Here is a 53,553-nt window from a genome sequence, read left to right as displayed (position 1 = left end):
TATCTATACTCTAAAATTCAAGTAAGGAAAAGGGCAGATTTAGTAAATATATTTTAAGCTACGTTTAAAATTAATAATACGTATTTTTTGAGTAATAATTATATCTCATATAGTACTTAAAAGCAATAGAATGAATACATTTTCTTTTAAAACTAAATAATGATTTACGAAAGCAGATATTACTAAAAGAATTTTAACAATAGCTTCAAATGAAATTCTTTTATTAAAACTGAAAAGTTCTTTTTATTTAACAAAGATAACCTTTTTTAATAAGACCGACCTAAAATAGATTTCCGCAAGAACGACTGGAACGTTAAGACTTGTATTCCTTTTTCCTTTTCATTTATTCCGTGTTTTGTTTGGGACAACGAAAGCAAATTATAATTTCTAGTTTTTAACAAAAGAGGTCAATGACCTGAGATACCGCGATTTTATTCTTTTAAGACACTATTTACAAGCCAGTAACAAAAATATAAAAGAATTTCCTTCTTCTAAGATTCTTTAAATAGCAATTTACTTTTATAAATTAGTTTGTCATTCACGGGGATTCTTAATGAATTCATTTATTTTATTAGCACTTAAGTCAAAGGCTTTAATTTTATAGCTTAAAAGACTTTACTTAAGATAATAAAAGACATGACTTCATAATTTCTTCTTGTCTTCTGTATATTGATTTTGCTTGGAATTAAAAAAAAATGTCTGGGTTGATTATAAATTGGCAAAGTTGACAATGTGTTGGTAACATATAAACAGAACCTTACTATGAGGTATGTAGGACTGTTAAGTTATGTAGTCTGTTATCGGGGATTCGGGGTCTAGTGATTTAGAGTCGTGTTTGACAAGGGGCTAACGTAAATTAGTCCCATGAGTCAAATTCCCTCGTGTAAGTTGTCTTTTAGAAGAACTGACTAATTTTATTGCTGGGATGACAAAAGGGTTCTACGCCGGTCTATTTAATTGAAGCGTCTTCCTAGGTGTCGTCTCTGACAAATCTACTTCCCCTGGGTGTGGGGAAAGAAGACTAAAATTAGTCCTCCGACATGCAAATACCGGAGTTAATACACCTATTTAAGTATTGCTAAGAACTTTCGAGAGACAGTTTCATGTTACGTTTCGTTTCAAAATGTTAATAACAATGTTCCTAATAAAATGATACATTTCTATCTCGTCGTTCTGTTATTTTAATTATAAGACGCTGTACTGCTTGCTTTTAATTAGACGTACCGCGAACGCGGCTTCTAAATGCTTAATTCTTAGACGAAATTAAAACGGAATTAGTCGACCGGGAACTTGACTAACTTAATTATTCAAATTACCAACGGAAATTAATTTAAGTTTTTTTTTTAATATAAATAGCACTTTATGCCATTAAAATAGAATCCTTGTTTATTTTATTTATATAAATCTCCAGGGATGTAGTGGCGAGTACAATAGACAATATTTATGTCGCGGCGTTTTTCCCGGAGTTTTATTTTGTAAACTTTCCTTTGTGCTGTTAACTCTTATATAACTCAATCTTTTTAAATTTTAGTTTAATCTCTGGTTCATATAAATCTTCGAAAAGGCAAAAACAAAAAATATTTTTAATCTGAACAATTTGTTACTGTAGTACCTCGTATTAATTGCAAGTCGAGGAAATGTCCCGACCCGGGGCGCTAATGGATTTGTGCTGTCACATCGCATCATTTGGGATTTGGAGCTTTCAAGATCCCAGCAATGGATTTAGCGAACGTCAAACTAGCTGCATGATTCATTACCGGCTAGACATAAGAATTCAGTTATTAATCATAATATAAATTACGCTGGGAATCCGTTTAAAACATAAAAATAAATATTTTACTGCATAATATAATCATTCCTTTACTTTATAAAATTAAATTTCACTTTCAGATTCGTTATGAAAGTTATTTTTTTTTAAATTGCTTTCTGCACTTCTTCTCCACATAAGTTATCTGTACCTTTACCGTTCATCTGTTTGCGTGATTTCCTTAAGTACAAAGGAACAAAGATTTTCAAATAATGCTGCAATAAATTTTAAGGCATTTGACGTTTGCGTTAGATCAATATGACTATTATAACAAAATGAAATATATTAGTGTTTTACACATCATATATATCTAAACTCAGAAAACGCAACAATCGCAAGGTGCAAGAAAAGAGGATTTAACCAATGTTAAAGATAAACCTGATCTCTGTTCATCGCTATAAATTCTATTCGAGGTTGATTAATGAACGTAATCTGTAATTTATACCAACTATTGAATGTTACAATGGCAAAGGGACGATAAACAGTCAACCAGAATTAATTGATCATATCTAAATGTTATTTTGTCAACTAACTTATTTTTTACTTACAATTCCAAGTATTGTTATAATACTGAATACTCATTGTCTTGTTTATTTTATATAGGATTAGCTGTCGCACGCAACTCCGTCCGCGAGGACTGAAAAAAACTTAATTAGGCTACTGCCTATGTGTTCTTCCAGACTATATTTTACGCCTATGCCAAATCACTGCACCGTTCTGTAGTTACACTTCTAACAAACATCCATCCATCCATCCGTCTATCTTAATATTCGCATTTATAATATTAGTAAGATTTACAGAAAATAACTTGAGAAATAGGTACAAAAGTCCCAAAAGTCAATGTAAGGAATAAACGAATTTCTAGTAGTTTTTATAAATAGGTTTGAAAGTTTATCATTAGTTCAGTTATCTTGTTAGAGGCAAAGGTAAGTTGTAGACGTAACGGGACATGTGCGTGACAGGAATATTGTTTTATTAATATAGATATTTTATCATAAATATTTGGAGTTTATTGTTATTGAATAAATATTTTTACTTGAATGTAACACCAACATGTGTATGTTATTTTTAAGATGTGTAAATAAAAATAAAAATTTGAAGTTATATAGTGAATAAAATTGAAATTAATAACACAAAATTTCAATACACTTAAGTACATGAACTTATTAAAGTAAAACTAATTACGACCCTGGAATTATTTTCTTAAATAATGTTAAGAGATGCCACTCACGTGTTCGCTAGCCAACACGTTCCCATCTACATCTAACATACTAACAGGATTAATGAAAGCCTAAAATAAGTATTCAGAGTACTAATTAAGAATAAGAAGTAACTTCTTTACTTTACATATTTCCTATTTGTGTTAATTATACGAGTATTACTTGCTATGTGACTAGATTATTGCCAAGACTATAGAAAAGCGAAGATTAAATATATAAAAAAAAACAAGAGAAAATCCACTATCTCAGCCGACACCTGTAAATTGTGGGCTTAATTTTGATATGCACATTAGTTGTCGCCCGCGACTCCGTCTGCGCGGAATTAAGAAAAATATAAATAGTAGCCTATGTGTTCTTCCAGACTATCTTCTATAGGTATGCCGAGTTTCATCGAGATCCATATACGTTCAAACAAACATACATCTATCCATCTAAATATTCCCGTTTATAATATTATTAAGAAGTAAAATATGAGGAAATATGCAATATATTAAAACAATGTTTAGTAAACATTACTAAATAGCTATCAAATATTCTATGCTCTTTGCTTAAGTACTATGAATGGATAGTGGTCTTTGGAGAATTTCATTGATAAATGTGTGTGGTCTGTTGAGGACACCGCGTGTATTAATAATGGGGGCGCCACTGGCGTCCAAACCCACGGGACTTCGATTAATGTATTGTTGTTTAGTGTTGGAGTCATGGATAAGTAACACGTTAAAGTTTATACTATAAGGATATTATAATATAAAACAATGTCTTTTTGTTAGATTCTGACTGGATATAAAAAAAAATATTATAAATGCGAATTATTGGGTGAATGGTTATATGTTTCTTAAAGGGTATTTCCAGAATGGCTACGTTTATCTTGCTGAAATTTGGCATAGATAGAAAACGTAGCCTGGAAGATCACATAGGTTATTAATAAAGATTTTTTTATTCCCGCGCTTATGGAGTCGCGGGAGACAGCTAGTATAAAATAAAGTATTTGCCACAATTAAATTAGCATCTGTGAAGATAGTAGTAAAGACGAGTATTAATATTTGAAAGCTTCCATTTTTATAAATTTTATAAGGACTTAATTAATATTTACTTGAATTAAATTAAACATTTCTCATTGCCGCGAGAGGTTTAAGTAAAAATAAATTTCCATTATCAATTAACAACCTTCTTGATTACGTCAGCGCCTGAAAATTAAGCACCTGGTACCGCTAACCAAGGTAAATAGGCTTTTGTAATTTGTAAAAAAAATCATCCTGTAGGAGGATAAAGTATTAGAAATGCGTAATTAATCTAACGAAAATATAAATTTGAATTAAAAAAAAACTCGATATCTCATGTTAGTGTGACATCAAATGGGTTTGGATTTTAGACGAGTAAATCCAACTAAGCTGAAAAGCCTAAAAGCCTCAATGTTTATTACAGTCTAAATTTTATTTGCGATATCGCGTTTATCTGTAACGATAGTTTAGCTTACATTACTAGGATTCTACGAAATAAATTAACACATTTTGAGTTTTTTCAGTATTGTATTATTTGCAGAGAACTTGTAGAAATTCAATAAGTATTTTCATTAAATTGTATCAAGTTCATGTCTGCATATTAATTTAAATGATTCAATTCTTGATTGTAAAATAAAATAATTTGTTATTGTTTTTTTTTTCAGAATGACTATAACATTAATAGTGAAGTACTTCCTGGTAATGTATGTGAGTTGCGTCCATTGAGAGGCGGGCTTGCATGCCCCGCTGTAAAATGAATTCAGGGGCGCGTCTGACCCGCCGCGGCCCTGTCACCTCGCCGGCCTGCTGCTGCATTATTTATGAAAACAGGTATTATCTTGCGAGTTTGAAATCCTCGGATAAAACGTGTTTAAACCGCATATTACATTCAACAGATAAATTACTCCAAAATGGAAGTTTTTTTTTAAAGTTACTTAACATAACTCTGTGAGGAAATAGATCGGAACTACTAAGTAAAATCTTTTTATTTTTAATTAACCTTTAACTTTTACGGTAAGGACTTACTCGAAATTCAACAGGTGTTTTTGCCGAAAGCAATTGTTTTTTCGATACCGTCGTCAAAGTCGTAGTTTTTGCGTCTTAATTTCTTTAGAGACGAAGGGAAACAAAAATGTGACGGGGTGCGCGCGTGACCGGAAATATAGTTACGATTTTTCAGAAAACATCACAAAAACAGGGCAGATGTTTAGTAGGTTTTTGTTAAATGTAATATTCTTTTGTAAAGACCAACGCTGCATTACAATTCTATCTTATATAAAGTATTAAAATAGCATATACTCCATTGCTTAACAACATTATTTACTACATTGAAAATATCTATCTGTTTTGTTTGTCATGACACTTGCATTGACATATATATTTGTTGTCTCTGCTTTATTCAAAGAGAAAGCAAAGGATAACAATATGTATAAAACAAATGCACTGCACAAACTTGAAATCTCACACATAAATTTGAATAAATCTCAGTTTATTTCCATTTTAAATTGAGAGATCATCGAAAAATTATTTAACTTGAAGATCGTGTAAACAATACACTTACTTATACAAGACGGTCCTCGTCCGCTCCGAACCGGCACTTAAGTGAGGATTACGACTCAACGTGTAAGATATTACAAGATTGACTTTTTACTAAGCTTTTTCTTTAAGGAAACGGTCTTATTTTTTATTTTAAATTTTAGATTTATAATGGCCACATTTATTACACATTTTAGCACATTTTTCTGAGCAATATTAATAAAAAAAATGTTAGTTAGGTTGGAAATCTATTATAAATGGAATGCTCGACTCCAACCTGAAATTGGCTTTTGCATATTTTTATATAGACACTAGCTGTCGCACGCGGATCATCTCTAACTAACATTGTGACACGAGAATTTAATAAATAAGAAGACGGATGTTACTTACCATTTATAAGAAAATCGAACATTGTCTAAATGTTCTAGAATTTCCCTCAAGGTAAATGGAAGGGTTATTTCAGTGAAAGCTATTAGATGTGAATAGAACGGAGCATTAAATATTTCACGACTACTCAGTGAAGTTCGCGAGACCCGAATAATTCGTAACAAAGACTCAGTTTGTTATCTTCGAGGATACGATCCATTTTTCGTATGAATTGCGTAGGTAGTAATTGTACGTCGGAATTTAAGTGGCACTGTAATATTTAATGGTAATTTAATTTATATTAACTTAATGATTAAAAGCAGGGCAAGTAAAATAATATAATATATTGAGAATTTGTTGAACAAAAAAAGAATAAAGAATGTTTATAATTTTATCCATAATTGTTTCTAGAATAGGATCACACTCGCCGCTTATTTGTTCCCTCATTTTATAAAAAATAGTCGAGTGAAATACAGCTCTGAATATTGAGTTTTACTTAACACATCCCCAAAATAAAGCTCAAAAGGATACAATTCAACCCAGGTATCAATATTTAAAACTTATTTCCTAACAACTAACTCTCCGACAAATCATCCCCCAATGACCTTGATTATTTTATCGTATAACTCATTTGATTTTATGTCACACTATTAAAATAACGTTTATAATTTGTGCACGTAAATGTAAAGTGGCGAATAACAAAGGATGCTTTGCTAAGACACAGCTCTTGTAATGACAAAGATGGTCCTCTAACCTCCTCGAGACGATACTTAAGAAGGGATTAAGCTATTCTGAGAAGTGGAGCTAAGTTGCTAGATTCAGTTCTATCGATATTTGAAAATTCATTGTTTAAATTTTAGCCGAGATATAATCAAATTTTAATCTCATTCTCGTGAAGATAACAGTCTATTTACTTAATATGTTAAAGTGTAACAACAGAGACGAAGCACATATATGCCTTAAATAAATAACAGAGATTACAAAGTAAATATACTCATACAATCCGAATCTGGATTCACAAGAGAGTTTCAACAATTTTATTTTATTTACGTGGACAAAGTAAATTAAAAGCGCTAAATAGGACGTTGTTAAATACGAGGAAACACAGATGCAAAATTGCTTTCTAGGATTTTTATGCATTAATTTTAAAAAGCATATAACCTAGGTTTATATTTAAACAGGTATAAAATATAATATCACTATCTTAACGCTTTTATGAACTATATATACCTCACGAGCACAGAGTATATATAAATGAGGTACTATTTATGAAATTGTTACAAATAACGCTTTTATTTGAGTTTGTTTTCACGTGGAAAATTTACCAAACGATCAGGATCTGGGTTAATTTCATCTACAATTAAGTTGGAACATTTTCCACGATGTTCAAGGTTCTAATTTGACTCAAGGCCAATGTTCTCTAAACAATTATGTTCCGCCGACACTTCTTACTTTAATGAAATTGATTCTCTAACGACAAAGATATAGTGAAATATTAAAACGTTAATTTTCTAGCCATTTTCTTAAAAGGAAAGTATCGTGCAACTGAGGTATTACATTGTTGAAATAGAATAGTATATAAAACAAGGCTATAAACGAATCTATTTTCTCCGAAAACTCGATCTTCGTAAAAAGGTAACATGTGTAAAACGTTAAACCTCGATTTTTTATTTACTTTACATAATAATTTTCTGTTAAACTTGTTCATTATTCTGTTTTGCTAATAGTAAGGTCTTTATGGTATTTCGCATGAATTCAGTACATAATTGAAAGCATGGCGAGCGGCGGAAGCGTGTACGGCCGCCGTGACCTATTAGCAAGTTTCGCTCCGTGAGCCGTTGCCGCAACACTTTTAAATTCCCTTCCCAACACGGATATTTGCGGTACCGTAATAACGCAAACTTCCACATTGCTAGCGTTTAAGTTAAAACTATAATTCTTCTTGCATGAGTACGTACATTTATTACTATTTGGGCGATAATTGTGCAATCATAAGGCTCTATTTTACAGTAGAGAAAAACCTTCCTAAACCTAAACTACCAGTGAGACTGAAGAATAAATATCTGCTTTTCTAACTGTATGATGTCAGATTCATTACATGTAACCGATTCATTAATTTCGTAATAACCGCGCTTTGAGTTAAAAATGCTAAAACAAATGTAAACATTTTTCTGGATACCGACAAAGAAAACTGGTTTTATTTCGCCGGTTGAAGTTAATTAAAACTTTGAAAGCTTATTGCGCAACTTAATATACTACTAAGAATAAAATGTTTAACAAATGCTATTCGTACAGACTGAAATAATGCGATGAATTTTACAAAGGTACTGCAAAATTGTTGGATAAGCCATTACTCTGTGGTTTTCTTTAAAACCGAAAAGGTTATGACTTGTATTTAATAAAGCTAAACTAGATCGTAACAATGATTGAAAAATATTATAATTGTCAGTGGCACATTTATTTAACGTTGTCTTTATCTTGTATCTTTCATATGTTATTTTTCAAACTGTTAGAAATGGTTGTAGATTTATCATTCGAAAGCTTGATTATTCAGCGATGTTTCAAAAGATAATAGGATAGACTTAATCACATTATGCAGAGCTCCCTTTCATTTATTAAACGTCACCTAAAATCACGACGCCACGCGTTACGTCGTGGATTAATTTTGAATGTAACAGGTTCTCTTCGAATTTTATCAGATTTAACTAAAGTGCCTTTGAAAATCAACTTTCACAATATACATATTGACTTTTGTTTCTTTATCATCCTTCACTTCGTTTAACTTAAAATATTCTTTACAATTTATATATTTTTCTGAAGTGGAAATTCTCCTTTACATTTGTAATAAACAGTAAGCTCCGAGTATGTTACTAGCTTATTTGTTTCGGTTAAAACTTAAAGTGAAATACATAAACTTAGTCAAACTATTATAGTTTTTGATGTTTTACCCTTAACGATTTAAAAGTTTACTTATAACCTAAAATATAACCAGAAAAGACTAAAAAGCAGCGCGTGCGATATTAAACTTTTTCAATAAAGTTCCGAAGCGTAATCTTAAAAACGTGACTAAGGATCATTTGGAACTTTAAATGCTTCTTAAGTTAACGCTATCGGAGAAAACCGACGATTTGAACTGAGATAGAGGCCAAACTCTAACTTACATTAAGTAAAATTAAGCTACATTACTTGGAAAATTTTATTGTCCCATTAGAGAACAGAAATATTCTTGTCTTGCTCATAAATTAATAAATGAAAATTAATTTACTTTAAATTACAAATAAAATAAAAAGGAAATCAAAAGTTTTGCTATTATTTAAGCTACGCCTTGCTTATTTAATTATCAACTAGCGTGTATAACAAAAGCTATCCTTGAAAATGTTTACATTAAAATTAATCTATTTTTTTATTTTCTCCAAGACTCTGAGTCGAATATAAAATTGAAAGATTATTATGAAAAATCATTGAACTTTGTAGATAAACTTTGAATTTAGTCAGCTAAGTGTAAAAGCAAAAAGCAATCTTGTACCTGACTTGGCGCTTCTATGTAAAGATAAAAATATAAAAAGAAGTTTTCCACGCAATGCGATTAAGTCTATCCCATTATCGGCTTGAAATATCCCTGAATCATCGTAGCTGACGGCTCATCCCTCCTCGGGTTGAAAAAGAATCGTTTCAAAAACATATGATGTAGATGAAAATACATTTAAATTTATTCTATTATGATGCAAATGCAGCTATTTAAAAAAAAAATAAAGCTTATTACTAAAAAGCTCAGAGGTAAAAATTTTGTTTTTACAGTCACTTGCATTTGTGCTTTTTTTTTTAAATAATTCTTTAATATGATTTATTTTTAAACAGAAATAAAGATTTTCGTCCGTACAGACTGATAATATTGTATATTTCCTATCAGTTGAAGTTTTATTTTTAAAAAAAATCATGAAAACGTAAGGTGTAATTCAGTTTTAAATTTGTTATAATATTTGCATTGATACTAATGCTTTGGATATAATACATATTTCAAGTGTCGAAAGTCATTAAAGTAATATAGTATTATAAATATAATTTATAAAAAAAAAGCTTAATTGCAAAAATCTTTTATAATAAATTGCTCAGTAGATACTCAAGCGGTCGTGGAAGTCGGACGACGCGACGCGCGAGACTTAAACGAAACTTAAGCACGTTCCGTCAATACCCTCGGCCTCTGACTCGTGGCCAACAATACGAAATATATAATAAATACATTTATTTATTTTAATATTCCAAATTTTTTTGGTTCAAATATACAAATGACCAGTTATCGATTATATTATGTAGCTATGATAGGTTAAAAATACGAGAGTTTATTACATTTCAGATTTATTTGAAACTCGAAAGAGACGAGAGATATGTCTGAAAAGAAAAGGAAGTTTTGTTATTTTTATAAATGGCTTATTAATGAAACAAGCCAGTAATAAGTTATTTGAAATCGATAGTTTCAACAAGAATTCGGATGTTAAATTGTAAAAGCAAAAATGAATTTTAAAAACATTTAACGTAAAATACCTAGAGGATCCTTGAAATCGGCGTGAATAGGTCTTAACCTATAATGCGCTTAGCTTTCTGAGAGCTTTTTTCATTGCATGGCATTGAGGTCGGCACTAAGCTTACGTCACTAAGTGAGCAAGTCTGCACTAGAGAAATGTTTTTGTAACTAATCTCTGTCAAGGTTCAATCCGATTGGAAATTTCACCTGCGAATGTAAACCCAAACGTGCTTTCCATCTCCTTATCGTTGATATATCTAAAGTTATTTATCAGTCAGAAAATAAACGTAAAATCATTGATCAGCATGTTATCGAGGTTTTCCAAATAACAACTTCACAATCTAGATTGATTGGAGCAGTTGATATTTTATTTGAACCCTAACCAGTTTAAATTGTTCCAGATTATTCTAAATTTAAATTTATATAATAGTTTGTTTATTCTAAATAGTAGGTATGACCTGGTTCGAGTTTATTGATGATTAATTCATAACTGTCATCAAACAATAAAGTTTTGACTGGTCAATATCTAGATATTGGAAAGGATTTGTTTGATTTAATTGATACAATTGAATTGTTAAGTAAATTATTTATGAATAGAAGATAAAGCTGTCTATCGAATTGGTTAATAAAAAAAAACAAAGTATTAAGCTGACAAACTTGAAGTTTCACTGAAAAATTTAACAGTAGTTTAGTATACAGCTTTAAGACCGGAAGTGGCACTCACTTATTCCAAGTACACTCACTTTCCTTCATCAAGTTAGCAAAACGCCTACCAGGTTTTCTTCACGAAACAGTATTTATTTAGCTGAAAGCACGAGCGCTCTTGTTAAACTAAACAGATTGGTTATTCAAGAGATATACTCCTGTATTTACTTTGTTTAGACTATGATAAGTAAATAGCAATTCTCTTATAAAGCACATAAAATAAATTGAGCTTTCACGGATTTTATCCAGATAGCGATGAAGCGATAGATAAAATGTATCGACGCCACACCTGGGGATGAAAGAAACTTTATTTACTTCTTTTATATTCTCATAGACAATACATCTTCTTTCATACATCTTTTATACATGTATTTTTATCAATATTTTTTGTCAAAAATGTTATATTAAAATGATATAACATTTTGTAACTAAAGAGGTTGAACTCAGAAACATAATATATGCTCGTATTTAAAAGCAGTTTTAAACATAAAACATTTTATAATAAAATTTTAACGATGCTAATGAATTTGCGTTTGATGTGAGATATAAATTTAATGATGGGCTCAATTTTTCAGACTAATATCCACTCGACGGCCTTCTCGAGTAGCACAGCGCCATCTACGGCACTCGAGTACGCACAGGAACCTTAATAGGGGTGAGAATTATCGGCCTCGGTGTCATTTTGCGTAAACCTCAAATTCTCGAGATTACATTGCGTTTACACACCTAACACTTAGTATTAACATTATGACTTAAATATTAATGCTTCTTTGTTATAAATTAAAGAAAAAAAGATAAAAGCACACAATTAATTCTATTAAAAGCGTTTAATATTATCCGTATAGTGTGTTAAGAAACCGTCATTACTAGTAGGAAAGCTCAGCGCTGTGCGAAGATCTACGAGGCCTACGCTGTAGCATTAACTATTCGTTATCGTAGCATTCCTAACAATAATGTAATTAGGTAAAATAATAGTAATATTATATCATAAATATTCATAAATTCATCTTACGCATAAGTAGTTTTACTCAAGATGCTTGAATATCGTAGCGATGGTTACGCGGAGTAACAAAGCAAACAATAACGTATGTAACATGTGCCAAAAGTCGTAAGGGTAGCGGAACAAAGCGACCGCAGCAGAGGTCCGGGCCATTGGTATTTGTAGGCGGGTCGCCGCAGCCCACCGACAAGACCTTTGAGTAAACGCTACGGAGTTCCCAAGCTTACTTGAATCATGTGAATAACTTACCCTCTTATCTTGTAGTTTCTTCAATAATGTCATATACTTGATTAAGAATTTTGAAATAGAGATTTTTTTCAACGTGGCTGATACTTTGTAATTATATTGCAAAATATTCAATTACAACTTATTCAATCTGAAACTACATTTAAGCGGTTCCAACTGTCCAAATAATTACCTCGTTTTCAACAGATTATAAAATGAAAATAAGCGCATTTAAAGCCACCGAATAAAACTATAATTAAATAGCAAACTGCAAGTCTTTAATAAAATATTATAACGGATTTAAAAAACCTTAATCAACATTTCCAAATTCGGATCCGTAGCGGTCGGGACCGTCAGTAGCCGCCGAGCGGTCGCGCGAAACGCACGCGCGATGCCGCGATGAACATGCGGACGCTACTCTTAATATACTTCGCGTCTTTAGTGCAATGTGATTACAAGGGTGATGTGAAACATTTGAGGCATGCGAGGACTCTGATAAGGCACGGGCGGTCGCGGGTGCATCTGTCGCGACTGCACCGCGCCCGCGACCTGCTTGCGCAAATGGAGGCAGAAACTAGCAGCGAACTTGGTAAACTTTTCACTTAAGACATGCAAAGATGTTTCCGTCACGTATTAATTATTAATAATAATACAAACTTATACGCTCAACGGATTAAAGTCTAACAAGAGGGATATACAACTTTTGGTTGTTTCTTTTACTGATTTATTACTTTTCTTAAGTTCATCATGGTACTAAGATTAATATTATAATAATGTTTAAAGTGTACTGATATTTGAAGCAGTATTAAAGATTTCAACGCGTTTATCGGTTTTAAACAATTTTAAATAATGCACTTTTACTTAAATTTTAATTAAACTCATATGTAAAGTAAAGTTGACTATTGTCTAAGATTAAACATAATTAAGTTCATACTATGGATATTAAAAACTTTATTTAATCCCAACTTAAAGGTACCAAGTTACAAACCCTTAATTATCATTCAGCAAGAACGCGTATAAAAAATAACTAACTTAAGACAGCTTTGACAAGTTTGATGAAGTCCTATTGCCTTCCGTAAATATATTTAACAAACTTCAAAAGATGTTATTTCAACTTTATTTTAAGGACGAATCTAATCAAAACTTTGTCGTCAAAATCATTAATAACAAAACGATCGTAGTGAAAACACCAATATTCATAAAAAAAATTCCATTCATCAACATGATTGAAGTCGACGGAAAATATATTACCTTAATATTGTTTATTTCCCATGAGATATTGTCCACATTCAAATATATAGAAGTCTGTTTAATATTATGGGTGGCTTTCAAGCCGTTTTCAAGTGAAAATATATCTTAATAATGTGAATGTTTAGATGGATGGATGTTTGTCAGAAGATATCTTCAAAACGGCTCAACAGATTCCTAGGAATGAGTCGCTGGTAACGGTAATTTCAAACCAATAGTGAAATTGAGAATTATTAATTTATGTTTCTATTTAAATGGTAAATGACTCTTGGATGTCTAAAAGTCTTTGAGATCGTCAAGAACTAGTAAATTTTATACAAATGTGTAATAACTAATTTAGTTTCAGAAACATAAATTCTAAACTGAAATTTAGAGATACATAAGAAGATTATAAACAGATGCTAATCGAATTATTTTCAGGCGTAAAAAATAATACAAAATTTATTATATTTTTTCTTAAGTAATTTTAAGTGATTTTTTTTTAACTTTAGCATTGAAACAGCAGGGAGTCGCAAATGGAGACTTCTAGTCTAGGGTTGTAAGTGTCTGTGACATCTAGTGTTGAAGTCTATGTAGAATTCATAGTGTAAAAATAGTGGATAAATTAACGTTTAAATTATGAGTAAAATCATATTAAAAACTTAACTTTAATAACATTAAAAAAAATTAACGTACAACGGTCAGGATGTAAACTTTCCTTTAAAACAAAATAGAGTTTACTTCACTTTGAGTGTTGAAATAAATACCATTTTGATCCACTTTCGTTGACGGTATGATTTGTTATAATTATTAATAATATTTACTTAAAATAAATGGGGAAAAACAAGAAGTATTCAGTAAATTATTTGAAATAATTCTAAATACTAATTTAGAAAATATTGCGATTTTAAAATTGTAGAACTTTGTTTTGATGGAAAGTATATTTGGATTATAATCTAAAGATATAATACAGCACTCAGAAGCAAACGCACTGCACAGAACGTGATCTGCATTCGTATGAGGCTCAGATCTATTCTCTATATGAATATGACGTATATACAAGAAATATTTCAAGCTTAAATATATGAATTATGTATTAAATGTTTACCACAACTCATAATTAAGGTATAAAACAGTTGATGCAGTTTTCTTGTCGGAGTTTTTTTTATAATTTGACGTGTTAATTATCCATAAAACGAATATTTGTGAGAGTTTTTAACTTCTTATAATGACAAAAAGGAGTTTTTTCTAACCTTTAAGTCATTTAAGAACTCCCTTTTATGATTAACAAAAAGATTCTAAAAAGTCTACTAGTTAATAAAAGGTACATAGATTGTAACTTACTATGCCCAAAGACATTTGACTTAATCGAGTTATTAATAAAAGTGAATTTTCATTCCGGACATGAGATAAAAATTAAGCTAGTTATAGAGATTTTTTATGAGAGATCGAACGTTTAACATAAGTTAGGTTCGAGTAGGGCGAGTCAAGTTCGGCTGCGAGCGACTCTACTGCTGAATCAGAACTTTGACGATTTGACCTGAAAACCGTATTCATACTGCGACAGCACGAATAGCTTTTGATTTGAATGGAATTCGTTAAATAAAGATTTTTTAATTTGATCTGATAAAAGAATGGACACGACTTTTTGAAGCGAAAATAAATAAAACGTAAATTAATTACTGAAATTATTATAATTGAAACTTTTTTTTATAGAAATGCACTTTTTTTGTAAAAAAAAGTAGTCTAGTTTCAGTAGTAATAGTCCTACATTTTAAGGATATAAATAGGTTGCCCTAATTTCTGTTTATACAGCCGAAATCTCGCTTGGTCTATATTATACAATCCTCGAAATAATATGGCGAAATGTCGGAAGCAGAATACGAGAGATTGTTAAGGAAAGAGGAAATTAACTAATTATTTGTCCTTGTAGTGTTATTAGTGGGCTTCGCTTTGTCCAGAATATGTTGCAAGAAAATCATAAAGTAAAATGATGCTAATAAAGTTATTCATTAAGATTTATATAGAGATAATATAATACATATGTAACTTATCAGTTACCATTAAACTGTGCTTAGGTAATACATTTTCATGTGATAACTTTACAACAAGTTTTGAACATATTTACCATTTTAATGTACTAAGTTTAAGTACCTAAACAAAAGTTGTCTGTGAGTAATTTATATAAATTCTTGGCGATGAATTATTTAGTACCACATTAACATTCTGTGACCTAAAATAGACGTTTGTCTTTAGAACGCTTCAAGAAGAAGTGAAGTGTTTATCAAAAGCTTTTGCTAAACTCTTCACATTAATTTGAGATATTTATCGTAGTCATTAGATGATATCAAGCATTAGAGGCAGATTGGTCGGAACAAAATAAAGAGGGCGTGAGTACTAATAGCGTATTAATTGCCTTGAAATATATTTATTTAAAGCCAGATTTACTTTATATAATTCCAAGGACAACAATCGAATCACATCATGTCAAAACTTAAAATCGATCAAGTTGTTTTGTTTACTTAATTACTATGAAAATAAATATATTATCTACACACCAACATATATACAAACATAGCTGCATACCAGTTAAACTTATTACTCTTCTGTTAGTTGGAAAAAATACAATTAAACGCTGCAGACATTCGAAATGTTAGCAAAACAAACTTCAGTGTTTTGACAAGTTTTCAACAATAGATATTATTGGCAATCTGTGCCAGAGTTCGTACCGTCTAACAACTCGAGGGAGTTGACCTTTCTTTACTTACTGAAACTTTTTGAACTATGTAAAAATTTACGATTTTTCAATACAGAAAGCAATTTTATCGGCAGTTTTTCAAATTTAAATTTAACAAGACAATTCAATTTGTCCAGTGAAAAATTAGGTTTGAGTTGTTTGAACGTAATTTATATACTTCCCGTAGCACTTACCAACGTTTAAGCTACGACCGTAGTAGTTACACATGGAGTGCTACAATTCATAGCAGATACTGTAGCACATTTGTACATGTGATACAAAAAGTATCATATCCATTTAAGTAATAACAATAATACATATTACTATAGATCACATAATATTATTCTTAGGATGAGTATCATTTTTTCTAAATCGGGATAAGTTGGATGTAAAAAATAAAAACACTCTAAAGCAAACCTCCTTCAATTTCGCTAAGTTACCGGACGTCGATCCTCATAAAAGACCATTTTTATTGCGGGACACTCTTTCTTTTATGTCATATTTATTTTCCTCAGATTTCGATATTTGTTAACTACGACCTATTTTTATCTTAACAAAATAATCTAACAATATAATCTGTTAATATTTTTAAGAAGGCCCTTAAATATAATGTCAATATAACATTAACTTCTATTTAAATAAAGTGCGAAATTATACTTCATAATTGTATTCTTTTATTAATTATTTATTTACCACAGCATTTCGTTTCACTTGCCTATGTATTATGATTCATGAACAGATAAAATTAAACATTACTGTAAAGATAACTGTCCAATAATTTTCCTGTTCCAGTAAGGAATAAACCTTACTCACCTCTTTTACAGTAAATTGCCGATCCGATAGCCAACCTTTATAGTACCGCCTACCGACCTAACCAATTATTTCCAAGACATAAATTTTCTTTACTTCTTTCTCCATACTTTATGAATAATACTATTTTGATACTATTATAGTAGGACCTTATTCTAAATGTTTTATGTTAGTTTATTAATGTGGATAAATATTTTCAGTAAAATTTTCAACTCAGATGTCCCAAAGCGTTTTAGAACTGTTGAAAACTTATGAATTTTCCCCGAGGCAAGAAATGTAAGTTATGTTAGAGAGAGGACGTTGTATATTATATTTGTTACGGTATCTTTTATATATCTCATGAATGTTTTGTTATGAAGAATTGTTTATGTTTAGACGAATTGTGTAAGTTTATGAAATTAAATATTTCGCATAGAAATTTATTTTGAAATACCTTGAGTTTCATTCGTATAAAGTCAATGTGTTGTGAACATTAGTCAGTGTACCACACATGTAAAGTCTCTAGGCTATGTTACTTCTTAGCATTTGGCATTAAGCCAATATAAAATCTAGTAAAACTGTGTTACAATTTCATCGAGTAAACTACTATTTAAGATTAACTGGGACTCAATACAATTAAAAATATTACGTTACGTTAATAAACGTTAGACGATTTCTTTTTAAAATGTCATAATGTTTTTCCGTCTCATATTTCTTCTTGCGTATGTACATAGATCTAAGAATCAGTTAACGAGATTACATTTACACTAAACTCGTATCAGGAAAGAGCAGAGCATAATTTATTTGAACGTATTAATTTCAGATAAAATTTCAAAGTATAGTTATTTAAATCTATAACTCAGGTTAGTTGTTAATAAAATCTGAGGAATTTGAGGAACATTACATTTAATTTAAAAGTCAATTTCAACTGTGGAAAAAGCCAAAGGGAAGCAAAAAGTATTCAAATCTTAAAACTTGGAACATGAACGAAATGAAAAATGAACCTTTTATCGTGGAAATTTCATGTCGTGACATAAACCTGGTTACGACTTTCTACATAATCAGCAAGTCTATCTGAAAATCAAGTAAATACTTAAAGTAAATTTCATTCGAAAAACTTTCTGGAGCAAAAGTAAATAAAAAATCTTTGTAAAGTTAAAAAATATTTAAAACATTTTTATGCACACATGTTAGATTCTGTGATGTTCTTCGAAACACATATGAGAGTAAATATTTAACTTTGTTACGTTTAATTTATAGCACGCAGATTTCCACAAACCAATAACCGTCTTTCTCTGTGTATTTTTCATATTCTATATCAGCTCACTATACGTTCCCACTGAGGAGCTCGGAGCCTACCCAAAGTCATGGGTAACTAGGCCATAGTCAACCACGCTGGCCCAGTGCTGGTTGGTTGACTTCACACATACCTTTGAATTTCTTCATTCCTTTGCATGTTGCATCACGATGTTTTCCTTCACTGTAAGAACGTCGGATAAATGTATGTACATATGTAAATCAGAAATCGAAAAACACATTGCTACATGGCGGGATTCGAACCCAGGACCTGCAGATTGCAAGTCAAGTGCTTGAACCCTGAGCCACCGACGCTCTCTCAAATATAATAATTCGATATTATTAAAAAATACCCATAATGTAACTCAAACCGTAGGAGGGGTAACAATGAGTAAAGATTCAGGTCGACTTCTTGGTTTGTTAGAACTTCCCTCCACTTAATGTTAGTCGTTTGTCACATCTTTTAATTAAACTTGAGTGGAACAACAATAAATTTTCACTTTCCAACTCGAATTTTGCTCTCAGAAAAATTACATAAAATATTTACTTACGTATATTAGCATCAACTGAAAAGTTATTTTACTAAATATTTCTTAAACAAGTCACATGAGTGAGTGCCAAGTCTCAGAAGAAGATGTCATGGACAGAGCGAAGTGGAAGAGACGGATTGGGAAAGCTGACCCCATCACCTTGTGGGATGCAAGCTAGGGAGAGAGAGAGAGAGAGAGAAGTCAATTTTTTTCTATTTATGAAAGTTTGTAATTGTCCGTTTCAACTGAGATAAATGAAAGTACAGATTTAATCAGCTGATAGTTATAATAAACAATTGCCCGAAAGAGAAAATATGGTGAGTTTGTAGAGAAAGTTAATTAATTTTGCTCAACTTATATCAACTGATTAGCACAGCGCAGTTAGCCAAAACTTTCCGATCTCGTATCTTAGAGAAAATTAGAAGGATAAAAGAAGTTTTTCCTTTCTTCCTCAATGCAGTGAATCAAGAAAAATATTCAATGTCTGGTTATTATCAAATGCCATTAAATATAATATAATTACAATAAAAATCTGATTGGAATTGTTGTCTAGTTATTTGTTTCGGAAACGATGTTTGCTACATTATTAAAGACAAAAATGTCTATAGGTTCCTATAACAAAATATCTGTTTTCTTATCACATTATTGTCAAAGTCCCACAACCCATATCTTGCTATAGTGGTTATTCCACGACAAGATCAATCAATTTTGCCAATAGTAGTTTCTGAAGCAATCTTTATCTGTATATAGAAAGTACTTTCAACTTTGCTCCCTTGTGATACTAGTTATTTTCCTTTGTGTACATGTGAATAGTTTTGGAAATAGGGCAAAATGAATTTAACCATATTTTGTCCGGAAGAGGCTTTCAATAACAAATTCTTGGTTTGTACACGCAAAAGTCGGTGAGCCGCGCCGGAATACGAAAGGATATTGTTTAGCCGCCGCCGCAGCGTTGTGTGGGCTCTTCTGTTTGCCAAATGTTATTACTCCGCTACATTCACATACTACTCTCTCAAAGTATTCGACTCACTTATATTTGGAGAAAAAAAAAGAAATGATAAAAGTTTTTCTTTAGAAATAATGATGATCTTACTACTTAGTGATATAATAAATGCGAGAAATTAGATGGATGGATCTTTGAAGGTATCTCCAGAACAGCTGCATTCATCTCGTTAGTATATATGTAGAGCATAGCCTGGAAGAACACATAACTTAATAATGAAGTTCTTACTTCTAAACGAGGCTCACTTACTCTTAAACGAGGTTCAGGCTATGCGCCATCTGCGCTCGGCCACATCAAGCTCAGTGAAGCTGTGAATGCCTCTTCAAGGCAAACAGTGACTACTCAGTAAAAAAAGCGTTTTTTTTTTCAGTGCGGGCGGAGACGCGGGTGACAGCCAGTGTATTATAACTATGATAAACCTAAAATATAGTTACTTATAATAATTATAGCACATAATAATAAATAAGAATTTGTCAACACAATTATTTATAGTAAAATATTATATATTTTTGCTGGCGACACATATATTCCGTTAAACATGAAATATTACGACAGCAGAGCGACGCCTATAATGATTTTCACGGCAACTTTATTTACGTATGTACATAATGTACTTTGTAATATTTAAAAACATTATTTCTTTCTACAGTACGTAGTTGTTATAAATCCCTAAAACATTTGAAAAACATATTGTCACCTTTCTCGTTATCTTAGAAAAACGGACAACAATATTATGTTTTAGCCAGTGAAAACTCTCAGTCCAAATTTAACGAAATAAAATATTAGATTATTGTTAATCTAAATCGAACTTTTTGTACATGTTAATTAAATGTGACTCTGTATAAAATATCGAAAAAAAAATCGTACACATGATGTACTTGTGTTACTTGTATCGAAAAAAAATTGTCTTGCCGCTTTTCTTCCGGATAATCTTCGGAATGGATGGACCGATTTTGACGGGATTTTGAATATAAGGTATTTGATGTATACGGGCATGTTATAGACTATTATATTTCTTTTACCTTGCACTGACGAAATTCCGAAGGTCTGATAAGCTCAGAAATACTTATGCTAGGTGTTTACGAATAGTTGAATGGACAGAATCCGAACCCATTACTGTTATATCGATAGTCCTTACCCATTATGTTATAGGCGCTTCATTTTATTTGTTTGCTTCTTATCTCATATCGTTTGTTGCAGCCGATTATTTATTTCTGCCCTTTTCCATTTTCCTAATAGTTCCCGAGCATAATAAACCAAAGTGGTGTTTACTGATTGTTATTGTCATACACGCAAACAACTTTTCCCTTTTTTATTTATACATTCTTAATCAACATTTCTTTATGTTAAAAACATTTCTTATACTACCTATTTAGAAATCATTATCTAATTTAAAATTAAAATCATAGATTTTATTTATCGCCAGTTTAAAACAATTCATTCATCGTTATTGAAACAGATAGAGTTTTTATAACTAACCATAAAACATTAGACCGTTCTACATTTATCAGACGTTGTTAACGTGAAGAAAAACATAGTGATGCAATCTGCATATATCTGCGAAAAACAAAGATATGAGTGAAGTCAACTAACCTACACTGGGTCAGCACAGTTGACTAGGCACCCCTTTTTTTCCAGAGAGGAATGCTTTATGCATACTCCGCGCCCCGGGGGAGACGCGGTAGTTATGTGGGATTCTCCTCCTTAGCGGCGGCATACCCACTAAACCTCTCTGTTCCTCCAACGCATCAGGACGGGGCCACGGGCACGCTGTCGCTCTCGTCCGCGACCGACTAGGCACCCCAGACTTAGGGTACTCGAGCCCCTTAGTTAGAATGTACATTGAGCTGATGATGACAATGAACAGGATAAAATATAAAACAATTCTTCCATCTATTGGGTATCAATCATTGTTATTATTCCTAAAGCTTGTGATGAATTTATTCTTTAATACTATTGTTAACATTCTACTTTATACGTATTAATAATCTACTAGATATATAAGCGTAGTCATCAATGTATTCAAGAGATGTTTGAGCAAATGTAGATATAAATCGTGTGCAATATTGAAGAGTATCGTGTTTATTACAACATTCAAGAGAACATTTACTTCCTTCAAATAGGAGCAGTAAAGTTGGACGTTTATTACAATTGTATGTAGTCTCAGTATTGATTGTCCATTCGAAATCGCATACTGATGCAAATCGCGCTTTTATTGTTCTACAAATAATCATTTATTGCATATTATGTATTAGTTATTTGAACTTATGTTCTCTTTTGTATATATATGTAGTTGTAACGTATTATTTTCTTTTATCTCGAGTGTTTTGTTTCGGTAATCTATTTCAATGTCCATACTCTTATCATGACCAATATAGGTGATACTTGTAATAACCGGTTACCGACGTCCAACTTTAAATTATACTTTGACTCACTAGGTATGTTTTGTTGCATTTATTCATTGTAGTCTCCTAAAGTCTAAATAGCTCAATCGATTTTGGTTAGTAAGATGTAATTTGATTAGTATTTTTTGCCGAAGTGTCCCTATGACAGTGGTTTTTATAACTTCCTAATGTTATAAATGCGAATGTTTGTATAGATTGATGGATGTTTGTTAAAAGTTATCTCCAGAACGGTTACATAGATCTCGTTGAAATTTGGCATATATGTAGAAAATAGTCTGGAAGAACACCTAGGCTACTAATTAAGTTTTTTATAATAATTTCGCGCCGATGAAGTTGCGGGCGACAGCTAGTGAGTTATAAAACCGATGTTAAAAACGTCGTTGTAATTTCAATTGTCATTATTGATGGTAGCGTGAAACTGGACTCGATGCAGGCTCATGTGCGGTGAGTAAAAGCTTACATTTAATTTGCAATAAACGAATTATTGAAGTAGTATTAATGAGTGCTAATGGAGTCAGGGTACACCACAAATGAATATGTAAACAATATTTGTTCATACATTACCAGTTTCGTAACGGATATTTATCCATTTTATATTTTGGAAGTATCAAGCGAATAGTTTATTTTAATATTAAATTTATATCGATGTCAAATTTTGTTTTGTTTCTCTTTACACCTTAATATGATATATTTTGGTGCCCAATCTTCACATAAAGTAATTTTCATTTAAAATAGTTATATTTATTTATACTTGTAATCTAGCTTATAGCATTTTTATTAACGTTTTCCATGAAAAGCAATATTTTTATAATATAATTCTTCAAATTGCTCTTATAAAGCCATTTTCTTCTGCCAAATTTTACCAGCATTTATTATAAAAGGACTGTTTGTCAAATTATCATTTTGACAGCTTAATTTCCTAATCTTCATATTTTACGTCTAATAAAAATATAATCTATCTCGCTCTCCTTTCGTAACGTTAGCGTTGATTATTTTTGATATTAGACCACATTACACCCCAGTCGCGACACAAACGTCTTTCCGCGTTATAGCTTTAGAACAATAAACAGTAAAGCGCTGAGATTTACAATAGCGATGTGCTTTCGAAACCTCGGCCGAGCTTTCTGTATGAAAACAAAAGCTTTTAGGTAAGAATTGTGAGACATTTCCTTGATGAAAAATAAGTTACTTGTTTTGCTTCTTATTTTTTATAGTTGTAAAAATAATTGTTAGTTACTAAATATATTCAATGAGTCATAACAATATGCTAACATAAACATAGTTAATTTTAAAGTAATAGAAAAATTTTAAAAAGCGAAGGGAACGATTGTCATTTTTTTATTCCTCGAACGTTGCCAGTACGGATCTAAGGAGGAATTCATTCGTTAAACTTTTTACTGTCACCTATAAAAAAAACATAAGCATTACAATAGTATTCAGTTTTAGATTTCTATTGAATCAGTTACGAAATCGATACAGTAATCCGAATGATAAATCGACACACGAGGCGATCGTAGTGACAGGAATGATCGCTTGCGGTCCTGAGAATAATTGGACCAGTTAGGCTTACCGTCAAACGGATCACCTCGTATATAACTTTAACTCAATCGACTAATACGTATCGGTTTTATCATGTTAGTAAAACTTCAAAAAAAAGCTAATACTATTGTTTATTTTCCTGCCTTTCTCCCTACGGAGACTCCCTACATTATGTACAATTCAATAAATTTCTAACAGCTGTTGTTAGGTGACCAAGGCCTAAATTTACTTAGTCTTGAACAGGAGTATTGTAGGTGACTATTGTATCTATCTGTTGAAGAGGCATGCATCTAGTGAAACATAAGAAACATCTAGCAAGCAAATAATTTACAAGAAACATGTTCTTTCAGCCTTTGTACCATGTGAACGTTCAGCGATCTGAAATTACATTTCCTAGAAATGCTAAACATTTAATAATTTTCATTATACCTGTGTGTTTTTAGCGTACTGGATAAAGTGAGGATTCCGTTGAACAGGAGACATAAAAGATTATGTCTTTGTTTACTTTACTAATTGCCACTCAGATACGTAAAGGTTCTTTTAATAGAGCTTTAATTAAATATAACGATACAGTTTGTAAAGACTGAATCGTCTATGAATAAGAACGGTTAAATGTTAGTAAAAGCATATAATTTAAAGTAAATATAGTGGAAATAGTAACGATGACATCAAAGGAATTAGCAATGATCAGATGTAGACCGAGAGATTTAATAAAAACTTTTTAATGCTAATTTTATATTTGTCACAATTTTTGGTTTTAAGGCAGTTGTATGAAGCTAAGTCGGAATTTAATTACAAAGATACATAGCCTAAAATTTAAAAAACTAGCTGTCGCCCGCTACTCCTTCCGCGCGGAATAAAAAAAAACTAAAAGTCGCAGGGTAATGTTATAAAGCCTAAAGCCTTTCTCTGTAAATTGACTGTCCAACAAAAAAAGAATTTTTCAAACCGGACCAGTAGTTCCTGAGATTAGCGCGTTTAAACAAACAAAGTCTTCTGCTTTATAATATTACTATAAATAAATTTTTTCTCTTATATGGTTTCTTAACTATAAAAGTTTATCTTGATTAATTACAGATCCTGTGGTATTTAAAAATTAATTAAAAATAAGGTAGAGCAGAGAACGACGTCGAATATAAACGACAACATTAATCACAACGTACTCTCTAACAGTGTAATTGGAAAAGCTTCAGCCAATTTTTCCTATCGTTCGTTTCGATTAAAAAATCGCTACAAGGATTACTTTTGTAGTTGAGTTTCTTTTTGTAACAACTTATATAAATAATATTAATTTTGTGTTAAAAATAAAATTGTTATGTTGTTGTTCATCATGTTCTATTTGCAGGACATAAAGAAAACGACCGAACAGTTTTGACAACTCCGACATTCAATGTTTCCACACTCAATATTTGATGCCTGGCTTTTTCCGTCTAGATACGTATGCATCACCTACTTGACTCTAAATGACTACTTCTCCATACGTACCATTACCCTACCGCTACTTTCTATCAATTTAAAGTCACAGTTAAAAACCTGACTAAATGATAAATTACTTTAAAACTTGTCTATAGTTAGTAATTTCTATTAAAATATTTTTTTGATTATTATGTGTATAGGGAATCGTTAATAAAAGTTGATTGTATTCCGCCGTCCTCGCAGCGATGGCGCTGTAATCACTCCGGAGTACGTGACCCTAATTTAAAATTGAAACAGTCGCCAGAGACACCCAGCCAATTACTTTAGAGGATAAATCAAATTATTCTATTGAAGTCAATCCTTTAAAGACTGCCACCGTCCTGAATACGTCCGCTTTTGCAATGATTTTATAAAAGGGACGCTGAATGATAATTATAACGACGGCTCTATAATGTTTTTTTTACAAAACTACACAAAAAAAAGATAAAGGATATGTGAAAAAGATACATTTTACTTTAGTGTCAGTCTAACCGTAACTTTCAGCGATCAAAATCTCTGTATAAAAAATATCGACATCCCTGTATACAAAACCAAGTGATAAAATTGCAAGTATTTTTTTTTTAAACAGAAGAAAATATTTTCCTAATGAATATATGACAAAAGAATAGACTATGATAATATATTCGAGTTATTTGATACACTGTGTAAACATGAAAAAATCTGAGCCCGAGAAAGGTTTGCAATATGTCCACGTTTGTGAAGATAACGCCAAAATGTGTATGTCGAGATCATTTGTTTTTGGAAATTTTATATCATTTGTGTATCTTATATAAAAAAAATATATATTTTCACTACAAAACCAAGAAAAATACAACTGTCTACAAAAAATGTTTAAATAAGAATTAAAGACATTTTATTTTAAAAATATTTTTTTTCTGTTTATTATATTATAACATTACCCAAAATGTTACAAAATTGTCTTTTACTTGTTGAATTTGATAAAATATTTCACACTGTATTTCTACTGAAAATCTTCCGCCTCACCAGAGGCTCCTTTGAAAGGCAATCGAATCGAAAATCATTCCTTTCATAAGCGAAGGGTTTGACAAATATTGCCTTCGTAAATAAAAATGGCGGGCATTTCGCGACAACAAGCAATATCTCGTAAAAAAAATATTGTAACTTTGAATTTTAATTTTCAGCTTTACCGTGGGACCGAAACACCACGAATTCAAATATTTATAGTTTATGTTATAAAAAAAATCCATAAAAAAACCCAAGGAAACAATTATGAAGAAGAACTTATGAGTACCATCAATCTCAAGAAAAATAAGAAAACTAAGTTTTAAGTATAAAACTAAGTTAAATATTATAATAAAAATTCATGTAAAATTTGCTTCAAATTCTGGTCAACCACCACATTCACTCGAATGTACTCTTTACCTATTTTCAGTCTTTACATATTATTTAGTTATTACTTAAAGTCTTCATGACAAATTAACTTTACAGTAACAATGTCAGTTAAAACTTGTTCTAACAGACAATAAACCTTTCACGAGACTTACTAATGACCAGTGGAAGCACGGGTTAAATTTATATAGGTCGTTAAATCAGAAGCAGGGCCTACGTCCAAAAGTTAAAGCTCCTGAACTCAGTACGGTCAGAGGCATTTTAGAGTTAACGAGTGTTTTTGTTACAAACTAAGCCATGTCGATTCACTACAGAGAACCATTTTAAATGTTATTTTACTATAATTTGTTTTAAAATACTCGATTATAACTTTTGCATCTGAACTTATCTTAGTAAATTAACTCATCGTCAATATGATTAATGTTCGTCTTTAACTTTAAAATTAACCAATAAAAGAGTACCAACTGAGATTGACAGGAGGGAAAAGGTAAGAATAGCCTAGCATAATGTTCAGGTAAATATTCAGACATAAACATCGTCTTTTATCATAGAAATTAAACTGTATTATAATTTTAAAAATGTTTTTACGCTTTGATTTAAATCCTCATTATTTACACCAAGGTCTGTATACTTCTTTGTTCCAAAGCCTAAGCCGTTTTTAATGAAAATCAAAAAAACGTCTCCTTTTCAATGCGAGTACATCGAATAATCTCTCTGTTGACAAACTAAAAATATGTTTATCTATTTATTGTAAGTGTTAATAAAATAAATAAAAAGAGAAATATTATTTTATTTAAACAAACTTATTAATACAAATAAGGTTAAAATATACAAACAATAAATAAGAAAAAAATATACGCAAATATCACAATAAAGCAAAATAATATTTACCTTAAATAGAGTAGTACGACTAATTAAAATTGAAATTTTGGTAATTTGGTTTAACAAAATTATCTTTAATACTTTTTATATCTGCTTATTCCTAAACAACTAAGTTTATCTGTTCTCAAGTTACTTTCAAATTAACTTGATGCGAAACTTTCCTCAATACTTTGAAATAAGACGTCAGGGAAAATAAATTTATAAACCTATTTATAATAAACTGTCTTTAGTATTTTATCTATACTAATGTACAGGATTTTAAATAAAAAACCCTTGTTTGCAGAAAAATGTGTTAATATTGTAGAACATGAATAACAGAAAAACATAGAAAAACTGATTTGACGTTACTAAATTCAAATGTTTAAATTTCTTCTTTTTTTCTTAGATTTAATGGCTGCTAAAGTGTAAAAACTCCTTGAACAACTAATATTTAACATAGGAAAGATTTGATTGTTTCTTTTTGCATTGAATAGGCTCCGAAACTACTAAACCTATTTGAATTTTTTATTTACTACTAGATTATTTTAAATTCCTGCGAAATAAGTCGTCTGTCAATTGGTAGTCTGCTAAAAAAACATTCTAAGAGTAAATTACGAGTAAATTTTTATATTTATTTTTTAATCTTAGCTTACATATTTTTATTTAATTATCAAGTGGTAATTGTATACTACGTTTTATTTCATACGACTGACTCAACCTATTTCAAAGTTTTAAGATTTATTATTATCTTTTATATTCATTTAAAAGGTTGTAATAAATGTTTGCAACAACACGCTTTGTGCCGGAGACTGATCTATTTTTACTTGGAGTCTTGTTTCTTAAATTAATTCAAAGTTGACGGCGATGTTAATTCCTTTCAAGTGAAGACAATTTTCATTAATTACAAGGGAAATGTTCCAATGGTTACGGAAATACATACCCTGTTTTATTAGATATAAAATAATATATATTTCAAAACAAAATCAAGTTCCTTTTAAATGCAGTATTGCTCAAGAAAATTCATGAAAATTTCACTTGTTTTTTAAGCAAGAAACTTTTAAAACGTTTCACAAATTAAACTAAGTAATAAAACTTGGGTGTAGCAATACAATTTTATAATAAATTTATTATGTATACGAGCTATTTATTTAAAGGTCTTAAATTTTACGGCGTTTCTGATGACAGCAGAGCACGCGCAGAGGTGGAAATTTACGGGCGAGAGAAGAAGCTCGTATCTCAATTACTTTATAAATATATGTTCTAACTTTATACTCATCTCTTTAAAGTAAATATGCTTCACGTTACCTTACTTTATTAAAACGCGTAGTTCTAATTAATATACTTATTATTATACACCACTGGTCTTTTATGATCGTAGCTTTCGCAAAAATGGCTGACTCTCGACAGTACCACGACATCACAAAAACAGGATATAGTAAGAGAGGTAAAAGACAGGTATTTTCCTTAAGAGTATTAGAATAATTATTTATTCAAATTTTCTTATGAATAGTATAATATGAGATTGAATGCGTACATAATTTAAAATTATTGCCCCGTTTTATTAAAAGTTCATTATCATCAGCTCACTATACATCTCCACCGATGGGCTCGGAGTCTACCCTAAGTTGAGGGTGGTTAGGCCATAGTCAACCACGCTGACCCAGTGCGGGTTGGTTGACTTCACACATATCTTTTGAATTCCTTCTCAGATATGTTGCAGGTTGTATCACGATGTTTTCCTTCGCCGTAAGAACGTCGGATAAATGTACATACGTAAATCGGAAAATCGGAAAACGCATTGGTACATGGCGGGATTTGAACCCAGGACCTGCAGATTGCAAGTCAAGTGCTTGACCCCTGAGCCACCGACGCTCTATTAATTTATTAAAAATTATAAAATTTATTAAAAGTTATATTAGTGAAAAAGTGAAATATTCTAAAATAAATTTGCGAGCGACGCTGGCTGAGGGTGACTTTTATTGTTTTGTCATTGGTGAGTGGTGTAATTAATTGTACGCCTTGGGCAATGTTGTAATTTGTGTAATTGCCGCGTCGAAAGCGAGAAATTAATGAGTTTGATGTACTGTCAGTAATTTATCTCAATGTGCAAAATGGCGGCGGCTCGAGGATTTACTGTTTCCTTTCACAATTATACAACAGCTAGGATACGGTTACGCTCGCCTTATTTAATTTACATGAATAATATTTTTCCAATTTATTTGTTAAACAATTTACGTGTAAATTTAAAGATGACTATTGTAAATGCTAATTAATAGACGACACAGTTCTCTTGTCACTTAAAAAAGAAATTTTGTAACATCATTACTTTTGTAACTATTATGAAAAATTATAGAATCTTATAAATTCTTATGTCACAATGTTAGTTACCATCCTACTCCCAAACGACTAGACCGATTTTCATGAAATTTTATATGCAGATTTAATAGGTCTACGAATCAGATATTATTTATTTTTGCACAGATGTTAAACATAGCTTATTAGTAGCCAGTACACAAAGGATACTAATTATGTATTTCTTAATCCCGTGAGACAGAGTCGCGGGCGACAGCTAGTATAATATAAAAGACTAATTTGAAGAGCTCTGTAAACAGTAGCAGTGCTCCGCGGAGAACGTAACCTTTCAATTTATTTACATTATTTTAAGTTAGATGACTGCGCGCCTCGTCATTTAGAATTAGTAAAATATTTAATTTTCATGACGTACACAATATATGAAAATTATTAAAAAAAGGGTCTTACAGACGGAAGGACGAACAAAGTGATCCTATAAGGGTTCCGTTTTTTTTCCTATGAGGTACGGGAACCTAAAAACAGTTCAGCTTAATTTTTAAAAGTGTTTAGATTGTTAAAGAAATAACTATAAAAACAATAAACTGAAAATAACGTATGTATTAACAAAACATTATTAATAATTTTTTTGTAAATGTTCAATGTGAGCTAAATACATATTTTTTTATTTACTTGTCTCTTTGAATATTTGTAAACTAATTTCATTTTGCGATAATACAATGAAAATTTTGCGAGAAGGGATGATTGGAACAGATAATTGTATTGAAGGCGCCAGCGAGAGCCGCGCCCCAAACCGACACTAAGAGGATTTATTTATCAACCTCTAACAAGACTATAAACAAAATATCATCTATAAAACATTGCTTGAAATTTAACCCAGCTTCACATGTAGAGATAAAGAAATTTATAATTTCGTACTACTGATATTTTTTGTTAATAATTAAAATCAAATTTAAAAATAACTAACTGTCGCCTGTCGACTCCGTCCTCGTGGATATATAAAAAAACTTGATTAGTGTAGCCTATGTGTTTTTTCTATGTTCTATACGTATGCCAAATTTAATCTACATCCGTTTAGCCAAACAGTCTTCAAACACCCATCCATCCATCCACATCACATCCATCTAAACATTCGTATTTATAATATTAGTAAGTTAAATAAAAAGCAGCCCTTCAAGGCACAAATTTAAAAAAAAATGAAAAAATAGTATCCTATGTCCGTCTCCTGGCTCTAAGCTACCTCCTCACCAATTTTCAGGCATATCGGTAAAGCCGTTCTTGAGTTATAAATAGTGTAACTAACACGACTTTCTTTTATATAAATAGATTTAATTGTTATTAAATATACGTACAATCACATTTTTCTGGCACGTTATTAGTTAATTTACAAAGTAACGAATTCAATTTACGAGTTTTTATTCAGGAATTATTTTATTTAATATTAGATATATCTAAACATAATGTTAAACGTATATATGTAACATGATCGTTATAGGAAAACAAAAAAAAATATACTTTTTATTACAAAATTCATTTAAATGACAAACGTGAACTAATGGGCACTTTGCGTAAGCTGAAGCGACCGATTCCGTTTTCAGTAGGCGCTTGGGAAAAGGAAATATTTTTATTCAAATATGTTACTAAACTTTATTTTTTGACTCATAAAAATATATTTCACTTCGCTTAATTTCTTCACTCGCTTTTTGCTGAAGGATAAGACACCCACGAGACTTTAAAGATGGACATTGTTTCTTGTCTATTTTGTAAAGAATAAAGATGTTAAGATCATTATTTTACTGCATATTTTTATATTAATTATCACAACAATAATCTTACTTCTTACTAATATTATAAATGCGAATGTTTTCATGGATGTTTGTTTGAAGATATCTCCAGAACGGCTAATCGGATCTCGATAATATTTGGTATACATATAGAACATAATCTGGAAGAACACATAGGCTACTAAGTATACTTTTTTTAATTAAGTGCGGACAGAGCCGCGGGCGACCGCTAGTATCATATAAATATTAATTAAATAGTTCGTTAAAAACCCCTTATATTACACTGAAACTAAATAAAAACTTTAATTCGCTTCGTTTGAAAAAAAAATGTGTTACTAAAAGTTTATGAGAAATACAATGTTATCATGCATAAGGTATGTTCAAATACCCTGAAATTATTATATTCATTGAAGTGGAATAACGGCCTCAAGTTCGCTTTCATCTCAACGAATCTTATCCAAATACATGAAACGATAAGTTATTGCCATATCAAATATATTACCTTTCTTTTTTTTAATATTATTATTTTGTATATTGCTATTTAGTTTATAAGAAATTTAAATTTAATATATCATGCTTAACTTCTCTCAGCGACGAAATATACATATAAAGAGATAGTAATATGATTTTAAATGTGTGTTGTGGCAAATAAAACCTAGAGTTATCTTTATAACAGATTGTTCGTCTTATCTATTCCTTTATAAAACGACTCATCAAATAACATTTTTGAATGACTTTGTTGTAATTGAAAACATTTGATTAACTCGACTTTACGCGTTGTATTTGCTCATTGTAATTCATTTAGTATGATACGTAATTATTTCTATGTATTGCAAAAAAATAGTAGTTAAAAGTTTATTAATTTCGAAATAGAAATTAGAAAATTTTACCCTAATCTGTTAAGTACAATGTGTTTTTTGTACATCCAATTCTTATTTTGAATCCAAAGTTTAATTTTGAATCATTGCTATTTTCTATTATAAAAGTTGCGAAAAAAATATTCTTTGACATAAGTAATGTGATAAATGATGAGTACGCACTTTAGTTCAGCATTAGGTCATTTATTTTTATCTTGTAAGACCTTTTTCATGATCTGACGGATATTTAACGTCAGCAATTTGTCTTCAAACCTGGCCTGTACGAATTCAAAAATGACTATTGTAACGTCAAATGTAAACAAGTGAAATAACTCAATCAAGACAGTTGACGATCGCACACGTAACGGTTTCGAGATTTAAAAACTGTACAAATATAATATTATACCAGAAGAACCATACAAAACCAGATCGTTACCTAAGTTTAATAACTTATTTTATTTATTTGGTCTAAATATATATTTAAATCTCGAATATAATAACACATTTTTGTTAAGTTTCAGGAATATCTTTTTCAATATTTTGAAAACGTTGTAACATATTCTCATAATATAAAGTTGAATAATATTAAAAGGTTGGTAATGTTTAAATCATTTTCTAATATTCTTCCGCTTTGCTGTTCCAAAAATTTCAAAGAGGAGATTAGGTAAATGCGGTTTGGAAAGCCATTCGCATCGTTTCCTGCTTAAAGTCAGGATCAAATTCGCATCATTGCGGTTCCTATCCCTGGCACCAACCAATATTTCTTTAGTTTCACGCATCGCCGCACGGAAAAATCGTCTTTTATGAACTGTCCCGAAGTTTAATACCTCTCTTGTGGTTGTCAATTTTGTAAATTCGTTTTCACTCAAAAACATCTCTTCTATTTTGTATATCGATGTAAAATCTCATAAAATGATGTATTACATTCCTAAATGAATTCCCTTAAAAGTTCAATATTGCCTTATTAAAAACGTTTACAATGAAAAAGATGTGTTAAATTATAGTATTATTTTACATGTCATAAGAAAATATGAAATTATATGAATATAAACAATTATAGGACTTGTATTAATAAAAATCTACAAAGTATTTTTGGTGTGAAAAAAGCTTATAAAAGTTTTATTGCGATACAGTCCAATGGAGCATTATTATATTCGCCACCGCGTGAAATATTCAAGGTAGATTATTCAGTCAGCTTGAAAGGGGTATTTTGAGGGCAAGTGAGGTGAAACTTGATACGGATTACGGACGATTTGGCGATCTGCGACCTAACTCTGGAACTGTTTTTTTCATATTGTACAAATAAAACTATATAAAATAAGTCTGTTTGTTTTATTATGTGTTTTATCAAAGAAAAATATATCAAAAAACGCACGCAGAAGTGCACAATAAATTGTTCTTACAATGCATATTTTGTTGAAACAAAGCAAAGTAAAGAAAACTACAACCGTGAAAGAGTTTTAGCTCTTAACAATTACAGAGCCTTTTTACTTTGACTCATTGTAAAACTTTGTTCATAAGAAACGAAATAAAAAGGTATTGTTTAATATCAAAATGCTAATAATGAAAGATAAAATTTTCAAATGTTGGAAAAAACTTTACCTTTTTTTACTTCTCTTTTAGTAAACAGAAATTTGGACAATCTTTTTATTATTCAGTTTCTATTTACTTACTATCAATGTTTACTTGGCAATGATTTCTCGTAAGCATAAAAAAGCTTTTTCGTCTTGTTACCTTAACTTGAATTATAGATCAGTTTGAGCCGAGTATAATCTGTTGAATTATTCAAGTGGCTGCCTAGATTCTGTAATGGAGATCGACTACATGACAGTCGTACGAATTCCGAAATCTTGCTATGAGTATATAAGGTGATATTTATATCATAAGGTGAAAAGCCAGCAATCGGGCACCTGAATTCGCTGAAGTAGAGAAGCGTATGGTACCCGTAGACTCCACAATCGTAGATTCGTTTAATACACAGAAAGAGGATATTTTCCAATTCTATGTGTCCTCCGTCAATTCCAGTGTCGCTTTGCATTATTTGCTTGTAAGAAATGTGTGGAAAGGGAAAGAGGTCAAAAAGGTGCGCATACTTGTTAGACAAAACGTGGTGTTACTTTAACTTCACGCCTGCCTTTTGTGTTATCGTGGTATTGCACAGGTTGAGTCAACCCAACCAACCAACAGATTTTGTTTCTACAGCTATCTACAGCTGATAAGTGTGTATTATTTTTAACTACAATTTCCATCTTCATCTCCCTACTTTCTACTTTCTGATAGGTAAAATGTACGATTCGTTAAGTTAATTTAGAGTTGTGTCCTCAAAGTCGGTTGTTTAAACCAAAGTAAATCCTAAGAGATTTGAGATTTACTTTCTAAAAAAACTGTATCCGATGTTTCGCGGAAAGGATTTCCACCTATTCTATTTGACATCGAGCTGACTAAATAACATATAAGGTTTGCAATTTCTTTTTACGCTGGTTGGGTTAAAAGATGTTATGTAGGAGTTTTCACAAAAAAAATAAAATAAAAAGGAATACGTAATGTATCAAGAAATGCCTCGGGAATATTAGAGAGAAACGACGCGCTTCGCTGACTCGGAAACAAAGATCAAGAACGAACAGAGGCCGAGTGGATGGAAATATAAATGTAATTTTATTGTCATATAACGTACATATTGAATACCTCGGCAATGACCAAGGAAACATCTATTTAAGCTCTATTTATTGCTCTACATTACATCATATTTATCTTTGTAACTCATCTATATTGTCAAGACTTAAAACCTAAAACCTAATACCGGTCGTACCCAAAGAACGTGAAGGAAATACATAAATTAATCAAGTTAGGCAAAACATATCAATCTGGTATTTTCTGATGTTTGGCCAAAAAGCTTGTGTTCGCGAAAAATCCAATCACGTGAGTGCTTTCATCAATTTTTATGGACATAATTAATCAATGGAAAGTATGAGTACGTATGTACGCTTGCAGCTTGTAACATGAATAGAAATAAGTACGAAATATTTTCTATCAAAAATGAATACATTTCTTGCTTCTTCTTGAGAAATCTTCCATAAAATTTTTGAAGTTACGAAACATCAGTATATTTTTTTATATCGAGGGAAATCTTCAAATACCCTGCCATCTGGGGGAAAGACGTGTTATGACGTTATGTGAGACTAGACTCACGGGAACCCCTCGGTGGTCATTATCTAATACAACTGGTGAGAGTGCCAAAATCTCCAAAGAAACGCACCGGGACTACGAAACATCAGTATCTAAAGCTATGTTTTCTTCTAATTTCACATTAAAATCGTAATATTCGATAAAATGCTCACAAAGTACAAGTAAGCTTACATAAAAAGTATTAAAAGGAGGAACAATATTAAAACATAAATATAATATTTGTCGGTCGCGGTCAAGGACAATAAAGCTGATAAAGGACATACCTTAACAACTTCTTTTATAGCAGCAAAAGTTGGGCGCTGAACAAAATTGCCCCCAATAAATAATGTAGGCGATCAATTGCCTCCCGTAATGAAAACCCCGATCTGCTGTTGCCATAAACAAAATCCTCTTTTATAGGGTAAGATAGCAAATTTTACACAGCCATTTCTTAGGCGATGAAATCCTTTTTACGCGTAAAAGGTCTTTACATGTTCCTCTATCAGTAGCAGTAAAATGCAAGATATTTTTCAATAAAACTGCAAGTTTTCTGACAAATCTCTGTTTGGTATTCGATATGAGAAATGTAAATTTATATTGTTTTATTATAAGATGTTTTAAATAGTTTTTAGGTAGGCATCTAAACAAAACTGACCTAGTAAGGATTTTTAACAAAAATTCACCTAATTCGATTTCTAATAATATCTATAATATATCTATAGTCGATGTCACTATTCCACATGACGAGAATCTCGTGAAAGCTGAAAAGGAAAAAGTGTTAAAATACCTTGATTTGGCTCACGAGGTTACCGCCATGTGGCGTATGAAATCGACTACCATTATTCCGATAGTCGTATCGGTAAATGGACTGATAGCGAAGAGCTTCAACCAACATCTCAAGAAGCTCTCGCTAAACAGTTGGATTAAGGGCCCGATGCAAAAGGCAGTTATCCTAGAAACCGCGCGCGTCGTGAGAAGGTTCCTGTCCCTGCAGCCCTGACCACTGGTTGTTTGAGTCATGGGATTCCGCAGCCGGTGGTGTTCTCTTTTTAATATAATATGTTTTGTATATATATATATATATATTTTTATATGAAATGTATTATATTAGAAATGTGATAAATAAATGTATATGTCTATAATATAAGTTTTAGTTACCAAAATTAAAAAATGTCATAATAACTTTTGTCGATTTCTGTAATCATTAAAGGTTAAATTAAAACCTTTTTTTAAATGTATGTTTGTCATGTTACAGAGAGTATCGATAAATCGGGGGAAGATCCAGTGGTAGCAGCTCTCAGACCGTACAGTGCGCCTGACGAAGACGAGCACAAAGAGTCAACTGAACTGTTCCACAAACTGTTCGGCAACTTTTCGGGAACCAATCACAAACAAGAACCCATCGATGACGTGTCTTTACTTGATCACTTGTATAATGTAGAACATAGTTATGATAACAACGAAACACAAAAACTTACAATGGAAGATATTTTAAGTGCAGACAATGCTAAAGATAGTTTATTTAATGACACTTTAAATGATTCAGACAATGTGACTATAGTGCGACCGACTGTGCACGAAGATGTAGTGACAAAATTTTTAAGATTGATAGAAACGCAACATTTGTTAGGTGAAAATTGTACAGCGGGTACACATTTGAATTTAGGCGAAGGAGTTGTAGATAGATATGCCCAAGAAAGGTTTAGGATAGAAGCTGAAGTGGCTGTTAATAGGGCAAATATGTTGACAAGGTTATGGAAATACGCGGGACCATCTGTGATGCATAATGAATATCTGTTGCATGCTAGTGTCTTTTCTATGGTGGAATTCGATGATGACGTATTCGCTGCCGGCAATTGTTACGACCAGTATCAGTACAAGGATTACCAACTATTTTGTCCGTTCGCGTATAGACTACCCGAGGGGCCAATTCTAGCAAAGGATCTGGCCGTTGAATACAAATATTTAAGCAACACGTCAGAATGGTTTTACATAGCCCGCAAGAACGCAGAACGTGTGATACGTAATCATAATCAATTTAAAAGAGGTAAGATTTTATAAATTAAATAGAATATAGAAACTCTTGCATTATATCCACGGTTTTTGAAATTCTAATTTATTAAAATGACTTCATTAAAAAAAATTAATAAAAATGCTTCCACGTACACAATATAGGGGAAGGACCTAACGCGATGGCCTCTTGTGTAAAGAGTGCACTCGATGCTGCGAGCGAAGTGTGCAATTTGTTTCATAGTAAAAATCTAAAACTGACTATATTTTTAATTGAAAAAGTTTATACGCTGAAAACAAATGGTTTTTATATGACGTCACCTTCTGTTTTAGAGCAAAATAAAAAAGAAAAACTTAAAATATACATCAAAAACACATGGTAAATGATCAAATTTTTGTTTGTCTTTCAAAGAAATATCAAACAAGAACAAAAGCATCAAACAATGCTACAAACTATTCAATAATTTGACAAAAACATTTTGTTTATCGAGCATTAGATAAAGATAAGTATATAAGGTGATGCATATTAAATGTAAGTTTATATAAAACAGGTTACAACACGTACACATATAACGACACAGCGCACACCGAGCGAGAGTTCGACGAGATATTGTCAGTGACGTACGAGGACGGGAAATGGTCAAAGCCGTACTACGACTGCGGCGGCGGCAACATCTGGATGTTGACCTACACCGTACCTTTCTTTGGATACAGCAACGGCACTTATTTCTTCAAGTAAGGACACACTATTGAATCATGACACATTAACCTCATGCCCGGTTAAGTTGTAAATGCCTCTTCAAGGCAAGAAGTGACTACTTAGGTTACGAAAAAAACAGTCTACATACCGTAATAAATGTACATTTTCTGCGTCGATCGGTGCAAAGTTCCTTAAACGTAGATAGTGCATGTTTATTGTTTAAAAAATCACTAAATACACTTTATTATTGAGAGAAAATCCTGGTTAAAACGCTTGTTTTACAACAAAATAATGTTGTCGGATGTTAAAGAAAATATAAACAGACTTAAAATTTGATCGTGTTGGGAATAGAGAATTCTTTGATGAATAGATCAAAGAAAACATCTTTTACTTAGCGGTTTATCAAACCCAATTTATTACTATTTACTTAAGTTTATACCTAATTTCTAAATGTTTTTTTTTTAACTTAAAAAACTTGTATAACATTTATACAAAAGTGTAAAATAAGACTCATTGATATTCGTATTTGCTAACATAACTTACATTTGCAAATAGATGGTATCAAATGTTACTAAGGTCAGAACAAAGTGACAAAACGCAAACTCTACAATTTAGTTAATGTCGTAAAAAAGCTACTCAACATTCTGCCACGTAAGATGCAATATAACACTATAAGTGTACTTTATCTAAGCAAATATTACTCTTTTAGATACAATTTTTTGATACTGGAAATAAAAGCTATTCGTGAACTTTTATTACACAAACATAAAGGTACAGTCAGCTGCATAATTATGTATACACATAAAAAACTTTAAAAACTTGTATAGGTCTTCAGTTTCAAAATACGTATTCATGAATTCGTCAATAACGTGTCATCGTAGTCGGCAGCATATGAACGGATGCATATATACATTTTTGAAACCGAAGGCGAATACTAGTTCTTGAAGCTTCATAATTGTATACATTTTTATGTAGCTGACTGTACAAAAGAACATTCATATTAAAATTATGCTTTAGTCCTAAAGCATTAAATTTACATATGGAGTTATATCTCTTTGTGTTTTGGAGCTCTAAATTATATAATTATAGTCTTTTACATAATTTTGTTTGTTAAATATTTTATATTACAAAAATATACTAATGTTGGCTATCAAATTAAAATTATACGAAGCCAAGGTAATTACTAGTATTCCATTTTATAATGAAACCAAAATGAAATATAAGTAAGCAAGGCTAAATAATTAACTTTTGTGAAATTGCGTGTTTACAAAAACCCTACTAGAAATTTATTTAAAGGCGGGGCAACAATGTCAAAGCTATACAGAGGTCTTCTATTTATCCGTCTAAATAAAGATTTTTCATTCGATGTCATTTACAAATTACCTTTGGTTATAAGACGGGAAAAACTCTACCAAAAGTAAAAGCGTGATATTTACTATTTAAATCGGTTCTGTACTTGATTTTTTTTTACGTCAATTAATTATTGTACAAGACTTACCTATAGTTATGTTAAAGTGAAATATTTTTATATAAATTTCAAATCAATTACTAAATTAGTAACATTTATATTAAATTAATTTTAATAACATTCCTTCTACCCTTTGATTTCTACTTCCATACCCGTCTTGTAACAAGATTAAATTAAGCCGAATATTATAGAAGTCATATTACGCTGATTACGCTTTAAATCTCGAGACATCGACTTAATATAGTTACGGAATTCGGTCTAGTAAAATATTTTCTTGAGTTTCGAAATTCAAAATTTATGTACCAATTTAATAATAGTCTTAACATTTCCGAGTTATACACGCCTTCGACTTGAGGAACCCTAAATTGGTTTCTTGTCATTCGTCAGTCCCATTCGACATTGTCGTCGGAGCAATAGCAAAGATTGGGTCGACTGATAGAGCGGGTGAAATGGATTATTCTGAGACATCACGAAAGTATTCAATCGTTAGATGATAACAATTTCAACTTAGACACAAAAGCGGTAGTTTTTTTTTGTACAGATAGGAATCAGCTGACTTTTCTTTACATATATAATAATTTTTTATTATCTTTGCCAAAGTAAGCGCCCTAAGTACATTATTATAATTGTTACGCAAACGTATTCGTCAAATTGCCCCTCTATTCAAAGATTGTTTCTAAATAAAACAGTAAATAATCAATTATATTTTTGCATCGTATAAATATTGCTACATAAAATCTCGCTTAATACTAATTTCGATATAATAACATTAATTAAAGAAGCAACAGATAAATTATTATTATAATTAAATCACCTTTTATACTGAGACTGTGAAAAAAGACTGTAATATTTATGACTTTCATTAAGAAGGCACACAGTGACGATACATTAATATTAATTATTTCATAAAAGCAACATATAAACGCATTTATAGGATGATTAAAATCTACCATTAAAGTTACAATACTCTTTATAACACATAAGAATTTGTCTGTATGTATTTAATATATATATTTTTTTGTCCTTTTCAACTTTGAACCTGAAGTAAAACCTTATAAAAATCTAATAACAACCGCCCGAAAATTCACGCATTCTTCATCTTCTAGCTCTACAGCCCTTTGTGGGCCTTGGCTTGGTACAGCAACTTTTTCCACCTCGGTCTATCTCTGGCCACGGACTTCCAGTTTGCTATGCCCACTTTTTTGCGTCCTTATTAACGCCGTCTATCCATCGGAGCTTTGGTCTCCCTCCACTTCGACGACCTTCGGGATTACTCGCCATAACACTCTTGAAAATTGAAAATTCACGCATACTTTTGATATATTCTTAGAAAAAGTATTCCTAATTAAATGAATTACCTATTTATCAACGTAAGATTTGTAGATTTTTTCGCAATAATTATTACTTAGCTCGCAACCTGTCCTGAATATAGGTCAGACATTTCTTTACACGAAATCATAAAGCAACTTAAGACCGTTTAACTTTTTTCATAAAGAAATATAAAAGTGTCCATCGCAGTGCTTTGAAATATAAACTGTTATACCGTAATACTAATTAATACTTATAGAACATATTTTTAACATTTAATGAGTTGCGCCAAAAGATTACGTTATTTTGTAAATGCAATTTTAAGATTGTATATTGACACGTAATCTTTGAAAATAATATTAAAATAATTATTTTTCCTTTTACTTACAAACGCTCACTTACATTCTTATGTATTTAATTACTATCAACTTTTACGGTATAATTTTCTTCATATTTTACCAAGTTCATCTGTCATTTCTAAGACACTCTCTACTCAATCATCTTGTCAACCTACCTTTATCTATTTTTTCTTAAGCCTACATATTTAACATATGTTAACCACATTCATGTATATATAAAATTCTCGTGTTACAATTTTCGTTCCCATACTCCGAAACGGCTTGACCGATTCTCATGAAATTATGTTGTGTAAATGAGTATATTGACTAGGTCTGTGAATCGGCCAACATCTATTTTTAATTCCGCGCGGACAGATTCGCAGGCGACAACTAGTTTTAATATATTACTTTAGATAGCGCCACAAATTTCTCATCGTAAAGGTTGTTTTCCAAAAGTCTATCTCAAAAAAATAATTTTATAAGACGAGGTAATATTATAAAGGAAAACAACACACATATTTTCATTCTTTATTTCATGCCTGGCTAATTTATGCTATACTTTGTTTACCTTAGTATTATTCAGCACATATATCAGTTTGCTGAAGGAAGGAGACATTATCTACCGCTCTTATCACACGCACCGCGTTTACTACTGTTTATTTTTATACTGTTCATATATATTGTTTTTAAAACTTCATTAAAATATTACTTTATGGTTAAAGTGTTGTTCTATGACTTATCTTTTTGGTTGTACCAGTTTAAAATGTAACTAGAGCCAATGTAATAATACGTAGGTGTATGAACATTAAAGATGCGATCAAATTAAGTACTCTTAACAACTTTGAGTGCGGCTGTAAATGTGTTCAATAATAACCAGTGTTACCTTTAGAGGTACGAGTGGTATCGACATAGACCTGCGACGTGTTGATATCGACCAATGCCCGCTGAAGCCAGGCTCCACACAACTCAACATATTTGCAGGAACTGATAAATGCAAAAAGAAAACCACTGAGGTAAGTCCTTTACTCATTACTGTTGTATTTAAGTTTTCTTTGATTTCATTCGTTGAAGAGACATTAAAGGTAGATTATTTAACTTCATATTATCATGATCGTGCTCAAGTGTGCCGAATAGCTTACAAAGTTATAACACTTAATACGTATTTAACTTTAAGTAATGAAGTTGCAATTACAAACATCGCTACTCCAACAAATTTACTTTCACGTTTGAGAACATTTTCTCTTCAACATGCGGGTGATGTTTAACCTTAACCATTTTAACTATCTCCTTGCATACAACATGTAAACAAACACTACTAAACGCAGCTTAAACGTTGTAAACTTACACGACCTTTTAACTGACTTGTTAATTTATAAATTACTAGCCTTTGTCCGCGACTTCGACTACTTGGAATAAAAATACTTAATTATTGATCTATATTTTCCTACAATGTGTTATACAAACTATGAAACAGTTCTGCTGCATCAGTTGAACCTTTCTGGAAATACTGTCTAACATATAGTCATTCAAAACATACATTTTTAAACCACATAAATTTTAATATATTTGTCTGTAAAAAAATAAAAACAATTAACAACCGCCAAATACAAATTGCTGTCATAAAAGAGATCTAAATGCGAATTTATTTCGTGAACAAAAATTTGTTGGAGGAAAATAATTTATAAAACACTGGTCACTGAGGGATTCTGTCCATCAAAAAGCAGAGCCGTCTTTCTTTGTTCCGTAAAGAAAATCGGCTTAAGCTTCGGGGACTTAAATAACAGCGGCGAAAAATTGAACGGCGCGAGAAACAGATGTTTCCAAGGCCCGCTCCTCACTCTTTTAAGTCTATGCTTTGTTTGACTCATTTATCAGAACGTTTGCGGCAAAATTAAACTTGTGTAGTTTGCAGAAATGCTTCTTTATTGCACTTTTTGAAAACCCATTTTATATAGGCAGTAAAATAAATTAATATTTTCTAATACTTATAACTAGTAGTTTTGTTGGAATACTCAACAAAAATAATTAAATATGGTATTAAAAGAAATTACAAATGTGTGTGTTTTGGTTCTCTTGTAGTTTTCACTGCTTTTCAAATTTACATTTACATGTATTGTGATTTACAAAACGGCTAACAATTCTTATGCCAAGATTGACTTAAAACTTATCTTTTTATTTTTACTTTTTTTTTATCATGTCCGACAAATTGCTATATTTTTACGAGAGCAGTAAGCGCTTGCTCTGACAAAGTAGTCAATTACGTCCATCCTCTGGAGACTTGTTTCATAATGAATTCTTTGAATAATAATGATTTCCCAGTGCGTACCGGTGCCCGGGCTAGGCTTCAGGCGGGGCTCGTACCGCTGCCTCTGTCGGCGAGGATTTTACTTCCCCAACACCACCGCTGAACATCGCTATTACAATGGAAGCGATATTGAAGAGGAATATGAAAAACATATTTTGGTAAACGTTTTTGTTACTACGAGTGTGTTTTGTTTCTCTTTTTCTTATCGAGTAAGCCTTATATTCTTAATTGCATTCTTACTTTCTGTTCCTGTTTGTAGCATCAGCTATCTCTGTACTCAATGGTCTCGGCGTTCGAGTGCCTGCCATGTGCGGAGGGGTGCGAGGCGTGTGTGGATGGGTCGCCGTGCGTCGCCGCGCTCAACTGGGTCGTCAGAAGCTCCATTTTGGCGCTGGCCTGCTTTGTCATATCCTGTTTGCCTTTTATCGTTTACTTCACTATTAAGTATGGACACGTCAGGGTGAGTGGCTTTACAGATGTCATAAGTAATTTTCGATAGTGGATTTGGCGGGAGTAAACGTACATTTTTTTAAATTATCCAGGTTGTCCGAGCGGCCAGTCCTGCGCTTCTCAGAGTGATAGTACTGGGAGCGGCTCTCATCTACTGCACCACGCTGGTGATGTACGGCAGGCCGACTGTCTTCACCTGCACTCTGAGGGTCTGGCTGCGGGAGGTTGGCTTCTGTCTTACGTATGGCGCGCTCATGCTCAAGACATGGAGGTTTGCTATATATTTATGCGTTGATAAGGTTTCTATTAGTGTTAATTATACTTCAAAGTAACGTAACAGCTTCTCCTCTTTCTACGGGTACCATAAAATGGTCTAACGATCAAATTATTGTAGTCTAATGGATACTGAATGAAGCAAGGAAACAACGTAATGTCGAGATTACTTATTATGAAAGTCGGAAATAAACTCACAGTTGTGTCGGAATGTGTTTTAGATTTAATTATAACAACAATAATTTCTGTAACAAGGGTCATACCTCAACAACATATGCTTTTGAAACAATTTGTATTTATTAAAAGCAATTCGTCTGATGTCGGAGGGCGGTTCCAACGCTTGGTTAAAGATAACTCGTTGATTTCCCAGCCCCGGGATCATTTCATTACTGAGCGACAAAATTTGTACGACTTTCGTGAAGCTTTTAATAAAACCCTCAACCTTAAAGGTCGACATCTTATTCAATTTCCAGGTCGTAAATATTTAGATGACACGCTTAACAGGCTCCGGCAACTGAAGTTACAAAATAAATTGTATTCATTTATCCCGGCCGACGACTTAACCTTGTTGTGCGTTAGATTTGTAAATGTACTTGAGTACCTCTTGACATTGCAACTTACGGAGGGATGTTTAATACATTTGGTAGAAAATAGACTATGGCTTTAACCCTTTCAAGGTTCACGATATTAATTGATATTCAGTTTGTAAAAGACTTATAGAAAACAACCAATATTAAACGAAGTATTTCTCGATAGGATATCAATGATTTTCCAAGTGCGATCCGCCAAAGCTGTGAAGATATCGGACATGTACCTACTGCGTCGTATCGGCGTGATAGTGGGCGTGGCGTGCGTGTTGCTCTCTATAAGGACGCTGGTGGCGCCCCCCGCGGTCATCGTGGGTCGTACAAGAGAAGACCTTAAAGCGTACTTATGTAACACAGACTGGTGGGACCATTCATTCACAACACGTGAGTTTTAGTTACTAATACCGGTAACATATTTGATTTTGCATGAGAACTTTGATTTTACCTAACCTATATATGTATACCCTAGTCTACTACTTTATATGTAGTATGAAACTCGAGTATGGTTGTCGGTTATGTCTCTAAATTTCAAACTAACTAATGAATTAAAATATATTTAGGCTGATATTGAAAATTAGTTCTACGATCCGTCTCAGAGTCAAATATGAGGAGAAAACTGACCGTCAACTTTAGCCACCGAAGAGGCACCAGAGAAGAAATATTTTAAGAGTGTAATATTTTAGTGTCCATTGTTTTTTGTCAGTGGAAGTGATATTCCTGATGTGGGGCATCCGGCTGTGCATCATGGTGCGGAAGGCGCCCTCTGACTTCAATGAGAGCCGCTTCATCTCTATGGCCATCTACAATGAGTTCTTACTCTCTGGTTTCCTCAATATATCTATGTGAGTGTAAATTTAATTATATGTAGGTAATGTGCTGCAGCTGTAGTATGAAAACCTTAGGATTAAAGAAACAAATACGAAAAATATGCTGGCTAAAAACAAAAATATGTGAAAAGTAAAAAAAATTTAATGATATGCAAGATCTTAATTCTAATCTTATGTAAAGAAAACATTACTTTTCAAGGTTATCACTACTACATTTTATCAGAATAAATACATTATTAAGTTCTAATTTTACATATTTTCGTAATAACTTCAATGACAGTACTCTAAGGTACGTTCGGAATGCTTACGAAACTAATATAACGACTATTGTATTGTACACATATGTATAAGTAATTAGTTACAAACGTATCTATGCATCAAGACCCACAACATATTGCTCAAGTTAATTTCAATCAGGTTAAAAGGCTTGCTTCAGCTGAATACCGTAATTAAATTGATCCTAACAATACAAAATGTTAAGTGATTACTCTCAAAAAGAATATTGTGAAAAATTGTACAATAACAAAATGATTACACCTTGGGTCTTGTAAACCTAACTGTTAAAACATGAGCTATTTTAGCATGTATATAAGTTTCTATATCAAGTTTTATACGTATTAGAATTATGAGTGTCAAAGGACTTATAGAAGAAAATCCCAGGCTGTGTACATTTTCTTTGTCAGCTCATTATACGCCCCCATCAAGGTCAGAGCCTAGCCGGTTTAAGGTTGACTAGGCCATAGTCAACCACGTTGGCCCAGGGCGGGTTCGATGACCTCATATATATCTTTGAATTTCTTCACCGTAAGAAAGTATACGTTTTATTAAAGCACAAAAAGCTGGAGAAAAATAAATGTTATAGGAAATAGAAATATTATTTTATGTACCATGTCAACTTATGAAGTAGACAAGCGTGATTGCGGTTTTCTAGGCATTGTATTTCTTTAGTGGAAAATATTGTCATATACAACATATTAAAACAAAGATATAAACCCGTATACCATATATGTTATTGAACTAAAGTTATTATTGTTATATTTAATAATTTATTCTTCATTTATACAATACTAGCTGTCGCCCGCGACTCCGTCCGCGTGGATATATAAAAAAACTTAATTAGTGTAGCCTACACATCCATCTTGAAGAGCTGTTTTTTATTTAACTTACTAATATCATTCGCATTTATAAAATAGGTTAGTTAAATAAAAAACAGCTCATCAATATATAAATTCGAAAAAAATATTATAAATAAAAAACTAATAAATAACATCCTAAGTCCGTCTCCTGGCACTAAGCTACCTCCTCACTAATTTTCAGCCATATCGTTAAAGCCGTTCTTGACTTATAAATAGTGTAACTAACACGACTTTCTTTTATATATATACGATTTCAATTCTTCTAACACAGAATAGTTCTATAGCTTTTATGTTATTGACATAATCTTATCTTTCAGGTTGTTTTTACAATCTCCAGCGAATCCGGATCTGCTCTACATTATATTTTTCTGTCATACACAGTTGACAGTAACATTACTCTTGTTGTTCATATTTGGAAGTAAGGTACGAATATTTTAGATAAATTTCATTTAGCTATAACATGATTGCACCTTGAGTATCCATTAGCATTATATTTATAAAGTATCGGATAAAGGCCGATGTACACGGTCTGTTACAGTCACTATTAACTGTTCCAAGTGGTCGGAGTATGACGAAAATCAAATCAAACAAGGAAATATTACCAGAATTTCTAGGATTCGAAGATTCCCTTTTGATCCAAAGTACGATAATCGTGAACATAAATTGCTTACTTCATCCACATAATCAGACTTAAAAAAATTAATTATATTATTGGGAAAAATAATTGATATACTACTTTAAAATACAAGATTAAAGAGATATGCCATATTAGGCAGTTGTTTTTGGTGTCAGTTTATTTTATGTAGGAAGGAAGCTGGTTATGACAACGTGTTATGTTATTGCAGGCGTACATGGTGTTCAGAGGGCACGGCAAAGAGGACAGGGAGAAGACAGGCAAGTTCCGCACCCGTCCCGCTGACTCTACCTACACTATGACAACAAACAACACACATTTTTGTGACAATATGACTGAAAGGGAGTTAGAGGTAATAAAATTATAATTATAACTCCTTCGTCTTCTTCTTTGCATTTATTCGTTTGAAAAATATCTAAAAATGTCGTGTTTTTTTTTATTAGGAGGAATTTAAAAAGCTTTGCAATCAACTCGATAAACTACGAGAGCGTTGCGGCTCCAGTTCTAATATTGCAAGATGTATCACTGAGATGCAAGACGCCGCCATCCGTAACGAACGCAGAGGCAACACAAACGAACACTCAGCACCTTTACGATTGAACAACGTGTTCAACGCAGTTGCCGGACGACTCATGTGCAACGTTACACCGGGCGAAGAGTCGAGTAGCAGTGGCAGAGATATAGTATTTGAAGCACCACCGGCTTATAGACAAAGAGCAACCCCAACAAAGAGCGGGGAAACCAGCAATGCAGAACAAAGTCAAACTGACGTCACAACTGACTCTCCGAAGAAGAAAGACGACCAGGAATCCAAGGATGAAACACAAAATTGTGTTTTTAGAATATCCGGCGAAGCTAATTGCAGCGACGTTCGACCTCCAGACGTGTCTAACATAAATGCACCGAGCACAAGTTCAGCTAATAGAAATACACTCAGCACTAGTACAAGCAGAAATTTACCAAGTACAAGTTCTGCTAATAGAAACTTACCTAGTACAAGTACAGACAGGAATGTACCGAGCACTAGTACGACAGACAGAAATTTACCATGTACTGGTACAAGTAACAGAAATTTACCGAGTACTAGTTCTGCTAATAGAAATTTACCTAGTATAAGTACAGACAACAGAAACATACCAAGCACTAGTACAATAGACAGGAATTTACCGTGTACTAGTACAGCTAATAGAAATGTACCTAGTACAAGTACAGACAGCAGAAATGTACCAAGCACTAGTACGTCAGACAGAGATATACCCAGCACTAGTACAGCTAACAGAAATGTTCCGAGCACGAGTACATCTAATAGAAATGTTCCGAGCACAAGTACGAGTGAAAGAAGTGAAACAAGAACGAGTCCTAGTGCTTCAGAATCAGTGAGAGGTGTGCGCTCAGGTCACGCGAGGACTCACGCAATTGTTATCAATTTAGATGACAAAAGTCGTTTCACAGAAGAAGTGACAGTGTAAATTATTAAACAATACGTCTGTACTTATAACCACAAAGTATTCATTAAGATATATAATTTATTAAAAGCAATACTCCACAATATATTTTGTTAATTTTGTTAAAATTGATTTTAATTACAATTTAAGATTATATTTATAATAATAAGATTGTTTGCAGTTGCGGTATTGAATTGCAATATTGAAACAGTATTCAAATTATTCTACAGTTATTCTATAGCAAAAAATATGTTCATGCTAGTCTTTTCTGTGATTATTAGTTTAATAAGATTAGGAAGAAAACTATAGATAATATTACGTCATAATGAAGCATATCATATGTGTTTGTTAATGCAAACTTTTTTGTGTATAGAATAGGAATTGTAAGACATTATAATTTAAATAATTTAATAATAAAATTTGTCATTGTTATTTTAAGAACTTTCAAGAAGACAGGTAAAGTGTAACGTTATTTTATTAAAATAAATATTGATTTATTAATGTTATTATAAATTTTATTGTTAAAAAAATATATATTTCATAAAGATCTCTATAAAAATACATACTCTTATATAATACATAGCGAATATAAAAGACGTTTAGTAAATACATTTGTTGTAAATATACGTTTAAGTGTTACTGTAAATATTGTGAATGGAGATATTATCTTTGCTTCCATACAACAGTCATAAAAATTATATACTTTATATTTACGCTTTTTATATAATAATAAAGAAGTTATTAGCAATTTCATAAAACTGCAGTTACTATTAGATCTTTACATTTAACAATAGGAACTACTTTCAATTTAAGAAAAAAAACTTTTAATGCATCTATAGTATACAATATCCATATTCTCTTTTCATTGGACTTTTTAGTCTCTTTGTAAACACTTAAAAGGTTATTAATCTGAAAGAACTTTTTGTAATATTTAAACTATACTTATAGTTCTATAAAAACCTTGTTTATTTATGATTGCTATCATATCAATGTTATAATATATAGGAATATTAATCAAGATTATATTTTAAACCATTAAACTTATTTTAATCCATTAAACAGTATAAAAAGCATTGAAATGAGGAGTGAAGAAATTATACGTTAAGTTGACTAAAATATTTTTAATTTTCATCTAATTTGTTATTTATGTGAACAGAAAGTATATAAATAAGATATAAAAATTGTACATAATTGTATATTATATGCTTTTATTGTGAAAAATATATAATAAATATTAGTATATAACTAATTTATTAATGTTAGCATTTATATAAGGATTGTAAACATTCCAACACAGATATTTGAAATGTTGTTATTATTCTCACTAAGCCGTAGTATAATATTTTCTTCCTCATATTGTATTACATAGATCAACAGATAAACGTGATTGAACAAAAATATTTAAATTACAGATATCGTAATAAATCAAAATTTGTCAAAATATTTCTGTGTTTTATTGATTAAAGTTACTGATCCTTGGTTTGGAAATGCCAGCTTGTGCTTCAAACTCGTCTGTTGAAGTTCCTGACAGTTAATTTTATCTCTTAGTTCGAATTCAAAATGGCGAATATCGAAAAGGCACAACGTACCACGGTTTATAGCCTGTCAAGGTTAAGAGGCCAGTGATTGCACCATTTTTTATTTTATTTTTTCGTTTCGTTCTCTGACTGTACAAACTTTTTTGTTTAAACCAAATTTGTTATAAAAAAAAAATCAATTTTACAAATATGTCAAATATGTCAATAGCGAAAATTGAATTAAAAACCTCACGTCAAAAAATGAAATATCGATTTTGTGGAATATCGAAGCGTGAGAGAACAGTTATGTAATTATTTTATACGCTGTGATTTAAAATAACAAAAATGGCCAATCAGTTCTCATCGCCATGTTACAAATTATATCAATTCCAGGTCTTTATAACATTTATATCGTATTCCTTTTTGACAGACTTTGAATATTCAGATTTAGTATTGAAAGACAGATTTTTGTAGTTAAGATATTTAGCATTTTTAAACTAAGTCTGACACCACTTCTACTTCTAAATTAATATTTTGAAGAATAAAAAAAAGTCTAATCTATGCTTGGTTTACGAAAAATAGCTGTCGAAAACGACTTCGTCTGCGCGGAATTTAAAAAAAAACTAATAAATAGCCTAGACGTTCTTCCAGACTATGTCCTACGTCAGTGTTGTGCCGTTCAGGAGATACATACGTTTAAACAAACATATGGATGTTGTTCGCACTTGTTAAAGTTTAAGTAGTAAAAAAAGTTTAAGTGAATGGCCATTCACTTAAACTTTCGCATTTATAATATTAGTAAAGTTGCGTAAATATCCACCAGCACACAAGTTACAAGATCCCTACCTATATTACATGTTATTTTAGTATAATACCATTATTTCTAACATTAGTACTTAACATATGACAATCAGTCATAAGATAAACAAAATAATTTCTATATTCCTGTTATTGTAATGGTTGAATGACTCAGAGCAATCAAATCAATGTAATCCAGTAATAGCATGATAATTAATCTATTGCCAACAAATATATTAATCATATATATGTAATGATAACGTTAGTGAAGAAAGAAAGCGGATCAATTTATATATCTTGGACTTTTGTTGTAATTGGACCGTGCATAATTAATATGACCAGACAAATATGTTATTCTTTACTTAGTTTAGGACTGTTATTTCTTCTTATAGTTATAGGGATTACGGGGATACGTATTGTTTATTGCTTTTAAATATGCTTTATTCCAGACCGTCGATGTTTAAAGAGAAGTCTCTTGTTATCACTTATTACTTCAGCGCATATTCTAAACAGTGTTTCCGAAGGCAATTATATAATGGATCCCTGGGAGAAATCATTTGTGGGTCGCACTGTACGTATTAATTTTGTATATTAAACATTATCACATGTCTCCTGTATTTACTTTTCTATAAATGCAACTATTTATTTTTAATTTTCTAGTTAAGTATGTCTCAAGCATCATGTAATCAATACGCAAGTGAATCTAAAAAAGCCGTCGAATTATTTAGATCCTGGCTGCAAACGCATGAAGAAGCTCAGGTTACTCTTGATTATTAAATAATCAATTGTCATAATGTATTATCGCTCTGTTCTATATTTTTGTTAATATAACAGATTATGGTGGGCAGCGTTCTTATCGTGTTTGGTCTGTGGTGGCTGGCGCGAACGCTGTTCGCTCTGGTTGTCAACCTACTCTGTCCACTCCTGTTCGTCCTCCTCGCTGTTGTAAGATATTATTATTGAACTTGTTAAATGTGTATCATCTTAGAATTATATAGTAAACTTTGTGTAAATGTAAGCAGCATCGTCTTTTTATATTATACCTTTAGCTTACTCAGTAGGTACAAAAGATGTGAAATACATTAAAAATGTAATATTAGCCAATAATGTTTTATAACAATCACTTAATCCTAAAACTTAGATAATGTAGGAAAATGTAAAGTAAAAAGCTTAGCGTTTAGAAGATACGAGAAATGAATAAACAGGATTTTAATTTGACTGCGGCGTACACAAAAGCTTCATAACGTTTTATTTAATAAGAAAAGAACGTTCTTCCTCTATTCAATACTTCATGAATACAGTTGTTGTTCCCTCGTGCAACGCAAATGCAAATCTCAAGCAAATTGTGCTCTGAAAGTGAACGACTTGAATGAATCCTTTCATCGTTTTACAAAAAATAAAACATGATGTATACAGACAACGGTATCTACATCATGTTTTATTTAAAAAATAGAACGATGTTATTAATCCAGCAATTTTTATTTTTAAAATGATTAATCTTTGAATTTTACCTTTTGAAAGAAAATTTTAACGAACAATCATTATAAAATAAATAAATAGTTGATAATATTTACTTTACAGATTTGCGTGCCTCAGCTTCGAGTATCTCTCTTGGGTCAAAATTATCCGATAGTTGCGAATTTGTTGAGAAGTATTTTGCTCAAAATGGCCGATAGTCTCAGTACAGCTGCCTAAATTTTTCACGTAATAAATTTCAGTTTTTAAATAGATTTAATGTCGTTTTCTTGCGTCAGATTCAATTTTTTTGCTATTTTTGTTTCTTAATTTTCTCTAAGAGCGTCGGTGGCCCAGGAGTCAAGCACTTAACTTGCAATCTGCAGATCCTGGGTTCGAATCCCGTCATGTACCAATGTGTTTTTCGATTTTCCGATTTACAAATGTATTGAATGATACGTGTGAAGTCAACCAATCCGCACTGGGTCAGTGTGGTTGACTATGGCCTAGTCACTCGTGACTTTGGGTACACTCCGAGCTCCTCAGTGGGGACGTTTAGCTAATGATGATCATGTTTTAATTAAAAAATAA

The 53,553-nt window shown here is 31.6% G+C and overlaps 2 protein-coding genes across 2 annotated transcripts; both read left to right on the top strand.

Moving 5' to 3' along the window:
• Positions 1-12,769: 12,769 nt before the first annotated feature.
• Positions 12,770-49,243, top strand: LOC106123911 (probable G-protein coupled receptor 158). The gene is made up of 12 exons (XM_013320326.1): positions 12,770-12,971; positions 36,967-37,758; positions 38,273-38,456; positions 42,425-42,548; positions 43,855-43,998; positions 44,100-44,300; positions 44,383-44,561; positions 45,320-45,534; positions 45,854-45,992; positions 47,431-47,536; positions 47,959-48,099; positions 48,191-49,243. Exons 1-12 carry the CDS (start codon positions 12,782-12,784, stop codon positions 49,214-49,216), a joined length of 3,441 nt encoding a protein of 1,146 aa, XP_013175780.1. The 5' UTR covers positions 12,770-12,781; the 3' UTR covers positions 49,217-49,243.
• Positions 49,244-50,933: 1,690 nt separating this feature from the next.
• LOC106124204 (uncharacterized) lies at positions 50,934-53,237 on the top strand. Its single transcript, XM_013320675.1, has 5 exons — positions 50,934-51,102; positions 51,957-52,078; positions 52,168-52,266; positions 52,342-52,452; positions 53,089-53,237. Exons 1-5 carry the CDS (start codon positions 51,078-51,080, stop codon positions 53,200-53,202), a joined length of 471 nt encoding a protein of 156 aa, XP_013176129.1. The 5' UTR covers positions 50,934-51,077; the 3' UTR covers positions 53,203-53,237.
• Positions 53,238-53,553: the final 316 nt, after the last annotated feature.

This window comes from Papilio xuthus, unplaced genomic scaffold (genome assembly GCF_000836235.2).
Source record: "Papilio xuthus unplaced genomic scaffold, Pxut_1.1 DF825946.1, whole genome shotgun sequence".
Lineage (NCBI taxonomy): Eukaryota > Metazoa > Arthropoda > Insecta > Lepidoptera > Papilionidae > Papilio > Papilio xuthus.
The sequence above is the reverse complement of the archived record's forward strand: the minus strand, read 5'-3'. Positions and strand labels throughout refer to the sequence as shown.

Excerpts from the sequence above, each read along its gene's own strand:
- LOC106124204 (XM_013320675.1), top strand. The coding sequence starts at position 51,078 with ATGTTACAAATTATATCAATTCCAG. Across the intron at positions 52,267-52,341 it reads AAACGCATGAAGAAGCTCAG|ATTATGGTGGGCAGCGTTCT; the intron begins GTTACTCTTGAT and ends TTAATATAACAG. Across the intron at positions 52,453-53,088 it reads TGTTCGTCCTCCTCGCTGTT|ATTTGCGTGCCTCAGCTTCG; the intron begins GTAAGATATTAT and ends TTTACTTTACAG.
- LOC106123911 (XM_013320326.1), top strand. The coding sequence starts at position 12,782 with ATGAACATGCGGACGCTACTCTTAATATACTTCGCGTCTTTAGTGCAA. Across the intron at positions 45,993-47,430 it reads GGTTTCCTCAATATATCTAT|GTTGTTTTTACAATCTCCAG; the intron begins GTGAGTGTAAAT and ends CTTATCTTTCAG. Across the intron at positions 47,537-47,958 it reads TGTTCATATTTGGAAGTAAG|GCGTACATGGTGTTCAGAGG; the intron begins GTACGAATATTT and ends ATGTTATTGCAG.